This window comes from Aethalodelphis obliquidens, unplaced genomic scaffold, assembly GCF_003676395.1.
Source record: "Aethalodelphis obliquidens isolate GAN/ISIS:26980383/991018 unplaced genomic scaffold, ASM367639v1 scaffold53, whole genome shotgun sequence".
NCBI lineage: Eukaryota > Metazoa > Chordata > Mammalia > Artiodactyla > Delphinidae > Aethalodelphis > Aethalodelphis obliquidens.
In genome coordinates, this window is record NW_020837997.1 from 7,802,372 (window position 1) to 7,863,319 (window position 60,948).

The following is a 60,948-nucleotide window of genomic DNA, read 5'->3' on the forward strand; positions in this document are numbered from 1 at the left end:
ACCTACTACAATACTACTTCTGTTTTATGTTTTGTTTTTTTGGATGTGAGACATGTGGGATCCTAGTTCCCTGACCAGGGATCGAACCTGCACCCCATCCAGTGGAAGGTGAAGTCCCAACCACTGGACTGCCAGGGAAGTCCCACAGGCCCTGCATCTCTTCTCCAGTGTGCCGCTTGGGAAGTCCCTCTAGAGTCTGTCCCTCTCTATCCTTGCTGCTGACCCGGAGATTCCCTTTATGGCCACCCAACCCGGCCTGTCACCCACCGTCACTGGTGCCTGGTCCATAAAGTGGTTTTCTGGTGAGAGAACGAGCTGAACCCTAGCCACTGGCATCTTCTTCATGGGGAAATCCCACACGGTGAGGTTCACCTTGAGGGTCCTGGTGAGGGGCTCTCTGGAGTCGGAATGAGCCTGCACGTGGATGTTCTCCGGGCTGCCGACCCGCAGGACCCGGGGGGTCACCAGGATGTACCTGTCAGCAGACAAACATGGGGGCACAGGGGGACTCAAGAGGTGGAAGTGATGGACGGGGGTCACATGCAGGGAATCATAGAGATGGCAGATGTCCCCTCAGTTCTCCAGACTCACAGCGGCTCAGCATGGGCAACGGGGCTCCCCAGGAGGAGTAGAATCAACCCTAGGAGCCAGGGCACATCCATGGCGGTGGGAGGACAATGTAGGGCCACAGGGCACAGATGCCTGTCCTCTTGTCCACCCCAGGTCTGGTCTGTTTGCCTTGGCTTACCCTGGCCGAGTTAATGTCTAAATGAACATGGGGAGGAAATTCCCATAAATCCAATGGGTGACGAGGGGGCTGCTCCGCCCTCCTCAGCCAGTCCTCCGCAGGGTGGGGGGCTGGGGACAGTTGCATTGAGAAGTTTTCCAGGCCCCACCCACGCCTTGGGGGCCAGGGTGTTAGGAGGGCTGCCTTTCCCATCAGCCATGGGATCTCATCCTGAAGGCCTCTCCTCCCCCAGCAGGGAGCCTGGGCCATGTGGCCCTGGGCATGCACTCAAGGCTTGGTTGGGATTGGCTGGTAGGGGCAGAAGGAAAGAGGACTGTCCCCTCCTCTGCCCTTGTGAAGCTGGCGAGAGTTTCTGGGGTAGTTGTTCCAACTGGGGCAATGCAGGCATTACGTTTTCATTTCCCAATCACAGGCATGATCAGCCATATGGCGTTTAGCCATCTGACCGCGGGGACCCAGTGTAGTGGAAGCTTCTGGGAAATGCATGGGTCAAAAGCTCTTACCGAGTTTCAGATCTTTGTGAGCCCAGCATGCACTGCATGGCTTTTCTCCTTCCTTGCAGGAACCGATTACCCTTGGTAAATGGTCCACTGTCTATTGTTCCTAAATCATGCCAATCTCTCTGGGCTCCTTTTCCAACAGGCAAATTATACATATTAAACCAGGGAGGAAAACACATCTTGCTTGAAGCATTCCTGGAAGAAGGCTTTCTCTGGCCTGAAATAATTCTCACTGGCTGTTTAATGTGCCCTATTAAAGACGTTGAACCCAATCTGTGGTGTCTGCCCCTTCGAAGCAGGTGGGGCTGCAGACAAGTTTGTCTGGTTCTTTCTTCTTCAGTGAAGTCAGTACTGCCAGCTTGGAGAGTCTTGCCTATTGGAGGGACCCAGACCTCCCCAAACAATGACAATATACATTCATCCCACAAAAATTCATTAAATATTTACTACAAGCTTGGCCCTACTTAGCATGCTGAGGACACAGCAGTGACCACAATAGACAAAGTTGCTGATTGTGTGGAATAGACTTTTTTTTAAATGAATTTATTTATTTTATTTATTTTTATTTTGGGCTGCGTTGGGTCTTCGTTGCCATGAGGGGGCTTTCTCTAGTTGTGGTGAGTGGGGTTTACTCGTCGTTGCGGTGCGCGGGCTTCTCATTGTGGTGGCTTGTCCTGTTGCAGAGCATGGGCTCTAGGGGTGCGGGCTTCAGTAGTTGTGTCACATGGACTCAGTAGTTGTGGCGCACGGGCTTAGGTGCTCCACTGCATGTGAGATCTTCCCGGACCAGGGCTCCAACCCATGTCTCCTGCATTGGCAGGTGGATTCTTAACCACTGTGCCACCAGGGAAGTCCCTGGAGTGGACATTTTTTGAGAACTTACTTTCTCCTTAAACCTCATAGCCTCCCGTGACTTGGGTTCGCTGTGTGCCCACTTTCCAGACTCTATCTTTGTAGAGATTTGGGAAACCGAGTGTGTCAGACACAAAGTGGGTAGTCATTTATTCCTCAGGCATTTATCGTGCACCTACTGTGGGCAAGACACTGTTCTACATGCTCTATGTACACTCACAGAAGTCTCACAGCTGAAGTAAGGATTACCACCCATTGTACAAATGAGGAAACCGAGGCCCCGAGAGGATGAGCAACTTACCCCGGGTCAGGCAGGTGAACCACGAGGATGGGTAATGCTCTTAAGTCTACGGTAAACAGTCTCTTACGAAGAAAAAATCAACAGAATTGAATTAAAGCCTGGATCAGGGATGCAGGTGAGACCTAATTTAGAAAGTTCTAGAACACTGGTGTCCATTTGGTGTGGCATATTCCACCATTCTCCCAGGCTCTCAGGGAACCTCCAGTGGTTCTGTTCAGCTCTCTCTTGGCTGGGGGTGAGCTCCCCCCCTTCACATCTTCATTCTTATACCAGGTGTCCACATCCCTGCCCCCAACCCAGGGGCTCCCAGGTGTCCAGGACGGGGGATATCCAAAGGTGAGGGGCTTGAGTTTTCTTGAGTTTCTGTTCTTTCCTTTTTAATTTTTTTTATAGCAATAAGCAGAATTTCTTTATTTATTTATTTATTTTGTGGTACGCGGGCCTCTCACTGTTGTGACCTCTCCCGTTGCGGAGCACAGGCTCCGGACGCGCAGGCTCAGCGGCCATGGCTCACGGGCCCAGCCGCTCCGCGGCACGTGGGATCCTCCCGGACCGGGGCACGAACCCGTGTCCCCTGAATCGGCAGGCGGACTCTCAACCACTGCGCCACCAGGGAAGCCCCTATTTATTTATTTAGACCACACTGCAAGGCTTGTGGGATCTTAGTTTCCGACTAGGAATCGAACCTGTTCCCCCTACAGTGGAAGTTGTTAGCGTCCTAACAACTGAACCATCAGGGAATTCCCTTGAGTTTCTATTTTGACTTGGAGGTGGGTCCAGGAAGGGAAAACTGCCCTTGGCTACCAATAAGCAGCAGAGGAGGCAGGAGAACAACTAGTGTGGGGTCCTTTGGGATACAGCGTTGCCACCCAGTGAACTAATGGATGGAGTCAAAAATGGATGCTAAAAAAAAAAAAAAAAAAAAAAGAAAAGAAAAAAAGGGCTTCCCTGGTGGCGCAGCGGTTGAGAGTCCGCCTACCGATGCAGGGGACATGGGTTCATGCCCCGGTCCGGGAAGATCCCACATGCCGCGGAGCGGCTGGGCCCGTGAGCCATGGCGGCTGAGCCTGCGCGTCCGGAGCCTGTGCTCCGCAACGGGAGAGGCCACAACAGTGAGAGGCCCGCGTACCGCAAAAAAAAAAAAAAAAAAAGAAAAGAAAAAAATGGATGCTGAGTGAATGAGTGATAGCAGGAATTCATATCTCATGCACCTGATCCCTCCACCCCACCCCAGTCCAGGTCCCCCAAAAGAAGAATGATAAGCATTTGCTCAATAATTAATAATGAAATAAATAAAATAAATTTAAGCACCTACTGCATGGCTCGCTTTGTTGCTGGGGACACAGCAGTGAACGGGATGGAAACGCCCCCTCATGGAGTGGATATTTACTGTAGCCACGTTCACCTGGACTCTCTCTTTGAATCCTCTCAGCAATATAATGACCCACTGACCCATTTTGCAAGTGAAAAAATCACAGAATGAAGTGTCCTGCCCAATACTGTACAGCTAGGTAACTGAGGCACAGAGAGGTTAAGTGACTTGCTCAGGGTCACACAGCAGGTAAAGAGATGGAACTGAGCTTCTGAATCCAGGTTTAAGAGGGAGACCAAATTAGCAGATACAAACCATTATATATAAAATAGATAAACAACGAGGTCCTGCTGTATAGCACAGGGAACTACAGTCAATATCCTCTGATAAACTGTAATGAAAAAAATATGAAAAAGTATATATATATAATCACTTTTCTATACACCAGAAACTAACACAACATTGTAAATCAACTGTACTTCAATAAAACAAAACAAAACAAAGAGGGAGCTCAAAGAGGGTAGGAGGTCGGGAGAGTAGCTATGGGCTCCACCAAGGTCTGCTGGCCGCTGTCAGTGGTCAAGTCCAACCTCTCGAACTTGGCCACGAGAGGGCGCCAGCGAACCTCCGGCCAGACGCAGAGTAGCGCTCGGCCTCCTCCCGCAAGAATGTCAGTGGAGAAGGGAGGGGACTTTGGCCTCTAGCTTAGAGCAGCTGCTGCTGCAGCTCAGATTCCGTCCGCCTTCCCCTCCCTGGGACAACAGGTTTGCAGCGAGCCCGGGGCGGGCGGGACGGCCTTGCAGGGATGTGTGCCCTCTGTTTTCACCCCATCCTCCTGGGCTCCCAGCCCGAGGCTTCCCGGGAAAGGCTGGGCAGGACCCAGGTGTCAAGGAATAACACCCATAGCCACATAACAGCGAACGTCTGTCATTGATGGTACACCTACTAAGTTCCTGCACTTACTGGGACTTTCTCTCCATCAACTCTTCCATTCTACGGATGAGAAAACTGAGGCTCAGAGAGGTACAGTTGATCGCTCTGGTAGGAGGTGTCAGGAGCTTCTTAGCATGTACGGTATGCCGGGATGTGCCCAGTTTGGTCACTTCCAGTCCCAGCCACGGCTCCTTGGGTCATTTCTTGGTTTCCTCAGGGCTTCAAGAACTGGCTTTGCTTCCAGATTCCTCAGGGAATCGCATGCCTCCTCTGCGGGTCAAAGGAGGTTTCTGAAGGCAGTGAGAGTTTTCAAGAGAAGCTTATTGCTAAGAGGGGATAAAGAATAATTTAGCAATCATGTTTGGGGTTGATTACTGGGTCTGAAACCACCATGGAATTTCAATGATATGTGTCCCCACAGAGCTCACAGCCGGGCCAGGGAGAACTACCCATAAATAAGAAGCTGCAAGGGCCCAGAGGAGCCTGCTCATCTCATCTAGCCTGGGGAGTAAAGGAAGGCTTCCCGAAGGAAGTGGTATTTAGGTTGACACCAAAAAGTTTCAGTAAATTAAGAATAATTGGATGGGACTTCCCTGGTGGCGCAGTGGTTAAGAATTCGCCTGCCAATGCAGGGGACATGGGTTTGAGCCCTGGCCCGGGAAGATCCCACATGCCGCGGAGCAACTAAGCCCATGTGCCACAACTACTGAGCCTGCACTCTAGAGCCTGCAGGCCACAACTACTGAAGCCCACTTGCCTAGAGCCCGTGCTCTGCAACAAGAAAAGCCATGCAATGAGAAACCCACACACTGCAACAAAGAGTAGCCCCCACTCACCGCAACTAGAGAAAGCCCGTGCACAGCAACGAAGACCCAACACAGCTAAAAATGAAATAAATTAAATTAAATTAAAAAAAAAAAAGCAGGTTCAGGGGATAGAGAGGGGGCCTCTCTGAGGAGGTGACATTTGTGTCCCTATATCAGTTGAAGGAGGGAGACATGTGGATATCTAGGAAAAGTATTCTAGGCAGAGGGAAGAGCAAGTGCAAAGGCCCTGAGATGGAAGTGTGTGTGGAGTGTTTAAGAAACAGCAAGGAGGTCCGTGTTCTGGGAATGGATTGACTGATAGGGAGAGAGTGGGATATAATCTGAGCTGAATATTCAGGGATCAGATCGTGTAGGAGACCACATCTTTGTGGATCTGAATCTAAGTTAGAGAGAGAACCAGTGGAGAGTTTTGAAAAGGGGAGTGACATTTTCTTTCTGTGTTAAAAAATTAGTCTGGGGATGTCCTTTGTTCCTATGACTCAAATCCAAAAGTTACAACGCCGAAAAAGATGAATAATTCCACAGCATAAAAATAAGACCAAACACCACCACAGAAAAGTTTAAAAAAAAACTGAGAAAAAGTATCTGCACTTCCTACTATAGACCCCTTAATGTTCATAATATGTAAAGAGTTTCTAAGAATTAATAATAAAATATAAACAATTCCATAGAAAAAAATTGAGCAAAAGTTGTAGTCAGAATGTCCACAAAAAATGAAACACAAATATTCTTTAACGCACTAAAAGACACTGGGCTTTACTCATGATAAGAGCAACGCAAGTTAAAATAAGAGAAATGTGAGATACTAATTTTTATGCATTAGATCAGCAAAACTTTGGAAGATCAATGATGCCCAGTTTGGTGAGGCTGTGGGGAAGTAAGCATGTTCACATGTGGACATCAGTCCTCCCCAGTAGAGGTGAAATTGATGATGTTCATAAAAATTACAAATGCTTAGTTTCTTTGGCCAAGTAATCCCATGACAGAAATGCTTGCACATGTGTGAAACGAAGTATAAACACAAGGTTATTCATTGCAGTCATTTCTATCATAGCCAAAGATTGGAGAGAGCCCAAAGATTCATTACTACAGGATCAGTTGCATAAATTATTGTCCATCTACACAGTGGAATATACTGCAGCTGGACCAAAGAATGAGGAAGTCTTTTCGGGCTGCTGTGAGAAACTCCTAAGACGTATCACTCAAGGAAAGAACCAAAGTTCACACTTACGTGTATAGTATGTCGCTTTTTGTGAAAAAGTTAAAAAAAGTGAATATTCATGTTTTTCCACTCCCAAACTAAAGTTCTGTCCCCGTTAAACACTAACTCCCCATTCCCCCTTCTCAGCCTCTTTGAACCACTATTTTACTTTCTGTCTACGAATTTGCATACTCTAGGTACCTAATATAAATGGAATCACGCAATATATCTGTCCTTTTATATCTGGCTTATATTGCTAGGCATAATGTCTTCAAGGTTCATCCATGTTGTAGCACATGTCAGAATTTCCTTCCTTTTTAGGGCTGAATACTATTCCTTTGTGTGTATATACCACAGTTTATCCATTCATCAGGGTTTTTTTTCCTTGCATAATCAGAAAGAAAACCTGGATAAATAACTCATGCAAGTTATAACAGGCAGTGGTGGGGGATCAGGAATTGGGCAGTTGAGGAAAGATGAAGGTAAGAGAATTGTTTAACAAATATTTCTTCATATATATTTTTTATTTTTAAAAGCATTGTGAGGGCTTCCCTGGTGGCGCAGTGGTTGAGAGTCCGCCTGCCGATGCAGGGGACACGGGTTCGTGCCCCGGTCCGAGAAGGTCCCTCATGCCGCGGAGCAGCTGGGCCCGTGAGCCATGGCCGCTGAGCCTGCGCGTCCGGAGCCTGCGCTCCACAACGGGAGGGGCCACAACAGTGAGAGGCCCGCGTACCGCCCTAAAAAAAAAAAAAAGCACTGTGAATGTTTTACCTCTTTGAAATATATTTTTATATCTATAGGCAGGGAGGAAAATGCAGAAGAGGAGGAGGCTGGTGCGATATTCCAGGCGAGAAATCATGGCGGTTGGAGTAGGTTAGGGGCCAAGAAGGTGTTTTGAAGTGGTTGGTTCTGAATATACTTTTCAGGTCAGGTGAAAAGGATCTCCTGATAGATTAGCTGTGAGGTGTGAAAGAGAGAAAGTAGAGACGACGCCAAGATTTTTGGCTTGAGCAGCTAGGATGTAACGATGAGGTGGGGGGGGGGGCATGAGTGTAGAAATAAAGAGTCAGGGCTTCCCTGGTGGCGCAGTGGTTGAGAGTCCGCCTGCCGATGCAGGGGACGCGGGTTCGTGCCCCGGTCCAGGAAGATCCCACATGCCGCGGAGCAGCTGGGCGCGTGAACCATGGCCACTGAGCCTGCGCGTCCGGAGCCTGTGCTCCGCAACGGGAGAGGCCACAACAGTGAGAGGCCCACGTACCGCAAAAAAAAAAAAAAAGAGTCAAGGGTTCGCTTGTTATTATCACCTTCTGAGCTTTGGCCAATCTCTGCTGGTCACCAGTAGCATCCACCTGGAATTTAATAACAGTATCCCTCCCCACACTGCATTTGTTTTTAGAGTTGCTACCTGGATTGATGATGATTCTTCCTTATATGCAACAGAAACTGACTCTGTGATTTAAGCTGCAAAGGAATTTCTTGGGTAGATCCTGAGGGCTCACAGAATCACCAGCCTTGGAAGATTGAAAGGGAACAAAGTGGCAGCTCAGGGCAGCAGCTAAGATCCCAGCTTAAATCATCCCCCTGAAACCAACCAGAGGCTCTGGCTTTTGCTGCCAACGCTGGCAATGCCACGCTCCTGTCCCTTCTGCTACCTCCTCTTCCTGACCCCTTCTGTGGGTGGCCAACTCTCAATTCTAAATCCTGTGCATCTGCAGAGTGGAATCAGGGTCACATGCTCACCCTCTAGCTGCAAGAGAAGCTGGGAGAGAAGGCCTGGTGTTTTCTTGCACCAGGAGTCTATACGTAGGGGGTTTGGAATACTGTACGCGCCATCTGCAAATAAATATCGAGTTCAGCTTCACTCATGGTGGGTATGATGGCCTTTTCTTCTTGGTAAGGAGATAAATGTGTCTTTTAAAATAAATTATTTAAAGGAATTTTTAAAATACATTTTCAAATTTAATTTTTATTTTTTATTGGAGTATAGTTGATGTACAATGTTGTGTTAGTTTCAGGTGTATAACAAAGTGATTCAGTTATGCATATACATGTAACCGTTCCTTTTCAGATACTTTTCCCATATAGGTTATTACAGAATATTGAGTAGAGTTCTAAAGGATTTTTTTTTTTAAAAAACAAGAGAATGCTGGACATAAAATTCAGGACAGTGGAGACCTTTGGGGTGAGGCAGACAGTGAATATCGATAATGTTCTAATGGTAGAGTCTGATGGTGGGCTAGTGTGTATGCATTTTGCTCCTCTGCTCTGTCAAGTGCATATGTTACATCAGTCAGCACCTTGGGTGGAAAGAGACAGCACACTCACAGTGGGTAATTTGGGAAGTGATGAAGACAGGAACGATGGTTAAGGGAAGGGTCGGGGGTAAGGAGACGTGCCGCCCTGCTGGCAACCGTGGGGTCCCATCACCATCTTTAGTTGAAAGGGGCAAAAGGAGGGAGTGGTTCTCAGAAACTGGAGCTGGGGCTGAGATAGAGGGATGCTGCGAATCCACACTACCTGCATGGAAGGAGCGTGAGGGACAAACGCCATGGCCTTTCCCCTCCCACTGGCAGAACCCAACGTAACCCGAAGCCAAAGGTGGAGGGAATTGATTGATGTAATCCTGGGGTGAGCCTCCTGGGTAAAGACCTCTTGCACGTGTGCATTTCATCTATTCTTTTAAAAAATTAATTTAATTTAAAAATTGACACAGGGAACTCTACTCAATACTCTGTAATGACCTACATGGGAAAAGAATCTAAAAAAGAGTGGATATATGTATATGTATAACTGAATCACTTTGCTGTACACCTGAAACTAACACAACGTTGTAAATCAACTATACTCCAAAAAATTAATTAAAAAATCAATATTCAGGTCATGTGAAATAAAATGACTGGGATAGACTCCAAAAAAATAAAAAATAAAAATTGAGATATCATTCATACACCATAAAATTTGCCCGGTTTAAATGCACAATTCAGTGGTTTTTGGTGGATTCATAAACTTGTGCTACCATCACCACTATCTACTTTCATATATTCTTTTTCAGGTATTACAACATTGCTTCAAAAGTCCAGTATGGGATAGGGGAAGGGAGGAGTTGTTGTGAAAAATTATTAAATAGCCCCCATTATCTCTGCAATGACTCAAAGAGACCTCTTCTGAGGGTCCTGGACTCAGTTTCTCTTTTCTTAGAAAAGATCACGAGAGGTCCCTAAAGACCAGCATAGACTGAGTTGGACAGCCCCAGACTTGATTCCTGCCCCTTCCCCTCTGCCCCTGGCAAATGGGGATGTTCTGAGTGGCTTCATCTCATAAAACTGCAGAGCAAACATTAATTAAAAAACTTTGCCCAGAGCTTGGCATTCCAAGGTTTGAACACAAACCACAACAAAAACTGCAAGTGAAATGAAACAGTCCAGAGGACTTTCGTTTCAGCACTGTTATTGCTAACCCTGCTTGGTAGAAGATGACATCAGGGGAGTCACCTGCCTGGGGCCACCCACTGAATGAGAGGAAGAGCCAGCATTTATGCCCAGAGTCCATTCACTTCCGAATTCTCAAGAGGAGGGCCAGGAAATTTAGGGACACTGTCTCAGGGGTTCAGATGAGACCCCTATTGATTTAAATTTTTAAAAATTGGGCTAAAATACACATAACACAAAATTTACCATCTTCACCATTTTTAGGTGTACAGTTCCTTAGTGACAAGTACCTTCACATTGTTGTGTAACTGTCACCACCATCCATCTCCAAGAACTCTTTATCTTGCAAAATTGAAACTCTGTCCCCATTAAACACTAACTCCCTGTTCCTCCCTCCCCCAGCCCCTGACACCCACCATTCTACTTTGCCTCTATGAATTTGACTCCTCTAGGGACATCATATAAGTGGAATCATACAGTATTTGTCCGTTTTGTGTCTGGCTTCTTTCACTCAGCACAATGCCCTCAAAGTTCATCCATGTTGTAGCATGTGTCAGAATCTCCTTCCTTTTTTGTTTTTTTTTTTGCGGTACGCGGGCCTCTCACTGTTCTGGCCTCTCCCGTTGCGGAGCACAGGCTCCGGACGCGCAGGCTCAGCGGCCATGGCTCACGGGCCCAGCCGCTCCGCGGCATGTGGGATCTTCCCGGACTGGGCACGAACCCGTGTCCCCTGCATCGGCAGGCGGACTCTCAACCACTGCGCCATCAGGGAAGCCCGGAAACTCCTTCCTTTTTAAGGCTGAATAAATATTCCATTGTATGGGTGGATCACATTTTGTTTATCCAGTAACCCGTTGATGGACATTTGGGTTGCTTCCACCTTTTGCCTATTGTGGACAAGGCTGCTCTGAACATGGGTATACAAATATCTCTTCAAGACCCTGTTTTCAATTCTTTCAGGTAATATCCAGGAATGGAATTGCTGAGTCATATGATAAATCTATTTCACTGTTTGAGGAACTGCCATACTGTTTTCCACAGTGGCGGTACTATTTTATATTCTCACCAACAGTGCACAGGGTTCCAATTTCTCTACATTCTTGTGAACACTTGTTATTTTCTGGGCAATTTTTATTTTTGATGTAGCCATGCTAATAGGTGTGAGATAGACCCTATTGCTTTTTAATTTTTTATTTAGATGTAAGAAATTGAACTTTATTAAATACAGTGATTGCTAGTGGTTACAAATATATATTTTGTGAAAACATATACATACATTGCTGGTGTATGCACAAACACATTTTACTGATGGAGTATGTGACCAGAAAAGTCTGGAGACCCCTTAGTGAAACCAGCTTTGGCTGTGTGTATAGGCGGGGAGGAGGGATGGTGATGTTTGGATCATCCCAGAATCCACAGACCGAAGATAGCAAAGTCCAGAGGTTGACTGAGGCAGTCTATCTCATCCTTCAAGGTCCAGCAAAAATGCCCCCTCCTCCAGGAAGCCTCCCTTGCCTTCCCAGACACAACTCCAGCTCTCTGATCTGGGCTCCTCAGCCCAGGGTTCCAGAGTCCCAGGGTCCCCTCTCTCTGCCACAGCCCTGACCGCAGAGGGGTCTGTGTCTAGAGGCTGAGGGCTCTCTGGGGTCCCAGCAATGCCCAGGCACAGAATGGGTCAAGCAGAGTTTGCTGAATGAATGAATGAATGAGTGGATAGTCTGTATGGCCTGAGATGGATGTGAACCAAAGAGGCTTGGCTGTTCAGGGGTGAGGAGGGTTGGGTGAGGCTCTGCTCACCGGGGCCACACTGGGGTACGGAAGCAGCTGCAGGCGAGACATCGAAGGCCAAGGTTGAGGAGGCGTGGCCAGCGGAAGAGCAGGCGATGGGAGGTTTGCACATACAGGCTGCCGGAGGGGTCCATGGCTTTGAGGGCGGTCAGCGGAGTGTAGCGGGCGTTGGTCTGTCTGCGCAAGGGTGGTCTGGCTGAGCCGATGACCTTGACAATTACCTGCGGGGTAGAGCCCTGAGCTTTGGGACCCAAGGAGAGGGGGTTTCTGTAGGGAGGGGCCCCCTCACATACCTGAGCCATGTCCTGGGGCTCTGGGCCCCCCACCCACCTTGGCCACATCCTGTGGGCTCTGTCCCACAGAGTGAAAGAGCTCCCTGGAGGCCGGGAGGTACAAATCCCGAAAGTAGCTCAGGGTGTCAGCGTCAGTGCCTGGGAACTCGGCTGTGGAAACCTGCTCCAGGAGCTTCCCTTCAAATTCGGTGGCCACCGGGCCCGGCTCCACCAGGGAGATGCTGGGAACAGGGGTAGGGGGAGAGGGTCTTGAGCTCCAACACACTCGCTGCCCCATTTTACCCATTACTGCCCATCTCTCCTCTTCACCCCCCTGCTTCTCCCATCATTGTTTCATGCCTCCTTGCTCCCCCATCTCCTCGCTACTCCCCTTCCCTTGTCTGTCCCATCACTGCTGTCATTCCCCTGTCACTGTCCAAGTGCCCGCCTCACAAGATGTTGAACTGAAGCAGCTGGACAGCCAGACTCTCGAAGAATCCCTCCATGGCGAACTTGGAGGCCGCATAGACTTCATTGAACACGACACCTGAGAGGATTACAGGAAGGTGGGCTCTTTGGGGGTCTGGGTGATGGGCTTTATGGGTCCAGAGGGATGGGGTCTTGGGAGACAGAGCAAAGAGGATTTAGGGATCACAGCATACCTGGGGCCAACCTGATGGGTGTATGTGATGGGAGCATATGGGGTCAGGATGAGGTTGTCTTGGGGTGCCAGGTCCCATCTCTTCCTGGCAGTGTTCCATCCACCCTCAGCCCAGGGAACTCTCCTATTTCCCTCTATCCTCTAAACCCTTGGGCCACTTGGGCATAGGATGCCCAGGGTCCCCAAGGGCAAGCACCGTTCACCAGGATCTTTACTGGTCCCTGTTGAGCAGTGAATGTGTCCCCCTCCCTTCCAAGATCAGGAGATCCAGCTGGAAGAGAGGCTGAAGGGATGGGGCTGAGTGAATGCAGCTTTTCCATGACAGGGTAACAAGTAGGGTGGATTCCTTAGGGGACTGCTGGGGAGGGGGGCAGATCCGAGGAAATTTCCAGGGAAAGGAAGGGAGATTAGAGAGGTTCAAGGAGAAAGGGCCCGGGAGAAAGGATGGCAAGTAGATGGCCTCCATAGTAGGCCCATAGCAGACATCATTAGTCGATCACTGCTCTTTTTCCTGCAGAACCGCAGAGTCCCAAATCCAGACATCTCTGGAGCCTGGTGGGAGGTGTTTGGCAAGAAGGAGCCTCAGGAGGAGTGCTGATGGTTCCTCTGAGTTTTGTGGGATGGTTGGAAGAAATTTTTGGAGGTTTCCAGAAGTGGGGTTGAAAATGGATGTGGATGGCCTTTGGCAGCATCTATACCACCCCTGTCTACTCCTGTACCATGGTAGACATAGTTAATCTATCCCAGAACTTTTTTTTTTTTTTTTTTGCGGTATGTGGGCCTCTCACTGTTGTGGCCTCTCCCGTTGCGGAGCACAGGCTCCGGACGCGCAGGCTCAGCGGCCATGGCTCACGGGCCCAGCCGCTCCACGGCATGTGGGATCTTCACGGACCCGGGCACGAACCCGTGTCCCCTGCATCGGCAGGCGGACTCTCAACCACTGCACCGCCAGGGAAGCCCCTATCCCAGAACTTTTTCCTTCTGAGCTGCAGAATGCTTCTCAATGCAGGCATATTTAGGGAATATGAGCTAAAACCTAGTTGCCATCCTTCCAGCCGGGGGAGGGTCAGGCGCTGGGAGGATTCCCAGGGGTGCATCCCCAGGGCTCACCTTGCAGCCCCATGACACTGCTGACCACCACGATGTGGCCCTGTCGTCTCCTCTTCATGCCAGGAAGTACAGCTTTGACCAGACGGACGGCCCCGAAAAAGTTGGTATCAAAGACGTTCTGCATGGCAGCTAGGCTGAGCCCCTCCAAGGGCCCCACCAGGCCCACTCCAGCATTATTCACTAAGGGGGTAGGGCTGAGGGTTATTTTGAAGTCCCCCAACCCTTCTAGTGTCACTCCCCCAGGGACACTCCCTAAATTATCCCACCCCTCCCCCACTCCAATTTCAGGGCTAGTCCAAGGTATCTTGGGCGGACAAATATGTAGCATTGATAATCTTTAAATATAGTTCAGCATTTGTTATAGGGGACTCTGAGCCCTGGGTGGGGAAGAGGGCTGCTGGGTACAGCCTCTACTTTAATGCATGAGCAATTCAGCTCTGACCCCAAATTGCATCAAAACAGCCACACCCTCCTTAGAAGACCGTTTAGGGACCATGAGTTGCTTCTTCATCATGCTCCTTTCCCACAATGACTCATCAAATTAGTTTTCCCAACCACATATGGTTTTCTCCATATGTGAGAATTTCTATTTGATAAAATCCACCCTATCCCCAGGTCTCAGTATATTTCCTATATCGCTAATAAACTGAATGGTGTCCTGGGCTCTTAGCCAACTGATCTACCCCTTCTCTCCAGGGTCAGAGGTTATTAGAGAAACAAGAGAGTTAGTGCCCAGACACTGGAAAGAACTTGCTGTGATAAGGATCTATGCTTAGGCCAGGGAGGGGGCGAGTGACCCCAGGGGATGCTCAGACTCACCCAACACGTCCACTTCTCCTCCCTGGATGCAGCTGAGACACTGGGCCACTGACTCATCACTGCACACGTCCAGCTGGGCCACGGTGAGGGTCTGACCCAGAGCCTCCCCAGCAGCTGCCTCCAGTGTCCCCTTCTTTCCCAGGTCCCTCATGGTGGCCACCACTGGGGACAGAGAACAGAGTTGGAGCAGGCACTAGGTTCCTTTACCCTGTGTGTGGACTTACATGTTCCTGTGATAGTCTGCATGAGTAGTCACAGAGGAATGGAGACCCACAGATTTATACACCTACATTTGCCACACAACCACAAATACATACTTGTGTACAGATATTTGTCTATACTTCCATCCATCCATCCACTCATCTAGCAAACATTTATTGAGCATCTACTACACCCTATGCACTATTCTAGGTGCTGAGGCTATTGCATGAAATAAGATAAAGTCCCTGCCTTCACAGAATTCAAAACCAGTAGCTAAGACAATAAAATAAATACAGAACAGATGGCTTGAGAAAAGAAATGCATGCACACCTAAAGTCAACATAGGTGCAAATATGCATATGCAAGTATGGATAGCCCCATTTACATCATCAACGTAGGTTCCAATTTATTGAACACCTACTATATGCCAGATAATATGCTAAACACATTTCTAAACACTAACTCTAATCCTTACAAGAATCCTATGATCAGGTCACTGACTTATTTTCCAAAGATGGCCTCAACATCTTTTATCACACATGCTGTTCTAGAACCTAGCTGCTCACCCGTCAGCCCATGAAATCTGATTCCTCTCCCCTTGAATCTTGTGGCTAGCTGGGAATCAATAGACGATGGTAAAGGTAACCCTGTGTGGCTTTTGAGATTAGGATGGAAAAGATGTTGCAGTTTCTGCTTTGCTTGCTGGAATACTCACTCTTGTAGGCTTCAGCCACCCTATAGCAGCCCAGCTGTCCTGAGGCCACCGTGCTGGGAAGAAGCCCAAGCTTAGCCCAGATAGAAAGACCACTTGTTCCAGTCTCCTCTGTGAGCCTTTGACCCTGAGCCGAAAGCGCCCAGCTGAGCCCTTCCAAGTTCATGACCCTTGTAAACCATGAGACATAGATGACTGCAGCTGTTTCACGCCATACATTTTGGCGTACAGCTGTGTACGCCATACACCCCATGCATTTTGGGGTGACTTGCTTTTAGCGATAGTAATCAGAACGCGTAGGCAATATTATTATCCCCATTAACACACTGAGGCTCAACACAGTGAGGTTTCTTGCCTGCTCCAACCCCTAGCAGGTGTGAGAACTGAGATTTCAACCTGGGTTCGTCTGAGTGCTGAGCTCACGCACCTGTACACACGTTTGCACCCGCCCCTCCCAACGCCTGCACCCACAATCACACACACATTTGCATGTTGTCTGTGAGCCCATGTAATTCGCAGGTGCTGCACACATGAATGGGACCCCGTGCCTCTACATATGGTGACAAGCCTGGGCCCGGGGGCTGGGCTACCTGAGTTCAGATCCAGACTCTGCCAAGTTCCAGCTTGGGCAAGGACCTTTGGCAGTCGGTGCCTCAGTTTCCTCATTTCTAAGATGGGACAAATGATAGTGTCCACCTTATCGGGGTGATGTGGGGATTAAATGACTTTCTAATATGCAAAACACTTAGAAGGAAGCCTGGCACATTGCAAACAGTCAATAAACATCACCCTTCAGCAGTGTTAGACACTCATCTGCCAGCCCACAGGGGCACACGCTGCACAATTCCCTCTCTGCACACTGGCACCCGGACTGTCACACCCAGAGCTGTGCACGTCTCTAAGACAGAGGGTAGAGGGCTGGGAGAAGCAACTCTGCCAACTGGGGCAATGCCCTCACCCCTCCATCCTCCTCTTAAGTAATGGCCCTTTGCTTACTTCGACTCCAGTGTGCACTGGGTCAAAGGTTCCCATGGGTGGGGTGAAGATTGGGGCTATTGATCCCAGAGTGGCAGGGGGCCGAGTCTCTAGACCTAGAGCCCCCTCCTCCTTAAACCCTCAAGGTCAGGGTCACTTAAGAGGCTTATCTTGGAGGTTAATCTGAGGATGAGTGGGGGTGGGAATGACTAAGTGAAACCTCAGAAAAGCCCTCTCCAGCCAGCCCTTCTAAAAAATAAAAAATCACCCACACCCACCCCACTGTCTTTATTTTGCTCCTGACCACTTATCTGCACTAGCCACCTAATACGATTTAAAAATCTGTTTATTGTTTGTCCTCCCTCACCTCCCCCACTACATCACTACCTAGAACAGAGATTTTTGTCTATTCTGTTCGCAGCCGTGTTTCTAGCACCTAGAATCTGGCACCCAATGGGTGCATTAGAAATATTCTTTGGATGAGGGGATGATTCACAAGCGGAGGTGGGAAGGGGGCCTCCGTGTGTCCTGGGTCCTCCCCAAGCCCCCAAATGCAGTCGAAGTCATGGACTAGTGGAACTAGTGCTGGGAGAGCTAAGGGTCTTGGGAAGCCATGCCCACTCCTGTCCTTCCCAGCCTCACCCTGGTCCCCTTACCCTGGTAGCGCTGCCTGGGGTCACGAGCCAGCTGCACTGCGAGCTCCAGGCCAATTCCCGAGGAGCATCCCGAGATCAGCACAGTCCGGGGTGCGTCGGCCATGTTGATCCCTTTCTGGACGCGTGACCTCTGCTGGCCGGCACCTGACTCCCGCCACCCATCCTCTGCTCATCTGTCCCCTCCTAAGCACACCCCACCTGCAGGATGAATGGGCCCTGGGAGCCCTCAATTATGAACTGACTTTGGGCAGGCAGCTGGGGGGAATCCCTTCACTTCAATACAGTGCCTTCCTTTTATCTGTCAAAAATGTCCTCTCGCTGCTACACTCAAAACTGGGGGCATTTGTTACGATGATAAATTATCCAGGGCTGGGGGGAGTTTCAGGCAGTGTGGGGAATAAGTGGAGGTGTTCTCTTGCTGTCTCTACTCTGGGCAAAGAATCTGTGATTGGAGAGAGGTGACCGAGAGTGTGGTCCCAGAAGGGTCCGTTCAAAGAGAGTGGGCAGAAATGTCAGAAGGTGCGATAGACTATAGGAAGAACTTCCCAACAGACCAAGGCACGGCACGAACTTCATGAGCGTTTTAGGCAGAAAAGTCTTAGTCTCTGATGTCCCTGGAGAGAAAGGAGGAGCAGCTTGGGGAGATTCCCTCTCCTCCCCCTTCTCAGGGCCCCCCTCCCCCTCAGGCCAGATGGGGCCCCACCCCCTCCTCCCTAAGGACACAGAGTCTCTTTGTCTGAGGAGCCAGAGGCTGGGAGGGAGACACTGCCGGCTTCTCCCTCTTGGCCTCGGGGCGGGGGAAGTGGGCAGTTCAGGGCCCGGGATATGCCCCTTGGGTTCCTCCCTGCGGAAGCTCCTTCAGATCCAGCATGTCTCGCACGAACAGCGCACCTGACCTGACCCGCTGGGGGCCCCTTCCCATGGGGGGGGGGGGGTCCCAGTGGGGTGAGGGGGGGTTCCGCCTCACCCCAGGAATGGCAGGGGTCCACCCCTCCCTGTGGCAGTGCCCTGCTTAGGGTAGGGCCGTACTCCCTGATTTAATGGGCCATGTGTGAGAATGGAGCTGGGGCCTCCATCTGGGGCCTGAGTCAGGGAGAAGAGGGCTGGGGATGGAGGTGGGAGCCTTTATTTGAAGTTTAAGAGTTTGGGGGAAAGAAAGAACTGTGAGAACTGTGTCTTGGAATCTGTGGTGAGGGTTTGGGGGTGGGGCTAGGGACCCCATTTTGGAATCTGGGGTGGAGTTTGAGGCGGGGTGAAGATCCCTTATTTAGGGACCTGCAGGGAAAGTATGGAGTGAGGTCGGTACCTCTTATTGTGGGACCAGGCAGGTGGGTGAGAATTTGGCATCAGAATTTGGGGGCCTGGCTGAGACAGAAAGGATCTGGTATAAAGCTGTACCCCTAATTCCAGGGCCTGGATGGAGGCTGAAGGTTAGGAGGCCTGTTAGGAGAAAAGGGTTTGGGCTAAGGCTGGGACCCCGGATTCTAAGGGTGGGTGGGAGTGACCCTCCTCCGACCCTGTGGGGTGAGGCAAGAAGGGCCCAGCTCCCGGCCCACGGCTCCACCCCTAGCTGGGCAATCAGAGCTCAGCACAAACTTTCCCAATTCCACCCACCAGCTGTCAGCTACCCCCCCCCCCCTTTCCGCGAGCTCCGCCTGGCCCGGAGCTGGAGCGCAGGGCGAGGCCAGGGCGGGGTCTCGGGCAGTCTCCTGTGGATCCCGAGTGGAGCCGGCCGCCGCGAGAGTGCCCTGAGCCCGTGGAGTCGCCGCGCCCCGCAGCCGCCCAGGCTGGTCCCCCGCCTTGAGTGTGGGTCCCGTGGGAATGGGGAGTCGCTGGGCCCTGGGCCAGCCGCGGGCCGGCCTCTGCCTGCTCCTGGTGTCTCTGCAGCTTCTCCCCCGGACGCAGGCCGGTGAGCCGGGAGGGAGAAAATAGGACCCGGAGTGCAGGATCCATCGAGGCCCCCAAAGACGGCGTGGAGTCGGGAGTCGGGGGCGTGCATGGGGGTCGTGCACGTTGCCCGTGGCTACGGTGTGGTGTTGCGGGGCGAGTGTCTGACTCTGGGCGGTTTGTGAGTGTGACAGCTTGGTGGGGGGGGGGGGGTCAGGGAAACGTGTGACCCTGTTTCCTGGTGGGTGCGTGGCAATGAATGCAATTTATAGGTATACATGTGTGTAACAATATGCATGCGGCCATTTGGAGTGGAACTGTGTGTGTTGGGTGTGGGAGATGACGATGATTGTACACCTGGGTGATGGGATATGGCCTCTGGGCGAGTATGTGATTGAGTTGTGGGTAGGGGAGTGTGTCTGTGTGGGGGGCTGATTTTGAGAATAACCGTGTGTGTGTTATGCGTGTGATTGTGTGTCTCTGGGTGACCCTCTGAGGACTGTGGTTGTGGTTTGGGAAGCTAAATACTTGCCCATGAGGATGAGTCCCAGGGGGATGGGGGATGGTGAGCGGGGACTAGTAGGGAAGAGGGTTGATCTGGGATTCAGAGTTCCCTTTGCGTCTCCCCAGATAGCTTCACCTTATTCCCCCTCTTTCCCCTCTGCCCCTAATTAGCGCGCGCCCACCTCCTTTCCCCGCCATCTTTGCCCCTTTCCCCCCTCCCCGCACTCCCCTGAGCCGGGATCAGCACCATGGACAGGGCCTCGGGAGGGCCTTGGTGAGGGGCGAGGCGGGGCGGGGCGCGGGGCGGGGCGGGGCGGGGCGGGGCGCGGGGCGCGGGGCAGTGCACGGGCGGGGGCGGGGGGAGTGGAGGTTGCTCCCCCAAGCTGAGCGAGCCTCGGGTGTTTTTCCTGAGGAATTTCTCAGGGGTCCCGGGGGCCGCCGGATGGGTGAGTCAGCGCTGACGCACGCCCAGCTGCACGAATCTGGCTGGACGCCGCGCCCCGCCCCCGAGGGTTCTGGGTCGGGGGCGCCCCGGGGTTCGGGAAAGTCGTGGTCCCTCAAGTGGTGATTGAGGGGGACTTCCCTGGTCTGAGATACCCCAGGTCAGGCCCTCCCCGTAATCCCTCCCTAAGGTGAACTCAGGACCCCAACACACCCACCCCCACTTTCTCACTTTCTCCTTTTCTCCGTAGTCCAGAGAGGTGTGTGTTTACGCGGATAATCCCAAAGTGGCCTATGCCCCACTCCCATGGTCACACATCCGCACAGTCGTGCGATCTCAGGCGTGCACTCAGAATAGAAGGCCGCTGGGACACGAAGAACGTTAAACACCTGGGGCCCACGCCAAGGCAGCCCCATCCGCCACCCGCCCCACGGTCACAGCTTTTGTCACCCACCTACACTTTCAAACTCTCACACATGCTTCCACTGGCATCCATACAACGTAGTCGATGTTCTCAACCAGTCACCCACTCGCTGACTTGGCCACGCTCTCACATATAACCACACTCCTCCATCTGGAGTCTGAGCTATTACTATCACAGACTCCCGTGCACCACCTGCAGGACCTCGAGCTCACTGCCAGGACCCCAGGACAAGTCAAAGGACTGCACCTAATCCCTCCATCAGAGGCCAAACACCCACAGACATCGACACGCCGCAAAGCACACGCTCAGCTAGTCCCTGGTCCGTACAGAGTCACACACGTGCTCGCACAGTCTCATGCACGTACACAATCGCGCATGTACCTATTTGCACAGACACTCACACCTAGGCTCTCCTACTTATCTGAGAGGGTCCCAGCCATGTCCCATCCCGGTCCCTGCCTGCCTTCTTCCACATCCTAGACCCCCACCTAGCCTCTCCCTGGGGTCCTGACCAGCGCAGGGGAGAATCTGTGGGGGAAGGGCAAGCCAGTTACTTGACAGACTGCCGCCCCCTGGCCCTGCAGGCAGGACTCAATGCCTCTTGTGTGTCTCCTTGTCACAAAGCCAGCCATGGAAAGAAAGGGCAGTTGGTTTCTGAAAGGTCATTACAGAAGGAACACAGATGGAAGCAGGAGACATTTGGGTTAGATGCTGGGAAAGACTTTTAAAATGTTAACGAGCAGTTGGTCAAGGAGAGACCCCCTTCCCAGCGCATAGAAAGTGGAGTCTGGGTGAAAGGAGAGCCTGGGAGAGCCACACGGGGGGGAATCACGGACCTCAGCCCTCCCCTGGGCCCCCGCCCGGAGAGGGGGCAGCTGGGATGATCATTCCACGGGAGAATGACCCTTGTGGTCAGCAGAGCCTGGGAGCCCAGATTTTAGCCCCAGGGGGCTGTAACCCAAATACCTCTTAATAACAACCCAGCCACAGAACAGGCAATTAGAGATGGGGCCGGTGGAGGCAGCAGGGTTAGGGGAGAGAGAGAGAGAGAGAGATGGAGGGAGTAATCCACACACAGAGATATAGAGAGGCACAGAGATAGAGGTATGCAGAGAGAAACAGATGTGAGACCGAGGGAAATACCAATAGGCAGAGACAGAGAGCTAGAGAGTGAGGGAGAGCTGGGAAGTAAGAGAGGGAGGGAGAGAGAAAGACTGATTCAGAGTTGGACACAGAAAGTAGGACAGAGAGAAGGCAGGGAGGGGGAGAGAAGAAAAAGAGAGCAGAACAAGGTTGGGGGCAAGAGAGAGCTGAGGTTGGAACAGGGCTCTGGAGAGTCTGAAGACTGAGGGGTCTGACCCAGGAGAAGCTGGGATGGGGGCGCCCTCATCCAAACCCCTGTCTCCCCCAAGTCTGGCCCCCTACCCTGGATCCCAATGGTGAGATCAGTAGAGCCGCCCCTGGGGTGAGGTCATGGCAGAATCCGGCTCCTGCCAAGAGGCTGGGTCAGGGGGTCAGTGGGACAGTCTGCTGTGGGGAGGGGAGATCAGGCAGGAGTTTGGGGCTCAGGGGAAGACCCCGCCCACCCTTGCCCAAGCCATGTGGTTCCACTTAGCACTGGCCAGGCTGCACCGGGTGGGGCTGGTAGGACAGCCTGGGTTAGGATCTCACTGGACCAGTCCCTTCCTTTGCTGGGATGAGAGGGAGCGGGTCAGAGGGAGGAGGTCAGGAGGTTATCAGAGAGAGGTGATCAGAGGATAAGGTCAGAGGGGGTGATAAAGTGGGGAGGTCCACAGGTCAGATGGAAGAAACTGGGATAGGAAGAGGGAAGAGGTCAGGTGGTAGTCAGAGGGTGGTGGTCAGGGTCAGGCAGAGGAAGGTCAGAGGGGGTGGCCAGGAGAAATCAGGGAAAGAATGGTCAGAGGGAGGAGGTCACGAGTGATGAAGGTCAAGGAGGAGGTCAGAGGGAGGAGGTCACGAGTGATGAAGGTCAAGGAGGAGGTCAGAGGGAGGAGGTCATGGGTGATGGTGGTCGAGGAGGAGGTCAGAGGGAGGGGAGCCCAGGGAAGAGGTGGGGAGAACACACTCAAGGAGCCCCTCCTCTCTAAGCGGGTTTCCCCTGGCAAGGGGGGCTTCAGGCCTGGGAAGCAGCCCCAGGGAGCTGGTGCGGGGGAGTGTGGAGAGGGGGACAGTTTGGCTCTGGGGCTCAGGCCAGGAAGCTTTGATTCATCCCAGAACTAGGTCAGCTTTTTTTTTTTTCTCACCGAAAACCAAGGGAAAAAAACAGGAGTCAACAGGCTGATGAGGCTGGAACAGCTGTGGAGTGGTGAGGGGGGTATGCGGCCCAGGCCTGCTCCTTCCCCCTGACCCACAAACATAGCTGGGGGGGGCTGAGTCCCCCAAACCCGAGCCACTCACGCAGAGTGCTGGGCTTGTCGTAACTGCCCCGCACCCTGGCTTCTTTCCGTAGCAGACCCTGTGGATGTGCTGAAGGCCCTGGGCGTGCGGGGGGGCCAGGCTGGGCTCCCCGAGGGTCCCGGCCTCTGCCCCCAGAGGGTCCCGCAGGGCGACCGGGCATTCAGGGTGGGCAAGGCCAGCACGCTCAGTGTCCCCACGTGGGAGCTCTTTCAAGGTGAGTCAGGGTGAGAGGGGCTGTGGTTCATCGTGGGAGCATGGGTCACAGTCGGGCCATCTGAGCTGCCCCTTTGCCTCTGCCCTCCCAGCCGAGCACTTTCCCGAGAGCTTCTCCGTGCTGATCACTCTGCGTGGCCGGCCAGCCAACCAGTCTGTCCTTCTATCCGTCTACAATGAGGCCGGTGTCCGGCAGCTGGGCCTGGCGTTGGGGCCAGCTCTGGACCTCCTAGGTGACTCCTTCAGCCCCCTCCCCCAGCAGGTCAACCTCACGGATGGCAGGTGAATATGGGGAAGGTGGGAGTCCCAGGAGAGGTGAGATGAGCGCGCGCCCCCACTGAGACTGTCCCCTTGCAGGTGGCACCGTGTGGCGGTCAGTGTGGATGGTGGGATGGTGACCCTGGTGGCTGACTGTGAACCTCAGCCCCCCGTATTGAGCCAGGGACCTCGAATCATCAGCATGGCTGGACTTACTGTGCTGGGGACCCAGGACCTCGGGGAGGAGACTTTTGAGGTAGCGCTTCAGTGATGGGGGAAACTGAGGCAGGAGGCAGGAGGGAGATTTGTCCACAGCCTGAATCCGGAGAAGAGAATGGAGAAGGGATCTATCCAGCTTCAACTTAGCGCCAGGAAGCTGAGGAAGGGAGCGCCGGGCATCACGGTGCATCTTTGTGGCATGTGCCTGTGAGACTGTAAAGCCATGAACTGATCATTTGTGATAGTGCATACTTGACTTGTGGTGGAAGGATAAGGTCGTGATGTGTGACGGCGCTGCTGGTTGTGATGGTGTGAGATGCCAGCAAGGCACGGAGTCGTGTGGCTCTGGGACGGATGTGTTTTCGATGTGGTGATTGTTATGCGTGTCATGACAGTCCAGGGACCTCATCATCTTGCTTCCCTCCTTATCCCCAGTACCTTGAAGGGCACCTGGCACACAGTAGGTGTCGCCATGTGCCGCGAGTGAAGGAACAATTGTGCCTCTGATGGGACAGAGGTTGTGGGGTGTGGCTTGTGGTTGTGGTTTGGTGTCACCCTGATAGAATCTTCCTCCTCTCAGTTGTTTGGGGCAGAGGGATCTCTGGGGCTACGGTGGGGTTTCCTCCTCCCTATACTTAGCCTGCTTTGGGTGGAAAAACACCAGACCTTGATGCTTGGAATGGGGGTCGGAGTCAGCCTGCAGACCCCTTCCCGGACCCCCACTCTCTCCCCAGGGAGATATTCAGGAGCTGCTGATAAGCTCAGATCCTCAGGCTGCCTTCCGAGCCTGTGAGCAGTACCTTCCTGGCTGCGACGACCTGGATCCTGGAGCCACAGGGGTGAGTAAGGAGCTTGTCCTGAGGTCGCTGGCTGAGTCATCCCTGGCTCCAGGTCTCAGGAATGAATGAATTCTGAGCCCTACCCAGGGGGCTGAGTGACCCCTGCCCTTAAACTGTTCTTAGGCATGAATGACCTTGACTTCAGGTCACATAACTGACCCTTGGCCCCTCATCATATGATTTACCTTGACCCCAGGTCCCAGGGCTGAGTGAGCCCTGGCTTTAAAAGATAGGACCAGGGCTTCCCTGGTGGCGCAGTGGTTGAGAGTCCACCTGCCGATGCAGGGGACACGGGTTCGTGCCCCTGTCCGGGGAGATCCCACATGCCGCGGAGTGGCTGGGCCCGTGAGCCACGGCCGCTGAGCCTGCGCGTCCGGAGCCTGTGCTCTGCGACGGGAGAGGCCACAACAGTGAGAGGCCCGCGTACCGCCAAAAATAAATAAATAAATAAAATTTAAAATATAAAATAAAATAAAAGATAGGACCAATGGACCATGTGCCAGCATGACCCCAGGTGATCTGAGCGATAGGGCCTCCACTCAGGGAATCTGGACCCGACTGGAGTCCTCTTCCCAGGTACCCCAGCGGGAGCCAGAAACCCCTCCCCGTCGGCGGAAGGGGAAGGGAAAAGGGAAGAAAAAAGGGCGAGGTCGTAAGGGGAAGGGCAGGAAGAAGAAGAACAAGGAAGTTTTGGCCCTGAGCCCACCTCCCGTCTCCCTGGAGAACCAGGTAAGGGGTCTGCGGTATCTCCCCTCTGTTCTTTGACCGCCCTGCTTCTGGCCTCTGATCCCCACGATCCCTTGGGCCTCATGCAAGGTCTCTGCCTCTTGTCTCCAGTAACTGACCTTTGACTTCTCTCAGCTGACCGATCACTTGTCGGGGGTCTGGTCCTGTCTTGGGTGCTCTTTCATATCTCCCTCCCAACTTCCAGTTCTGCGGGGGGACTAGAGAGAGGGAGCGCACCCCGTCGGGTACCTTATGATGAGGGGGCTCTTGATGAGGGCTCCTGTTTAAGGGGAGCCACTAGCTGGGGTGAACGATGGGTTCGTTAGCTAGTGTGTCATTGTTTGGGGTTGACTGGTTGGGGTCATGGGGGAGGGGTATTCATTGGGGGTCGCTAGCTGGGGGGGACACTGATGGAGGTTGCTGGTTGGGGGGAATCATTGTAGAGAGATACTGACTGAGGTTGATGTTCGGGGGTTCCCTAGCTGGAGGTCACTGTTAGAGGTCACTGACGGAGGCCGCTGTTGGTGTTATTGGGGTCTGTAGTTTAGGGTTAATGGTGTGGGGCTCATTGCCAAGGACCACTAGTTGGGCAAGTCCCCAGTGGGGGACCACTGATTAGAAGGCACTAGTGGAATCACCAGCTGGGGTCACTAGCTGGGGGAGTGCCTTTCAGGGGGTCATGGATGAGATGGTTAGTTTGGGAGTCCCTGATGGGTAATTAGTTGGGAAGTCATTGATGGGTCACTGGTTATAGGAATAACTGGTGGGAGGCCAATGATTTGGGTTATTAGTAGGTGTGTATGGGTCATTGGTTAGGTCCCTTAGTGGGGATCACTTGTCACGGGTCATTAATTGGGGGTCGTTAATGGGTCACTGGCTGTAGGAATAATTGGGGGCCATTAGTTGGGGGTCACTGGGTAGGTGTCCCTGGTGTGGGCCACTGGTCAGGGTCCTTGGTTGGAGGGTCACTGGTTGCACTACATCTGCTCGCCGCATCAGTGGGGAGAAAAAGGGTTATCCCTTCAGCCTAGAACAGAGACACCAGGAGTAGCCTACCCTTTCTCAGCCCCTTCCTTAGCCTTCACCTGGGCCCCCATCACCTGCTGTGCGCCCTTAACCCAGTTCCTCTGCAGCTGTCCAGGCCAGGAGGACCTCCCACTCCTTCTCTGACTGTGGCCTGGCTGGCTGACAGACTGCTGAGATCTGCCTTGAGAGAGGACATATGGGATAGGCTTCCGGGAGTCTGGCCCTGAGTGGTGGACATTGACCCTGACCCCTGGGCTTTGGAGCCAGCCCCACTCTGCCTTCCAGGCCTTCCAGACCTGCCAGCCCTGCCCCTCCTCCACACACAAGGGCTCTCCCTGCTGGCTGTCCTTGTCCAGCCAGCACACCTTCGCCTGCACTGGCCAGCCCCCTGCCCCATACCCCTGTGATGTTTTTTTTTGGGAATCCTCCTCTGTCCCCCTCCCTAGACTGGGTGCTCTGGGAGAGAGAGTCTGTCTCTTCCTTCGTCTCCCTTTTGTCTTGATTGTCCTGACCCCAGACCTGGTACCTTCTCTGTCCTTCCTCCAGACCTCCACTGACATCCCCAAGACAGAGACACCAGCTCCAACTCTGCCTCCAACTCCCGCGCCTTTGGTCATCACCACGACTGTGGCCATTGGCAGCAACGTCACCGTCCTAGAGGTTGTGGGAAGCGGACGAGGCTGGAAGGGAAGGTCCTGGGGCAGTGGTGGTGGCAGACAATGAGGAGGCCAGGGGTAAACTTTGGTCTGTCCCGATGTCCTCAGGAGAGCTTGGACCCCGACAATGGAACTGAACTGGAGACCGTGGAGACTGAGTTAGCCAGAGAAGAAGAAGAAGAAGGTGGTCCCACCATGGGCCCCCACTTCCGGGCAGCAGAACAGTCATGGAGGACTGAGTTGCAGATCTTTCCTGTGCGTCTGGGTGGCTGGGTTAGGTGCAGGGGGAGGGACTCCTACCTGGAGCCACACATAGCTGCATTCTCTCTTTTGCTTTTATTTTTATCTTGCCTGGAATGCCTTCCCACCACCCCAGCGCAGTTGACAAATATTTATCTACAGACACTACGCTAATGTGACAGGCATTGTGCTCATGAATGGCTCTGTGGGTAGGGTGATTCATCTGGTTTTTAGCCTAAGCATGATGAGAAGCCACTTGAGATTGGAATGCGATCTGACTTGGGAGTTTTCAAAGCTCTCTCTAGCTGCCGAACAGCATATGGACTGTAGGGGGAGCCAGAGGGGCAGCAGGGAAACCAGTAGTCTATGCAAAACAGAGTGGTGACCTGGATGAGGGTGGTGGCTGTAGCGGGGATAGAGAAAAGTTGGACAGATTGGGGACGTGCCCCATTTTGCTCTTGCTGCTGTATGTGGAGAACAATTCAAAGATGACCGGGTAGATGCACAGTGGCGCCACTGAGTAGGATGGGGAAGCCTGACGGAGGAGCAGGTGGAAAGTGTCAAGGATCTCATTTTGGATGTGCTCAACGGGCAACCCTTGTCTGATTGTCAGTGCAAGTGATGGGTTAGAAAATTCTGGAGTTCAAGGAAGATGGTCTAGCCTGGAGATAAAGACTTGGAACTCATCAGCGGAGAGATGCTGTCTTCAGCTAAGGGATGAGATTGCCTAGGAGCATAAGGCAGACAGAGAAGGTGTCTAGGTTCTAGCTTTGGTGTTGGACGGGGGAGAAGGTGAAGAATCCTAACCATCTTACTCCGAGTGCCTGGTATGTGCTAAGCATTGTTTTAGCTTCTTTATCTTCCCGTGGGATGTATACAGTCGGCGTTCACCCACACGCTATGCAGGTGAGGCCATAGGAGTTGAATAAGTGGCCCAACATCACTCAGCTTTTGAGAGGCAGCTCCAGGATGAGGACTCCACAGTATGCCCCAGGGTTCATGTTCCTTACCTTGCTGCAGCGTGGCCAGCTTGAAACTGGAGGATGAGCTGCTCAAAACACACTGGTTGAAGAAAGGACAGCAGAGACAGCTCAGAGGGTGGACTCTGTGCACGCATGCGTGCCTGTGTGTGTGTGTGTGTGTGATGAGTGGGAGGTAAGTTAGCTGAGAGTTCTATGTCTGAGTTCCAGGGCTCACACCTCTTCTCTTTCCATCCCCTGCCCCAGGGCGCTGGGGAGAAGGGAGAAAAAGGAGAACCGGCCGTGATTGAACAGGTGAGGGGCCTGGGGCTGGAGGACGTGGCGGGGTCTGTGCTAGAATGGGGGTCACACTTATTTCTCCCCCAGGGACAGCAGTTTGAAGGACTTCCAGGAGGCCCAGGACCCCAAGTGAGTCATGGCTGCATTCCCCTGTCTTTTACTTCCAGTTGGGGTATTTGATCCTCTGGGGTGGGGAGCTGGGGTGTAATGTTGCCAGATCATTTGAAGACGATTGGATATTTGAGGCTCAAAAGATGAGTAAAAATAGGGGTTGAGAGGTAAAGTTGGGGGTTTATATGTGTCAGTATAGTATTGAGGGGCCAGGGGTGGCTCGGTGATGGGGTAGGAAGGTCAGTATGGGGTCAGTGTCAGTGGTGGTTTGGAAGTCAGCCTGGCTCAGACTTTGCATTTGTCATGACCTCTGTTCCTCTGTCCCCAACAGGGGGTGGTTGGCCCCTCAGGTCCTCCTGGCCCGCCAGGATTCCCTGGGGACCCTGGTCTACCGGTAAGAGACTTCCTGTGCGGTGTAAACTCCTGGGAGAGTGAGGTTTCAAGTTGGCAGCATGGCTGCGACTGGAGCTGGCTCTGACCCTTCCGCTTCATCCTCCTCCCCGTCTGGGAATTATCATTCTGTCTCCTCTTCTGTCTCTGGGAGGGGGCGCTCTCCCCTGCCTTTCTCCTTCTGTCTCTATCCCTGAGTGTCTTTCCTCTCTGTCTTTCTCCCTATGTCTCTGTGCCCGTTTCCTCTTCTCTCTTTTGTCTGTCTGTCTGTCTCTTTCTGTTTTTGTCTCTTCCACTTTTTATGACTCTTTCTCCTTCCCTCCATTTCTCTTTCTCTCACCATCTGTCTCTTCTCTCTCTCTCTCTCTCCCTGCCTCCATCTTTCTCTGTCTCTCCCTCCTTGCCTCTCTCCATCTCTCTACCTCCATCCCTCTCTGTCTCTGTCCCTCTCTCAGGGCCCCGCTGGCCTCCCAGGAATCCCTGGAGTTGATGGGATCCGGGGTCTACCAGGCACTGTGATCATGATACCGGTAAGAGGGAGAGAGGGTGGCACAGCCTTGGGGAGTAGAATCCTGACCAAGGAGGAGGGCCTCTCCTGGAGGCTTCCCTCACTACTAGTTGCCCCCTAGTTCCAGTTTGCAAGAGGCTCCCTCAAAGGACCCCCAGTCTCCTTCCAGCAGGCCCAGGCTCAGGCAGTCCTGCAACAAGCTCAGGTGAGTGGAGGACAACTGGGAGAATGTCAGGGGGTGATGGGAGGAAACTGAGAGAATGACAGAGATGGGAGATGGTGAATAGTCAGGAGACAGGTGTATATTTAACTTCTGTTGATGGCTTTGTTCCCCTGTCTCTTCAGCTCTCTATGAAAGGCCCCCCTGGCCTGGTGGGGCTCACTGGGCGCCCAGGCCCCGTGGTGAGTAAGGAGGCTGTGTGGAGTGGGGAGTACATAAGCGGAGATGACTCTAACTCAAACTCCCTCTAAATGCATTACCTTATCTTTCTTCCTCCAAGGGTCTCCCTGGGTATCCAGGTCTAAAAGGAGAGATGGGAGAAATGGGGCCACAGGTGAGATTTGTGGGGGTGGGGACAGGGTTGATGGGAAGGGTCTTCTCACAGGGCTACAGGATAAAGTGCTAGCTGGGGAAAATGGCAAAGCGGCTGGGATTACCCTTGCAATTACTGACATTTTTCTTTCTCCTTTCCTTTCTCTTCTAGGGCCCCCGAGGACTTCAGGGACCTCGTGGACCCCCTGGCAGACAGGGAAAGATGGTGAGTGACTCCTAGGTCCTCAGGTCATCCCTTATCCATCTCCCAACACCCAACAGGAGCCTCAGCTCTGTGCTCCCAGGGTCTGCTGGTGTCATTGGTGGGATAAGAGCACTGAGGACAGAGAATGACAGTACACTGAGGGTGTGATAAAGGAATCTGGCCAAGTCCCCGAGTCTGGGAGGACTTGCAGAGGAATGATGCTTGAACTGAGATCTGAGGTATAACCAGGGAAAAAGGAGAGGAAGGGCATTCCAAGTAGAAAGAACAGCACATGCAAAAGAAAAGACTGGCACATTGGGGGAAATGATGAAGAGGATAATTCCAGATAGGTTTTTTTTTAATTTATTTTTTGGCCGTGTTGTGTTTTTGTTGTTGCGTGCATGCTCTTCTCTAGCTGCGGTGAGCAGGGGCTACTCTTTGTTGCGGTGTGCGGCCTTCTCATTGTAGTGGCTTCTCCTGGTGTGGAGCACAGGTTCTAGGTGTGTGGGCTTCAGTAGCTGCACACACGGGCTCAGTAGTTTTGGCACATGGGCTTAGTTGCTCTGCGGCAGGTGGGATCTTCCCGGACCAGGCACCGAACCCGTGTCCCCTGCATTGGCAGGTGGATTCTTCACCACTGCGCCACCAGGAAGCCCTCCAGATAGTCTTAAAGTGCCATGAGGAACATACAGCAGGGAAATTAATGGAGACTGAACATGAGTGTTCTTAATTTTTGTGATGATGATAACTTGAGCTAGAGAAAGGGCACTAGGGCTAAAGAATAATGGACGGGTTTGAGATATATTTAAGAGGTTAAATTGGTACATATAGAAGCCCCCAGCATAAGACACTGCATGAGGAAGGTGCTCGATACATGGTAGTAGATATCTTGATGATGTCATCTCCCCCATAGGGCCGCCCTGGAGCAGATGGGGCTCGAGGCCTCCCAGGGGACACAGGACCTAAGGTAGGTGATGGGGCCAGGCCTGGGACTTGGAGGGACTGCCAGGGTAGAGGATTCAAAGCTCAGCTGGCGTTTCTTTCTTTCTTTTTTCTTCCAATTTATTTTAATTCATTTATTTTAAAATATTTATTATTTCTTTATTTATTTTGGCTGTGCCAGGTCTTAGCTGTGGCATGCGAACTCTTAGTTGCGGCATGCATGTGGGATCTAGTTCCCCGACCAGGGATCGAACCCGGGCCCCCCTGCTTTGGGAGCACGGAGTCTTTCCCACTGGACCCCCCAGGGAAGTCCCTCAGCTGATGTTTCTTTGTGCAGGGTGATCAGGGCTTTGACGGCTTGCCAGGGCTGCCTGGAGAGAAGGGCCAGAGGGTGAGTGTGTGAGACCCCTTCCGCATATCCAAGCCCCCTCCCAATGTTCATAACACCCTCCCCACCCCCAATATCAGAGCCTCCGTTCCTGGGTCTGAGTCCTCACCCCTAATACCCCATCTCCTTTCCTGGGGGCTGGTCTCCACTTGTTGACTCTGAACTGCCCTCTGTGTTCCCCACTCCAGGGTGACTTTGGTCATGTGGGGCAACCTGGCCCCCCAGGAGAGGATGGTGAGAAGGTAAGTTTGGAAGAGAGTTAGGGGGTGGTTTGGAAGCTAGAAAGCCAGAACAGGAGGAGTAGAGCATTCAGGAACCTGGGGGAGGGGTGAAGGTCTGCACTGGAGAGTCAGGAGACCCCGGTGGGGCTCAAAGAGACAGGCTGAGAGTTGTGGGGTTAGGACTAGAGTTGAGGGGTTAAACCCAGGATTGCAGGTCCAGGATCGGGGTCAGGGGCCTGAATCAAATCACGTATACGCAGTTGGCTAGATCCTGCCACACACTCTGACTCTGAGATTCCCTGGAAGGGGCTGCCGATATGAGAGAAGGTGATTCTCTGAGGGTTATACCTCCCCCTTCCCCAAGTCATATGCTTTCCCACAGGGAGCAGAGGGACCTCCGGGGCCCACCGGCCAGGCTGGGGAGCCGGTGAGTATCAGGGACCCCTGGGCCCCTTGCCTGGCACAGGGGAGGGAGTCAGGACTCCTGGGACCTCAGAGCAGTGATGCTGGAATAACTTTCCTACCTCCTTGCAGGGCCCCCGAGGACTGATTGGTCCTAGAGGCTCCCCTGGCCCCTTGGGACGCCCGGTGAGAATGTCGCTGTCTCTCTACATCCCGTTTGTCTTTTTCTCACCTTTATCTCCTCTGCATGTCCATTTCTGTTGCCTGGATTCTCTGTCCACTCACCTTTTCACCTGTGCCTCTCAGTGTCTCAGACGCAGGCTCCTGTGCCTGGGTCTGCCCTGGTCTCACACCCTCTCCCCCCCCAGGGTGTAGTTGGAAGTGACGGTGCTCCAGGTGCCAAAGGAAATGTGGTATGTGTCCTGATCCCTGATGCGTTCTGACACTCTGACCCTAGGACCACCCATATCCTTGTCCACTCCCATGATCCCCCGTTTCAACTTCCCTGACACCTCAACACCATAATCCCTTCCGGCTTCACAGAACCCTCACTTTCTCCCCAGGGTCCTCCAGGAGAACCAGGCCCCCCAGGACAGCAGGGAAATCCCGGGTCCCAGGTTTGAGCTATCTTTCCTGACAGAGGGGGCGGGGTGTCGTGGCGCTCAGCGGAGGTCATAGACCGCTCCTGGCTTCCCCAGCCTCTGTACTTGCTGCCGCTTTCTCATGCTTTCCTTCTCCCCTTTTTAAAAAATATTTCCAGGGAATCCCCGGCCCCCAGGGACCCATTGGCACTCCTGGGGAGAAGGTGAGTGACAACTCTCCCTCCCTTCCCTCCCCTCCCCCAACATCTTTTCCCTTCAACTCTGCCTGCAGGAAAATCTTCCCACCAGGGCCCCTTTTGTAAGCCCTGGATAATGCAACATTCCCTAAATAAGCTCAGAGTTACCAAATGTCATTGCTGGGGAGGGGTTGATGGCCAGAAACAGAACTGCACCAAGGCTAGATCAGACGGGGATATTGTCAGGAGAGAGGGGAACCCTCAGGAGCCAATCATAGAAAATATTACCAAGGCTCACGGGCCAGGAAATCCATTTGTCTCGGGTCTTGTGGTGTCATCTTTCTTCCTCTGCACATCTGTTTCCATCTCCCGTGAAAAACAGGCTTCTTTCTATTTCCATCTTAGTCTGTTCTTACCCCAACTTCTGTTTCTACACACCCTTGTGCTGCTCTGTCACTATTTCAGTCCCCACTTCCTTATGACCTTACAGTTTCTTTATCCAAATCCATCTGGTCATAGTTTCTATGAGGCAAGATATCCCTTACCTCAAAATTTCAGGAAAGAATCTGATTGGCTTATCTGGGCCAAGTGCCCGCCTCTGGACTTGTCAATGGTTTGCAGGACATAGGGGGTCACCTTAGGCCTGCCTAGGCCCACACCCACACCTCTTCAGGTGGAGCTGTGGGTTGGAGGTGCTTCTAAAGGAAGAGGTGTGGCTGGGGAGCCCCCCACCCCAGCATGTCTCTCACACTGTTTTTACATCCCTTGTCTCAGCCCTCCCAGAAGCAGAGGATTTCTGAGGCACGGAGAGGGGAGAGAGCTTGTCCAGGGTCACACAGCAAGTTTGGAAGAGCTGAGGATAGGTTTTCTGGCCAGTAGGATCTGTTTTTTCTCTAACCTTGAGGTAGCTGTATGTCTGAGTAGGGATGTTCCTGGTGGAATGCCGGGCTCTGAGACCCTCTGTCTCCCCCTACTGTTCATCTTCTTTCAGGGTCCCCCTGGGAACCCAGGAATTCCAGGCCTCCCAGGATCTGATGGCCCTCTGGTGAGAACTAGATTCTGGGAGAAGGAGGAAGGAGAAGTGGGGAGGCTTGGGAATTTGGATGGCATATCAGGTCCCGGACAACTTAGAATGTTTATCTCCTAGGGTCACCCAGGTCATGAGGGCCCAACAGGAGAGAAAGGGGCCCAGGTAAGTGACCTGGAGACGGGCTGATTTGGGGATGAGGGTTGGCAGGCAGGGCCAGGAGTCAGGGGCTATTAATGAGAAGAGAGATGAGGGCACTGGGAACATGGAGGGGGGAGAACAGGATGGCACTCATCTTATGTCCATCTCAGGGTCCAGCAGGGTCGGCAGGCCCTCCGGGCTATCCTGGACCTCGGGGTGTGAAGGTAAGTGATACTTGGGGCCTGCAGATAGAGTTTATTTTTTTTTTTTTTGGCCGTGCTGCGCGACTTGTGGGACCTTAGTTCCCCGACCAGGCATCAAACCCAGGCCCTCAGCAGTGAAAGTGCGGAGCCCTAACCACTGGACTGCCAAGGAATTCCCTGCAGATAGGGTTGATCCATCAGCATGGACCTCTGGAAGCCAGCTCTATCAGAAACTTCTGTGTGTGTGATGAGAGGAATCAGTCTTCCAGGCAAGGTGTGGTAGAAGTGACAATATATAGCTACTTTGGAGCTGAAAAGCCAAAGGGTAACAGTACAGCATGGTTTTCACCTTGTAGTCGAGAACAGTTAAAGCCATTAGAGGCTGAACCCATTTCACTGGAAGCACACACATCATGTCCAGGTCCAGGTCAGCACACTGTAATCAAGCAGAGGGTTGTTTGAAAGCTCAAGCCCAGAGCCATACCATATGCAAGCCCAGAAATGCTAAGACGAGCTGAGAGCTGTACTGAATAGAGATTCACTGTTGACCCAGCGCAGGGACATTGGAATTCACATCTATATGGTAGCTGAGTCCAGTTACATTGTAGCCAAGTACAGGTATCCATTACCTGTAGTCTAAAAACAGAGTTTGATGGTAGCCAAGAGCTGGCTCCTCCCATTTTTGCGTTATAGACAAGCTTAGTTACACTATAACCAAGGAGGTGGTTCTATTGTAGCTGGCCACAAAATCCTGTGGGTGTCCAAACTCAGAGTTCCATTGTAGCCAGGCATGGTTTCCTATATATAGTTGAAGGCTATGTTGTTGCTGAGTCTAGTTACATGGTAGCCATGGCCAGAGAACAATTGTAGCCAAGCTCAGTTACATTGTGGCCAATGAATTGCCCTGTGGCTAGAGACAGTCATGCTATTGTCAAAACACACGGTTATGGGCTTCCCTGGTGGCGCAGTGGTTGAGAGTCCGCCTGCCGATGCAGGGGACACGGGTTCATGCCCCGGTCCGGGAGGATCCCACATGCCGCAGAGCGGCTGGGCCCGTGAGCCATGGCCGCTGAGCCTGCGCGTCCGGAGCCTGTGCTCCGCAATGGGAGAGGCCACAACAGTGAGAGGCCCGCGTACCGCAAAAAAACAAAAAAACAAAAACAAAACCACATAGTTATATTGTATCCAAGTATAATTTTGTTGTAGTCACTGAGTTCGGTTAATATCGTGTCTCCCTGTGGCTGGAAACAGTCATGCTATTGTGAAAACACAGTTGTATTGTATCCAAGTACAATTTCATTTTAGTGGCTGAGCTCAGTTACACTGTAGCCAAGTGCAGCTTTTCTTGTGGCCCAAGCCCAGAATTTGGCTGGAGCAGCATCTGGGCTTGCACTGAGCAGTCTTGCTGTAGCCAAGCACAGACTCCCCTTGTTGCCAGGCACAGAGTTGCATTGTAGCCAGCACAATGGGAAACATTCCTTTGCCTTTAGAATGCAGCCGGGGCCTGGAATGTTCATCCTCTTTCTCCTGCCAGAAGGAACCGTGGACACAGTGTCCCCGGGAGATGGGAATCAATTACTTGGAAACTTGGCCTTCCCTGCACTCCCCCACACAGATGACCTTGGGAGGCTGCCAGTGGGAAGGGGTGGGGGGAGAGGCAGCCTCTTGCACACCATACTAGCAGATTTTGGGGAAAGATAATTTCCTCTGGGGCTGACCCTCACCCCCCTTCCTCCAGTCTGACATCCGCTTGGGACTCTGCTGGCTGTTTCAGGGCAGGGGACTGAGTCCGGGGCCCGAGTCTGGAGCCCTTCTTAAGTGGGGGGAAGGGGGGACCTGAGAGCTTTTATATTTTTCAGGGTACCTCTGGCAACCGGGGCCTCCAGGGGGAGAAAGGAGAGAAGGTGAGAAGGGAGGGGATTCCTTGAGGGGGGAACCCTAATAATGGGGCTCTGGCTGTGTCCCTTCCCTGAAGCCCTGACATCTGATCTCTGTACTATCTTCCACCCAGGGAGAGGATGGCTTCCCAGGCTTCAAGGGTGATGTAGGGCTTAAAGGCGATTGGGTAAGATGACCTCCAGAGGAGGGGTCTGGTGGATCTGGGGGACTTGGGAAAGAGAGGGAGGGGGTGAACTGGGCCAAAGACAGGAATGACAAAGGGACTGATGTCAGGGCTTCTCCTTTTCTATTCCAGGGGCAACCCGGACCCCCAGGTCCTCGGGGAGAGGATGGTCCTGAAGGGCTGAAGGGGCAGGTGGGGCTTCCTGGTGAGGAGGGGCCCCCAGGCTCAGCTGGGGAGAAGGTGAGTGGACCTGGTCACCCCCTCCAGTCTATACCCCAGCTTCTAGCCTGCAGGCAAGGTGTTCCCTGGCCCTTTGCCTTCTGCCCTCTGCTGTTTTATCTCCAACTTCAGGAGGCTCTCAGCTCCTTCAATTCCCCAGCTCAGCATTACAGAGCAATTCCATGCACTTTATCTTATTTTTGTCCCCATAACCACCACGGGCAACAGACATTTTTACCCCCATTTTACAGACAAGGAAACTGAGATTTGGAATGGTTGAATGAGTTGCCCAAGGACATACCCCTAGCAGGCAGGGGCCAGGACTTGAACCCATGTTTCCCTGAATCCCCCCACCCCCACCCCTGCAACCATGCCCCAGCCTTCCTGCCCCTCCCCCACTTACCTCCAAGTTGCAGTCTCTGACCTTTGTCCCATAATCTCTCTGCAGGGCAAGCTTGGGGTGCCGGGTCTCCCAGGTTACCCAGGACGTCCAGGCCCTAAGGTCAGAAGCTAGCAGGAGGGTGGTGGGCAAGGGCAGGGTTCAGAGACTGATTAACATCTGGGGGTCCAGGCTGTGGTCTGAGGGTGTGAGCTGTCCACCCCATGGGGCATTGAAAGTGTAAGATGTGGGCTTTGGCATCAGACAAACTTAGGCTCAAATACCCAGCCTTATCTGCTAAGTGACCTTGAGTAAGTCACACCTTACCTGCTAAATGATCTTGAACAAGTCTATTGAACCCATTTTCTCAGTTACGAAAGGGAGATACCAGTAGTATCTACCTCATCAATTTGATGATGATAAAATTGATGATTTTGGTGATAATAAAACTGTAGGATCCTTCTTATTTGGTATGATTGAGGTTGGTTCAAACAAGTCAGTAAGGAGGAGAATCATAAAAAATACATATTTTACATATCTTGAATTAATTATAACTTAGAATGTACTTATGTAAAACTGTACATTTGGCTGCCAATGTTTTGATGAATGAGGCTATTGGTAAGACATGTCTTTCTGCCTAAACCACACCCATATTACATCACTGATGATTTATAGTTTTTTTTACATAAAGTGGAGCGGAAACGCAAAGACACTTGGGAAGAAATCTGAGTGCAGAATCCTTCTTGAGTTCCACACTTTTGGTATCTCGATCTAGCAGGTATCTTGCCCGTGCCTAATTGGACAGTGTTTTTTTTTTTAGTGACTTCCCTTTACATTGAGTCTTTTCCATTTAACCTAGATTTTACAGATCTCTTTCTTTTCCCTTTCTACATTTCATCAGTTTTTGTAAGGTTTCATTAAGTCACATGACCCCAATAGCAAGGGCAACTGATATAAATAGGTTTGGGATTAACTCAAGGTATCAAAACTAAGAGCAGAACTCAGCCTGTTGGAACAGAAATTCATGGGAGTTAGAACAAAGTCTCGTAGCCAGGACTGATCAGTGTGTCTTGGGCAACAAGCAATGAATACTTTACAGGAGGCCTGATATGTCGGCCTGGTTGAGGTCAGTGTCTTATTCAGCTTGGGTTGCTAGAGTAAAAATACCTTAGACTGGGTGATTTAAACACAGAAATTTGTTCTGGAGGCCAGAAGTCTGAGATCAGAGTGCCAGCATGGTTGGATTCTGGTGAGGGCTTTTCTCCTGGTTTGTAGATGAACATTTTCTGTCTTTGTCCTCACATAGGGGAGAGGGAGAAGGAGAGAGAGAGAGAGAGAGAGAGAGAGAGAGAGAGAAAGAGAGAGAGAGAGAGAGAGATCTAGTCTCCTCTTCTTCTTATAAAGACACTAATCCCATTCACGAGGGCCCCACCCTCATGACCTACTTACTTCCCAAAGGCCCAACCTCCAAATATTATCACACTAGGGACTGAGGCTTCAGCATATGAATTTTGGGAGGACACAAACATTCAGTCCATAGCACTTACTAATAATCACCATGAATAACAAAGACAGCGAATATTTCTCGAGCACATACTATGTGCCAAGTACCTTTAAAAAAAAAAACCCCACTTTCTATATATATCCCATTTAATCCTAACGAAAACCTTGTGAAGGAGGTATTGTTGGTATCCCCAGGCTACAAAGGAGACTGATGCTCAGAGGGGTCAATCCATTTGTCCAGGGCCACACAGCTAATTTAGTGATGGATCTAGGATTCAAAACACAGTGAGGGGTGAGAGGGGATATCAGAGCATATGATGTTTTCCCCCAGGTCAAGGGACGATGGGCAGGAAAGCAAGTACTGGAGGCAGTCAATTAACAAGTATTGAGTAAGACACCACCATGTGCCAGGCAGTAGAGAATAAGACCGGAGCATTATGTCCTAGTCATTGAATAAGTAAACAGATGAGCAGGGTCATTTCAATACAAATATTACAGGGGAAACAAAATAGGACGTGATAAACAGAGCATGACTTGAGGATGTGGTGGTCAGGATGATGGCGGAAAGCTTCTCTAAGGAGGTGATGTCTGAATGAGATTTAAATGATGAGGAGTAGCTGGCTTTGTGGGGATCTGAGAGAAGAGCATTTTAGGCAAAGGCAGCCAGTGCAATGGCCCTGAGGCAGGAATGTACTGGTATCTGAGTAGCATTAAAGAGGCCAGTGTGGCTGGAATGGAGTGAGCAAGGGAGGGGCTGCTCACTGGGGCTGGAGGGGCCAAAGACTTTCTGGAATCACTGGCCTGGAAATGCCTGAAAAGATGGGGTGGCTGAATGCGGTGAGGGGCTAACGTCACCCACTCCTCACACCCATGTCTTCTCTCTCATCCTCTTTACTCAGGGATCTATTGGCTTTCCCGGGCCCCTGGCACCATTAGGAGAAAAAGGGAAGCGGGTGAGTCGCAATCCAGGGGTCAGGGGAGAGGGAAGGGCTTGCATGAGAGGAACAGAGTGTATGGCTGTGCGTGATAGCACGTGGGGCCCTAGGTGGCTGTGTCTATGCCTGGAAGCACTTGTGTGCACACATATTGCCATGTGCAATGCAGGGCACATGTAGGTGATCCCACCTGGCATTACAGCAAATGTGCCTGCGTGTCTGTGTACGCATGTGCCTCCCGTGTGCCTTTCAGTACAGATTAGATGGGGTCTGGATGCTGCAGCCTAGGGGCCTGTGACTGGGTGAACGAGGGCACCAGCTGCACGTACGTTGTGTGACTATGGGCATACATGTGTGAGGGGGTATGTCGAAGTGTGTGAAAGAATAGGGAAATACACATATGTGTGTGTTTCTGCACACCTGGGGGATTGTGTATACATGCATGCGTTGTTTCGCTATGGGTGCACTGTAGCTATGTAAATGGACATTGTGTATATGCACGCAAGGGTTTGTATACTGCTGTGTTTATCAGGACCGTGTCCTCACATGAATCCATGCACATACGTGTTTACACTGGATAGACACGTGTGCAAGGGACATATTACATGACAGGCTCCGAGTGTCATCTCGAAGCTGCGGTCCCCCCTTGCGTGCTGCGATGGCATGCAGTCATGTGTGCATACCATGCAGCTGTGATAAATAGGTGTCTGTGTGAGCAAATGTGCTTGTATGTGTGGACCTGTAGGTGTAATCATAATATAATTGGGTGCCTGTGATCTTTGCGTAGTTGCATGTGTAAGCTGTACTGATGCGTGCGTGTGAGTGAAAGGCTTGCAAATGAATGTGGGGCAGGCATCTTTCCAGGTCTCTGACTGGGTGCATTTGTGTGTTTGTGTCATGTATTTGCACCATCATCCTCTTCTGCTTCCCCCTCATCTAATTTACATTCCAGGGGAAGGCTGGGCAGCCAGGCCTGGAAGGAGAGCGGGGACCACCAGTAAGAAAATGGGGGCAGGGCTGGAAGGAGGGGCTACGAGAGGAGAAGTGGGCGGGAAGAGGGTTGGGGTTACTTCAGGTAGTCATGGTGGGGGGACCCAGAGGACTCATCCTCATCTCCTAGGCTCCCCCACCCTCTCACTTCCAATGTTTGCTTCTTTTCTATTCAGGGCTCCCGTGGAGAGAGGGGGCAACCAGGTGCCACAGGGCAACCAGGCCCCAAGGTATGGGGTGGGTGGGTGGTCAGGCCCCCCAAGCAGGCCCTCTGCCCCGGGCTCACCAAGTCCCACCCAATACCTCCTCGTTGAGTTCGTTCTGCAGCCTGAGTCTCATTCATTCCATCCTAGGGTGATGTGGGCCAGGACGGAGCCCCTGGGTTCCCTGGAGAAAAGGTGAGTGAGTGAGTGAGTGAGTGAGTGAGTGTGTGTGTGTGTGTGTGTGTGTGTGTGTGTGTGATTCTGGGTAGGAGACAAGCCCAGAAGGTGGGGAGACATTATAATGCAGAAAAAGCACAGCCTCTGAAGTCAGAGAGCTGTGAGTTCAAGTCTTAGCTCTGCCATTCACCTGCGGTGTGACCTTGGGTGAGTCACTTAACCTCTCTGTGCCTCAGTTTCCAACTCTATCAAATGGGAATAACCACAGTCCCCATCCCAAAGGGCTGCAGTGGTGAATGAAATGACTTCCTGTGCATAGAATGCTTGACCCCATGCCTGGCCTGCAGGAAGCACCCAACATGCTGTTGTCATTATGTGGGACTCAGGGGCAGGCGGGAGGGATGAGTGAATGATTTCTGCTTCCATTTCAGGGCCTCCCAGGTCTGCAAGGCCCTCCTGGGTTCTCTGGACCAAAGGGTCCCCCTGTAAGTGAGCTCACCCTGCTGGGGGGAAGGGGGAGCCAGGCAGTGGGGGGACTCCTTGTTTGTGCCTCAACTCTCTCCCACCTTGTCCCTCAGGGCCCCCAAGGGAAAGACGGGCAACGTGGGCACCCTGGACCTAGAGGAGAATTGGTGAGAAACCCTTTGACCTCTGACCCATGACCCCATTAGGCTCTCCATTTCTTCCCCTCCATGACACCTCCATTTTGTTTTTGTTTTTGTTTTTTGTTTTTTTTTCATGACACCTCCTTTTAATGTTTCTCCTCAGGGCTTCCAAGGTCAGACAGGCCCACCTGGACCAGCTGGTGTCGTGGGTCCTCAGGTCAGAGTGGACCCCACAGGTCTCCCTAGTTTTGTACCAGTTCGGGGATATTTGGGGGAGGGGGAGGTGATCTCAGGCAGACCCCCACCCCAGGCCACCTCCATTCAAGATGAGCCTTCTTCCTCTCCAGGGAAAGACGGGAGAAGCAGGGCCTCTGGGTGAGAGGGGGCCCCCAGGCCCCCCTGGATCTCCTGGTGAACAAGGTCTTCCGGGCCTGGAAGGCAGAGAGGGGGCCAAGGTGAGACCCTGCCCCACGGGAGATCTCATCAAGTGACCCCAAAGGTCCCTCAACATCCCCACGGCACCTCCAGGCTCAGAATCAACACCATGGGGCAGGGGGCCCAGACTCACAGATTGAGGGGAGACGCCCTCTTCTCTGGAGTCTGACCTCCCTCTTCTGCACTCCTCCAGGGGGACCTGGGACCACTGGGACCCTTTGGGAAGGAAGGGCCACCTGGACACAGGGGCTTCCCTGGTCCCCAAGGAGCCCCCGGGGACCCAGTGAGTATCATTTGGAACCCCTCCTGAATGTGCCTGGCTGGGCTGTGAAGCAGAGGAGGAAAGGGGGGCCCAGGGGAGGGGCAAATGTGATAGTAAAGTAATGGCTGCAGGAGGGACAGATCCCTGAACCTCAGTGGCCGGGAAGCGGGTGGGAACTCTGAGCCCCCCAGAGTGAAGACAGGACTCAGGGGCACCGCTGGGAGTCTCTCGACTGTGAATCATCTCCTCCTCAGGGACCTACTGGTTTGAAGGGTGACAAGGGCCCCCCTGGCCCCGTCGGGGCTAACGTAAGTGTAAACCCGTCTGCTGTGTGGCAGGCAGGGTGCAGGGGTCTCAGGGTTTCTGGGAAGCTGGGTATTGTCCTCATCAAGTCTGTTATTTGGGGAGCCAAACAGGTCGGGGTCACGGCCAACTCTGCCGCTCACTGGCTGGGCAGTCGTGTCACTGTGCGAGCCTCCGTTTCCTTGTCTGTAAAATAGTCCCATCTCCTAGATGATCGTAAATCTCAGTGAGATGATCCGTTGGGCACATACTTACCTGCGTAGCAGACATCAGCGTTTAAAAACCTTCTTTCAAAAACAAACAAACAAACAAAACCCTTCTTTCTCCTGGAGTTTACTACGATCTAGCCAGGGAGATAGGGATCAGCTGCGATGAATGCCACAAGGCAAAATAGCGCAGAGTAGAGGGGAGAAGGGGAGAGCCGTTGAAACAGGCAGGCCAGGGAAGGCCTCCTGAGAAGGTGACATTTGAGCTGAGACCTGAAGGCGGTGAGGGAGGAGCCATGTGGGTGTCTGGGCGGAAGAGTGTGCCAGGCGGAGGGAACGGCATGTGCAAAGTCCTGAGGCTGGAGGAAGCAGTGAGCAGGGCCGTGTGGCTGGAGGGGAGTGAGCCTAGGGTGAGTGGGAGGAGATGAGAGCATAGTCGTGCAGGACCTTGTGGGCTGCCAGGAAAACCTTTTTTTCAACAAGTGGGGTGGGAGCCCCAGAGGGATGTGGGCAGGGAGAGAGGGGAGGCACGTGCGCTGACTCAGGTGTTCACAGCGCCCTCTGGCTGCTGTCTGGGGGAATAGATTGGATGTGCTGGTAACCACCTAACTCAGGGCCTGACTGCTTGAAAACCCTCCAATAAATGAGAATTACCACTGCTGCTATTATCCCTGACCCTTCACCGCTGTTTTCAGGGCTCCCCTGGGGAGCGTGGTCCTGTAGGCCCAGCAGGGGGCATTGGACTTCCTGGCCAAAGTGGAGGCCAAGGTCCTGTTGGCCCTGCAGGCGAGAAGGGGTACCCGGTAAGTGCCTGCCCCCCATCCCCCAGGCATCCCCCAGACCCAGCCCTCTACATATCAAGAGCTCATTTCTGCCCTGGCCCAACATACCCCTTTCCACTCCGCCCATCAGGGTGGACGCGGCCCCCCTGGTCCCACTGGCAAAGACGGGATCCCAGGGCCCCTGGGGCTTCCTGGATCCCCTGGAGCTGTGGGGCCTTCTGGCGAGGAAGGGGACAAGGTGAGAGAGAGTTCATGGAAGGGGAGGGGCTGGGGGGGGATGGGGGTAGAGGGAGGCATGAGCCTCCCTCATCCTGTTTCCTCTGCAGGGAGAAGTGGGAGACCCAGGTCACAAAGGCAGCAAAGGCGATAAGGGGGATGCGGTGAGTGGGGGGCCCCAGTGAGGGGGGTGGTCCCCGGGGAGGGGAGAGGGATGTGGAGGATGGCCAGGAGGAGGCCACGGAGCTTCCTGCCTTCATGAGACCCATCTTGACACCTGCAAGTAACAGAAGCCACTCAGGCTACCTGGAATAAAGGGGCTAACTGCACCCCCAGCTTCCCTCCGGAAGTTCAGCCGCAGCGCCCAGCGTCAGGGAGCCAGCTCAGTCCCTGGGTCCTGGTGGGACTTTGGGGCAAACGTTCTGATGGGCCAAACTTAGGACACATGCTCTGTCTGGTCCCATGAGTTGGTAGCTAGGAAGGCAGGGTTGGGGGAGGGAAATGCAGCTTCTCTGTGGGGGGAGTGGACAGGGGTGCAGTGATTGACATCTCTAGTGTTTCCAGCCCCCCAATCTTGAACCTGAGGGGTTTTGGGGTTTTTTTTGCGGTACGTGGGCCTCTCACTGTTGCGGCCTCTCCCGTTGCGGAGCACAGGCTCCAGACGCGCAGGCCCAGCGGCTATGGCTCACGGACCCAGCCGCTCCGCGGCACGTGGGATCCTCCCGGACCGGGGCATGAACCCGTGTCCCCTGCATCGGCAGGTGGACTCTCAACCACTGCGCCACCAGGGAAGCTCCTGAGGGGTTTTTGACTCTGTTCCCTCCTCCAGGGCCCACCTGGACCAACAGGGATACGGGGTCTTGTGGGACACCCAGGCTCCCCGGTGAGTGATCCCCGTTTTGTGGCCATCCCTTGGATCCCCAGTGGGAAGGGACAGTGTTCTCCATGGTGACTCAGGCCCAAACTCAGCCCTGACACTGACCTACCCCCTCCATGCCAACACTCAATATGAACTCACCCCAGAATCTGACTCAATCCTGACCTCAACCCCTGAACCCCATCACAACCCTAATCTCAACACTGCTTGTGACCTTAACCTCAATCCCATCTCAGACCTGACCTTCACATCCAACAGTAGCCGAACCTGACCCAGTCTTACCCTTAACCCCAGTCCTGACCCACCCTCCAATGCAGACCCCAAACCTGGGCTCAAACTCTGATTGTACCTTGGCCCTAACCTCAAACCCTACCCTACATCTCAACCCCATCTGGACCTTCCCCTCATCACCTTAACTGACCTCAACTTGACCCTGACTCACCACCGAATGCAAAGTTTTTAGAAAAACTTTGACTCAACCCTTGACTTCATTGCTCATCTCTGATGCTTAACCTGCATCCCCAGCTTCAAACCCAGTCCTGACCCTCTCCAAACTGAATCCCAACCCTGAGCCTCAATCCTGACTTTGACCTTGAGCCTTTCTCCGACCCCTGACACAGACCCTAACTGTGCCTTGCCCTGTCCTCCCCCCAGGGGGCAGATGGGGCTCAGGGACGCCGGGGACCTCCAGGCCTCTTTGGGCAGAAAGGAGATGATGGAGTGAGAGGCTTCATGGGGGTGATTGGCCCCCCTGGCCTGCAGGTAGGTGTCTGAGTTTGGGGATACAGCCTCCGGTCCTTCCCACTTTGTGCCCCAAGTTTTCTTCTTTGTTCCACAGGGGATGCCAGGCCCTCCTGGAGAAAAGGGGGAAGTTGGAGACGTAGGGTCCATGGTATGGACAATGGGGGAAAATGGGGTTGTGGTGGTAGGGCGGGGGTGGCCATTAAACCAGTTTGGGGGGGGTCACAGGTCACATTGTCATTTTAAGGATCATGTGGGTCCCAGCATCAAGGGTGGTGTTTGTGATTAGTGGAGCTTTGAAGGACCATGGGGTCACCGGATGCTCTTCTGACTGTCCCACAGGGTCCCCATGGAGCTCCAGGCCCTCGGGGTCCCCCGGGCCCCAGCGGATCAGAGGTGAGGACTCTGGGGGAGGGCAGGATGCCTCAGAGGTGAGGACATAGCTTTCCCAAGAAGGGGCTGTTGGGATTGCACAGTCCCAGCTGTACCCCTTGCTGTCTCTCCAGGGTCCTCCAGGGCTGCCTGGGGGAGTTGGTCAGCCTGGAGCAGTGGGCGAGAAGGTGAGAGAGAGAGAGAACCAAAGTCTGCCTGGGGTGGGGAGGCACAACCAGTCCTGCCTGGGGGTGGCTGCCAGGATGGGAACTCTCCTCACCTTCACTTTGCCTCCTGCAGGGTGAGCCAGGGGAGCCTGGAGACCGGGGACCCCCAGGAATCCCAGGCATCCCTGTGAGTGACCTTTGTCCAGTGTCCCTGCACCCATCTCAGGGAATCCCTGACCCCTGGGCATCTAGGGTCACCATGACCTCTGCAGCCCTAGGTCACCCACTGACCCAGGACCTACAGGCATCCCCTGTTATCTTGATGACAGAGCCCTGAAAGGTATCAGGGTTGCTACACAAAGTTCTCTAGGTTGTACACTGCACAAGGGTGTAGGGCTGAGGAGGCAGGTGGGGCTCACATCTAAACCACAAGCCCTGGCTTGGGGATGAGTTGCCCAGAGGGGATCCCTTTTCTGATTCACTCCAGGGTGGCACATGGGCTAGCCCAAATTTGCCCATGACCTCTGGGCAACTGGACCATCCTGACCCCTGACTCCTATAAATCCTAGATTCCTCTGACCTCTGACCCTTGGGCAGTCTAGGCTACTCTGACCCCTAACCCCAGGAAAGCCCCAGGCCAGCCAGATTCCCAAGTCCAGGTATGCTAACCCTTGACCCCTGGAGAGGCCAGGCACCTCTGAACTCTGTTTCTGAAAAGGGGCCCAAGGGAGAAATTGGTGAAAAGGGGGATGCAGGCCCATCTGGGGCAGCTGGACCGCCGGGCAAGAAAGGCCCCCCTGGAGAAGATGGAGCAAAAGGGAACGTGGTGAGTCCTGGGGGACATGGAGGGAAGGACTCGGGGAGGAGCACGTGTGTCACCTTGAACCTGCTCCCCAACTTCCAGCTGGGGGGGGTGTCCCATCCTCCAGTGTGCTGATTCCACAGGCAGCCCGGAACATGGCTGAGTAAATGAATGACTGAATGAAAGAATGAGTCAACATAAAAATGGAGTGGTTATATGTCATTGCAGTAGGGGAAACTTGATTCCACACTGAGTTGTTCTAACACTGCTGGGAAGGTCAAGGTTGAGACTCATGCTGGGTCAGAGTTGGCTGATGAAGGATTTGCCATCAGGGCAGAGGTGGAGCCCCTCCCACCATGGTGATGGGGCTCGGGGTTGGGACGGAGGACAGCAAGGAGCTTCGGGGTCTGAGGGACCTTGACTCGAATCTCACCACCCCACCACTCGCCGAGTCCTTTCTCTGAGGTCAGTTCTGTCTGTGAGTCCCAAGCCTAGGGGATGCAGTGAGGTGATGCATGCAACATACTTAGCTCACATTAAACACGAGAATGTTCCTTCTACCAGGGCTGGGATTCTGTGTTTTGTTCACCAGTGTATCCCAGCAACCAGAGCTGTGCCTGGGCACAGTTAAATGAATGAATGAATGAACGCTCCATCATTCAGAGATATAATTATCCATCATTCCGTGTTCCAGGGCCTCACAGGGCTCCCAGGAGACCTAGGCCCCCCCGGAGACCCTGGGGTTTCGGTGAGTGTGACCCTCCTTACTCGAAAGCCTAGCATATTCCCTATTCTGTTCCCATCTCCACAACGCCCCCACAGACCTGGGCAAGGTCGATGGAGGAAATAACCTTCACATTCCTCCAAACCTCACCCCTAAATTCTCATGTACCCCCATGACCCCTTCTGACTTTGTTCCTCCCACCACAGGGTCAAGACGGCCCCCCAGGGGAGAAGGGAGACCCTGGAGATGTGGGGGGACTGGTGAGTAGGGGAACAGAGGATGTGGTGCGTGAAGAGGGGGGTTGGGGCTGGTGGGTGGGTGAATTGGGGGGTCAGGAGAGTGGGTTAATGAGGTACCCAGGGCCCTTGTAGATGCATCTGCTTTGCCTCTCTGGGTCCTCGCCGTGAATGTGAGTAGCTTGAGGGTAGAGGCGGGAGATGGCTGGTGCTGGGTGACATGTGGGGAAGGCTGTCTTCACATCAAAGGCATCCTGATGGGGACGTACGTATACGTATAACTGATTCACTTTGTTATAAAGCAGAAACTAACACACCATTGTAAAGCAATTCTACTCCAATAAAGATGTTTAAAAAAAAATAAAAAGGCATCCTGAAACCATCATCCTCAACTACCCTGCTGGTTATAATCTCCAGGGTCCACCTGGTGCTTCTGGGGAACCCGGTCCCTCTGGGCCCCCTGGCAAAAGGGTGAGTGATGAGTACCCCACCACCACCTCCTGGCTGCCCTGGCTCCAACTTTGTTCCATTCACTCTCACAGTCCCCCGCTCGCCCCTACAAAACCCCCACTCATCCCCAGCGCACCCACTCACCTCACAGCCCCCCCCTCACACTTTCTCCCCTAAGGGTCCTTCCGGTCGCACGGGTCGAGAAGGCAGAGAAGGGGAGAAAGGTACCAAGGTGAGTGCCCCCTGCCAAGGGGTGGGGGGGCCTTGTCCTGACCTGTCAGCCAACAGTTGGGCCATCAGAATGGGGAGAGGCCTGGGACACCACGGGTGCTCCAGTTCTGACCCCTCCCTGCTGGTTCTTGGCTGGCGGGTCGGGAGGCAGCCACCCCCTGACTCTCTCTACCCCCTCCCTTGCCCCTGTGCTTTTCAGGGGGAACCAGGTCCCGACGGGCCCCCAGGGAGGACAGGCCCAGTGGGGACTCGAGGGCCCCCTGGGCGTGTCGGGCCTGAGGGTCTTCGAGGGATCCCCGGCCCTGTGGTGAGTGGGGTGGGAACAGGGACAGGGCGGTGGGGGGGGATCCTGCCTTCCTTATGCGCTCCCATCTTGTAATTTCTCACCATAGTTAGAAGGAGCCGACCCTGGTGGGCAGCGGGACATCCACACTGAGTTCTGACAGAGTTCAGCCCCCCATGTTCTGCTTTGCCCTAGGGTGAAGCAGGCCTGCTGGGACCTCCTGGACAGTTGGGCCCTCCTGGCCCCCTGGTAAGTGACTTCTTTGTCCCTGAGGTCCCAGCACTGGGAACCACACTGGCCATCCAGTGAGCATCTAGTAACCATGGGTGCTGACGCTGCAGACTGACCACTCATTGACTAGCCATCTGATGGTCAACCCTGACCGTCTATACTAAGCATCTCTTCTGATCACTCATCTCAATGGTCAACCCTGACCGTCTATACTAAGCATCTCTTCTGATCACTCATCTCAATGGTCTACACTGACCGTCCACCCTGACCCTTCGTCTTGATTGTCTACATTGACCAAACAGACCACCTATCTTAATAGCCTACACTGACCATCTACATTGAGGTTGACCACGGACCATCCAAGTTGGCCGTGCTCCAACAAACCCCTTCATTCATCTCTCATCATCCCTCCTCTTTCTTGACCATCATCCCCATGACCACTTCCCCGGTAATTCCACTTGAAACCTGGGTAATTTCCCATTTGACCATCCCCCAATCACTCCCATGGACCTTGAGGCTTTCTGTCTGAGACTCACCAGCTGACCCTAACTCTTCTTCCAGGGGCCCTCTGGCCTCCCAGGGCTGAAGGGAGATGCTGGCCTCAAGGGGGAAAAGGTAAGGATACCTCCTTCCATTATTCTCCTCCCCCACTTAACCCCGCTCTCCTCCACCCTTACCTCCCTCTGTAGCCAGAGGGCTAGGAGATTGGAGTCTCCTCTACTACTCCAAGGCTCTAGGAGAACAATCTCCCAATCCCCCGCCCACACTTCTTCCCCAACATGTGCCTCTTTTATCCTCCAGGGCCACATCGGATTAATTGGTCTCGTTGGCCCCCCTGGGGAGGCTGGTGAGAAAGGGGATCAGGGTTTGCCAGGAGTGCAAGGCCCCCCTGGCCTCCAGGGAGAACCTGTGAGTGTGTGTCCTGCCCCGAGTGGGAAGATTGTGTTCAGAGGGTGGTGGGAAGGCAGAAGTGGGGCTTGTTTGGAGACTGTGGGTATGGGGATTTGGGAAGCCTGGGTCTAGAATGATAGGGGTTGTGTCTGGAGAAAATGGGGGGCTCTCTCTGGGGACTTGAAGCTTGAAGTCTGCATCTGGGGTTTGGGGTCTTCTTTGGAGGGAACTGGAAGCCTGTCTGGGGGATGTGTCTGGACCATAGGGATGAACCCTATCAATGATGACTCTGATGTCCTTTCTCCAGGGTTCCCCTGGTCCCATCGGCTCTCTGGGCCACCCTGGACCCCGAGGTGTGGTGGTGAGTATGAGGGATTTGTGGGGTGGGGTCACCTTGTTGGGCCAGCCAGGACTCCAGCTCTCCCTGTCTCTACCCCACAGGGTCCTCCAGGACAGAAAGGTTCAAAGGGGTCCCCGGTGAGTACTCACTGTTCCCTTGGGCTCCCACATCCCAGCCCCCTTCAACTGCGCTAGAACGCTCAGGGCCTTTGCATTCATTCATTTATTTATTCAGTCAGTCAGGCATTCAACAAGTATTTCTTCAACACCTACCATTGTATTTTTTTTTAACATCTTTATTGGGGTATAATTGCTTTACAATGGTGTGTTAGTTTCTGCTTTATAACAAAGTGAATCAGTTATACATATACATATGTTCCCGTATGTCTTCCCTCTTGCGTCTCCCTCCCTCCCACCCTCCCCATCCCACCCCTCCAGGCTGTCACAAAGCACCGAGCCAATATCCCTGTGCCATGCGGCTGCTTCCCACTAGCTATCTACCTTACCTACCATTGTATTTTGTCAAATCTAAGATGCCATCCATTGTAAGATGAGCCATTATTTTATAAACTGCTATGGAAGAAAACAGTTCTACCAAGTAAAGTATGACTTGTCACAGATGATGACTTCAGAGGTGTTCACATATAGAAAGAAAATGTGCGGTTTATGCTTGGTCCTGAAAATTGCATGTCCTTGCCCCCAGTGCTGTGTGTGTGTGTGTGTGTGTGTGTTGGCAGGCAGCGGTCTCCATAGACAGAGTTCACGCCCAAATGACTTCTCCCTACAGGGATCCCAAGGTCCCCGCGGAGACACTGGACCCCCAGGTCCCCCCGGCCCCCAGGTGAGTTACCCAGGGACTATGTTGGAGTGTGTCCCCCTTGGGTCCCTCAGTGCCCAGAACTGGGCGGAACACCAGGTGTTCAGGGGGTGCAGGTGGGGTGGGAGGTGGGCCCAAAAGCTGAAGGAGGATCTGGGCTGTGTGTAGGGCGTTGGGGGGGACATCCATGGGGGCTCTGACAGTATCTCGTATGTCCATCTCTCCTGGCCTTTCTCTGTCTCTATCTCAAACACTTGTTTCACTATTTAATCTTTGTTTCTCTCTTCCGGGCGCACCCTCTCTCTGTCTCTCTCTGTCCTTGTCTCTCTCTCTCTCCTTTGCCTGACTTTGTGGTTCTGTCTCTTTTTATCCTCTCTCCACTTCGGCCTCTCCCCATCTCTGAGCCCTTCTGTCTCTCTCCTTCCCGTGTCTCTGTTTCTGACTGTCTATCTCCCCTTGTCCCTGTCTCTATCTCTCCCTCCCCTTTCTCCTCTCCCCCTACCCCTGTGTCTTTCTGCCCCCCACGTCTTTCATTTCTGCCCCTCTCTCTCCCTGTCTCTTCCTCCTGCGTCTCTGATCTCCTCCTCTCCTCCATCCCCACCTCCGCCCAGGGTCCATCTGCGCAGCTGCACGGGCTGCGCCGGCGCCGGCGCTCGGTCCCGAGCCCGGGAGTCCCGGAGGGCGGCCTGGAGGAGGTGCTGGCCTCGATCACGTCGCTGAGCTTCGAACTGGAGCAGCTGCGACGCCCTCCGGGCACGGCTGAGAACCCGGGCCTCGTGTGCAGCGAGTTGCACCGCAACCACCCGCATTTGCCCGACGGTGAGGTTCCGTCTCTCCCCCGGTGGGCGGGGAGCCTCGGGGTCCGCCCGGCTCATCCGCCCTACCTGGCTTTGCGGCAGGGGAATACTGGATTGACCCCAATCAGGGCTGCGCGCGGGATGCGCTCAGGGTTTTCTGCAACTTCACGGCGGGAGGAGAGACCTGCCTTTACCCAGACAAGAAGTTTGAGACCGTGAGTACCTCTGGGGGTGAAGTGGGAGGTGGTGGTGGTGGAAGGAGGGACCAGACTCTGGAAACCATTTCATTCATACCCTGTCCACACACACACACACACACACACACACACACACACACACACACACACACACCAGGCGTTGACTGGGACTTTATTTTTCCTTCAACTAACATCTCTTGAGCACCTACTGTATTGCCAACTCCTTGAAATGCTGGGGTTACAGCAGAGAATCCAAAAAAAAAAAAAAACTGCTTTGCTTTTATGGAGCCCATTTTCTATGGGGAAAGACAGATAAGAAAATCTAGTAAAGAAATCAATAATGACGGAGAACCTTGAGATAGCAGGTATGTGTGCCAGCCCTAAGCGCTTGGCTGCATTAACAACCACCAATGTGGCCATCCTGTTATCATCCCTAAAATAGGTCACCAACAAGAACCTACTGTGTAGCACAGGGAACTATACTCAATATTTTGTAATAACCTAGAAGGAGAAAGAATCTGAAAAAATAGATATGTATGTATGTATAACTGAATCACTTTTCTGTAACCTGAAACTAACACAACATTGTAAATCAACTATACTTCAATTAAAAAAATAAAATTCTGTTATCATCCCCCAGACAGGGAAACTGAGGCACAGAGAGGGACAAGATTACCCACGACAGTCTGGCCCTTGTCCCAGCCCTTAACCATGCTCTATTGTGCCTCCTAACCTGCTGTCTTATAGGCCCCATGGGCTCACTGCCCTCCACTGGTTCCCCAGAAATCCTGGGGTTCTCCATCAGGGAGCCCTGAGCCTAACAGCCTCTGACACCAAGCCCCAGGCTTGGCTATAGAGGGCAGTGGGTGTGCAGTGAGCTTCTGAACCCTGGACTGCTCAGACTGGAATCCAGATCTGTCACCTCAGTTTTTTCATCTGTAAAGTGGGGTTCAAGAAAGTATCTACCTCATAGGGTGGTTGTGCCATTGAGGCGCCAATGAACATATCAGGGGACACTGAATGAACACTGACTATGTGCGTCGCTGTGTTAATACCTCTACTGCAGGGAAAACACGTTGTAAGCTCAGGGCCTGCAAAAGTGCCCAATAATGTCCTTCTTATTTATTCTTATTCTTTACTGGTCAGAGCCCTGGTTTAGTGGGAACTCAGATACTCTAGTGGATGCAAATTTAGACGAGCTCACCCCCACCCAATTTATGGGGGCTTGAGGTCAGGGCTTGATCTCTAAACAGTTGCTGACACCTGAGGCCTGATCTCTCACCAGCTCATCTTCCTTCTGCCCAGAGAGAGGCTGGGGCAGGGAGTGAGGAACATTCTTGGTTTGGGTTCCCCAGACACAGACCCTGAGATGAGGGTTTGACAAGGGCAGGTCATTTATTTAGGAGGTGATCCCAGGAGGGGTAAGTGAGAGGGGCCAGGGGAGGCAGCCAATAAGGGGTGTGCTGTTAAAACATCACCGTTGGACACCCAAGGCTCAGTTCCACTGGGGACTTCCAGGAGACAGTGTAGGGTAGGCTCCTGGGAGCTGTCCCCCACCTCGGGGAGAGGGAGCCGGGGCATTTATCCACCAGCTCTCATCAATCATTGGTGGAGGCTGCCTCAGAAGGCGGGAACACCCAGCCTCTTGGGTCTGTCCTGTGTACCAGCCAAGTTCAGTCCAACAGTCAGAGAACAGACTGAGAGTCCCTGATAATTACAGTCAGTAGCTTTCATTGTGGGGAGGTAAATGCAGAAAGGACATGGTGGCCCCCTGGGGCACCTGCTACACCGTCCCCTCCACTCCCCAGGTGAAACTGGCCTCCTGGTCCAGAGAAAAGCTGGGAAGCTGGTATAGCACATTCCGTCGAGGGAAGAAGGTGAGTTGCCCTGGAGGCCAAGGTGGGGATGGTATAAAAATTGGTGGGAACCAGCATGGGAATTGGAGGAGGTGAGATGAAAAGGATAGACTCACTTTGCCTCTTGATGATCACAGCATCAGATGTATGATAGGGCAAAGCACAGGTCATGGTGGCGATCCAGAGGCAGTGCTGGAAGGACCTGAAGGCTTCCTGGTAGAAGTCACAGCTCAGCTGAGGTCTAAGGAATAAGTTGGGTTGCAAGTTTGGGAGGACAAGGAATAGTGTTCCAGGTAGATGGAACAGGATATATGAAGGCTCAGAGTCAAGAGAGGGCCTGGTAAATTTAAAGAAAAGGTGACTTGCTCTGCTCTAGCGAGTGTGAGGGGGAATGTGGTAGGAGAAGAGGCTGGGGAGGGGGGTGTGAGCTAGGCCCACTTCCTCAGAAAGATCTATGAGCAGTAGGGAGCCATGGAATGTTTTTAAGTGAGGGAGGCACCGAGATTAAATCTCTGTGATAGAAAAATGCCTCTGAGCTGGTGGTGGTGGTGATGGGGAACTTGGAGGCTGGGAGACCCAGAAGACTGAGGTGTTGGTCCAAGAGAGCAAGGAAGGGACCAGGCTGGAGCTGGTGCTATGGGGATGGAGAGGAGGGCATGGCTTAGAACAACCTCTGAGAGGGGAAGTCAGTACGACCTAGTAATTGATGGGATGACAAGTCAATAGGACCTAGTAACTGATGAGATGGCACGTGAATAGGACCTATCAGGTGAGTAATTGATGAGATGAGTAATTGATGAGATGGAGGGGAGGGAAGAGATAGGGATGACACCCAGGTTCCTGGTTTGAGGGACTGATGTCTAGTGAGGTTCTGAGATATGTAAATGGGAAGAAGGTCAGGTTTACGGGATGGAGTGGAATCTTGGGTTCATTTGGGATTTGTTTATGTAACATATATGTGTATGCTAAACATTGGGAACATAGCAGCAAAGAAAAGTTCCTAACTTCATGAAGTTGATATTCTACTGGGAATAGGACCAAGGAAGCAGACAGACCATAACCAAGGAAACAAAGCTATAATATAATGTCAGGGGGTATCTTGGTTTGGGTTCCCCTGAAAGAGACCCTGAGGCAAAGACTCAATTGCAAGGGGCTTATCTGGGACGTGATTCCAGAAAACATCAATTGTGGAACATGAAAGGGTACAGGGAAGAGAAGGAAGCCAGGACGCGTTACCAAGCCAGTTATCTCAAGTTAATACTATATTTTATGTAACCCAATATATCCAAAATATTGTCATATCAATATAAAGATTATTGAGGCATTTTAAACTTTCCCCCTCTGAGTTCTTCAGAGTCTGGTGCATATTTTATATTTATAGCACATCGTAATTTGGACACTAACTTCCCTTGGAAGTACTTAGATTGCATAAAACCTGCAGTTGAAAAAGTATATTCACATCCTCAAGTTGTTCCAAACCTCAGTTTTCTGATAAATGGATTGAAGCTCAGTTATTAGTTATAAATTAATGTTACAAGTTTTAAATTAAATAATTAAATAAAAAATTAAAATTTAAATGGATGGACCTAGAGATTAGCATACTAAGTGTAGTAGGTCAGACAGAGAAAGACAAATATATGATATCACTTCCATGTGGAATCTAAAACAATGATACAAGTGAACTTATTTACAAAACAGAAATAGACTTACAGACATAGAAAACAAACTTACAGTTACCAAAGGGGAAAGGGGAGGGAGGGATAAATTAGGCGTTTGAGATGAAGATACACACTACTATATATAAAATAGATGAGCAATGAGGACCTACTGTATAGCACAGGGAACTATATATTCAATATCTTGTAATAACCTATAATGGAAAAGAATCTGAAAAATAATATATATATGAGTATATGTGTATATACATATATATATATATATACACACACACATACACAAATAACTAAAACTTTTCACTGTAAATCTGAAAATAACACAACATCGTAAATCAACTATACTTCAATTTTTTTTTTTTTTTTGCGGTACGCGGGCCTCTCACTGTTGCGGCCTCTCCCGTTGTGGAGCACAGGCTCCGGACGCGCAGGCTCAGCGGCCATGGCTCACGGGCCCAGCCGCTCCGCCGCATGTGGGATCTTCCCAGACCGGGGCACGAACCCTTGTCTCCCGCATCGGCAGGCGGACTTTCAACCACTGCGCCACCAGGGAAGCCCTTATACTTCAATTTTTTAAAAATGAGTGCCGACAGAAAAAAATTAACATTTAAATAAAGTTTTGAAAACTTTCTCAGTCTCACCGGCTGCCTTTCAAGGGCTCAATGGCCACACGTGCCTAGGGGCTTGCAAGAGAACTGTGGACGGCCGGATGGCTGGTGGGGCTGATAAAGATGAGGACGTGGCAGGGCGGGCAGGTCTGCGGTGGGTGGAGATCCTGGGAGGTGGGTACCTCAGAAGGAGTGGAGGCGAATGGAGCACGCTCGCCTCTTCTTTGTCCCACCTCCAGTTCTCCTACGTGGATGCGGATGGGGCCCCGGTGAGTGTGGTGCAGTTGACCTTCCTGAAGTTGCTGAGTGCCACAACCCGCCAGAGCTTCACATACTCCTGCCAGAACTCGGCCGCCTGGCTGGACGAAGCTGCAGGAGACCATGGCCGCTCTGTCAGTTTCCTTGGGACCAACGGGGAGGAGCTGTCCTTCAACCAGACGGCAGCAGCCACCATCACTGTTCCCTACGACGGCTGCAGGGTAAGGGAGGGGTGAGGGGCTGGCCAGAGCAGGGCGGGAGGCTGTGGCTACCCTCCCCCTGACTCAGCATCCGTGTCTTCCCACGGTCAGCTACGGAAGGGACAGACGAAGACCCTCTTCCAGTTCAGCTCTTCCCGAGTGGGATTTCTGCCCTTATGGGATGTGGCGTCCGCTGACTTTGGCCAGACGAACCAGAAATTTGGGTTTGAACTGGGCCCTGTCTGCTTTAGCAGCTGAGAGCTTCATGGGTGGGAGGGAAAATGAGGGAGCCCCAGATGGGGCACATTTGGTGCTGAGGCTTTGAAGCCATCACATTTATCGTCTCCTGGGACTGTGGAGCCAGGAGACAGTCTGCTCATCACCGTCAAACAGTATTCCTTCTCCATTCCGGGGGTCTGGAGGCTGGACTCCCCTGGCCCATGAGTCCCATTTCCCTGCACTTCACCCCGGCTGGCATAACTGTAGTCTGGCTCTGTCTCCCCTTCATGCTCACCCGATGCTCAACTCCCTCCCCTGACCCCCATGCAATGGACTTCTAACTCAGAGCTGATGAATGCCCCCCATGCCTGCCTCGCACCCCTCAGTCAGTGCTCTCAACACCCTTTGGTGCTACCTTCCGCATAGTTAAGCACTGGATGTCTCCTGATCCCAGGCTGGGACCTCTTCACTCATTCCTATTTTCAGGTGGGTTCACAGTGAATGGACTGAAGTCAGACGACAGAGGGAAGTGGGATTTCCCTGGGCTGAGCTGTGTGTTCCTTCTGTTGCCTCAGCCCCGCTAGCTCTGAATACTGCTTCCCCCCATATCTCCCCAAATGCACCTTGCCATGCCAGATGGTTTGGGGACCAGGATGGTGGAGGGTAAATCAGGATCCTAATGGTGCTGCCCTATTTATACCTGGGTCTGTATTAAAAGGGAAAACCCCCTCTGTTGTATATTTAATCTGCTTCTTCCTTAGGGAGGGCTGGGATATGATGAGAGAGATTCTAGCATGATCCCCAAGTCCACCCCCCACCCCGCCCCAGGCCATAGGGCATAATTGGCTTCTCAAGTCTGAGAATAAACCAGTGAACTGTGTCCCTGTCTGCCTTTCATCTGACGCTGGCCATATCTCTCTTAGGGTCAGGCTCTTGTCTCACCCAAGGAATCTGCCACCACCTGTCTTAATAATTGAGTCTTTTGGTAGAGGTAACTTTGGGGGTCGGGGAACCTAATTATAATGGGATTCACTGGAAGTGATGGGCCTGTTTATTAACTTAGGCTGCTAGAGGAAAAGTTGAAAAAATAGTCCGATCTCTAAGAGAGCAGATCTTAAATGTTCTCAGGACAAAAAAAGAAGTGGTAAATATGTGACGTGAGGGAGGTGTTAGCTAATGCTATGGTGGTAATCTTTTTGCCATATATAAGTGTATCAAATCAACATGTTATATACACTTTAAACATCTACAATGTCATATGTCTATTATATCTCAATAAAGCTGGGAAAAATTGTGAACCTATTAGGAAGACATTTAACTTTAAAAAAGAAAGTAGACAGATCTCCATGTTGACCTTGATTGGTCTTGGAATCACTGCCTGAGTTGAGGGGATGTATCAAGAGGTGACATGGAATGTGGTTTTGGTTTGAGATAAAATGACTAGGGGTCAAAGGTTTGGGTGGCAGGTCAAGGGAGTGAGTTGGGGGTGAAGAGATTTGAATTATGAGTTGACCCTTGTGGTGAGTTGGAGGTTAGGGATTAAGGGTAGGGTAAATTACGTTGAAGTGGGTTGAAGATAAGTTGAGTTGGAGGGTGGTTTGAAGTGTGTTGAATCAGTTTGGGGATCTGTTGAATTGGGGGTTGGAATGATGAGTGGATTGCATTAAGGGTTTGGAATTGGATATTGGGTTGAATTGAATTAGGGTTGATTTAAGAAGTAGAATGAACTGAGTAGAGGTAAGTAAGGGTTACTATGAATATGGGGTAGGGATTGCCAGTGTGGTGAGTTAAGATGTGATCAGTTAAGATGAGAGTTGGGTTTGGGATGACTTGAATTTGGGGTTAGATGTTGGGTTGAAGGTTTTAAAAAACAGATTTATTGAGATATAATTCACATACCATATAATTCACCCATTTAAATTGTATAATTAAATGGTTTTTAGGGTATTCACAGACTTGTGCAACCATAACCACAATCAATTTGGAACATTTTCGTCACCTCAGAAAGAAATCCCATATCCGTGAGCAGTCACCCATCATCTCCTCCAAACCTCTCGGTGGTAGGAAACCACTAATCTTTCTGTCTCTGTGGATTTGCCTGTTCTCCACATTTCATATAAATGGAATCATACAGTATGTGGTCCTTTATGTCTGGCTTCTTTCATTTAGCATAATAATGTCACAGTTCATGTTGCAGAATGCATCAGAACTTCATTCCTTGTTATTGTTGAATAATAATTTACTGCATTTTGTTTATCCATTCAGCACTTGGTAGACATTGTTGAGTTAGGAGTGATGGAGGGCTGGTGTGAGTTAAGTTGGATCAGGTGGGATTGTGTGGGTAGAGGTAGCAGGTTGGAGTGAATTGCCTCCCTCAAACCCAGGGCTTGGGACTTCCCTGGTGGTGCAGTGGTTAAGAATCCACCTGACAACGCAGGGGACATGGGTTTGAGCCCTGGTCCCAGAAGATCCCACATGCCGTGGAGCAACTGAGCCCGTGCGCCACAACTACTGAGCCTGCACTCTGGAGCCCACGAGCCACAACTACTGAAGACCGCAAGCCACAACTACTGAAGCCCACATGCCTAGAGCCCGTGCTCCGCAACAAGAGAAGACACCGCAAGGAAAAGCCCGTGCACCGCAACGAAGAGTAACCCCTGCTCACCGCAACTAGAGAACGCCTGCATGCAGCAACAAAGACCCAATGTAGCCAAAAATAAATAAATAAATTTATTTAAAAAAAACCCCAAACCAGAGCTTACTCTGCTATTCCTGCCAGCAGCCCTCTAAGGCCACCTGAATACTTGCTCTAGATTCCTTTATTCATTCCATAAATGTTACTAAGAGTGCTAACTCTATGAAGAATATTGGTGCCCAGAGGTTAATCCATGAGTTCATCCCTTTATTCACTTATTCATTTGTTTAGCTCTATTGAGTGTGTAGTAAGCACTAGGCATTGCTCCAGATGCTGGAGATAGAAGAAAGATGCCGTATCTGCCCCTCAGGATCTTACTTCTGAGGAAAACAGATTATATACAGATCTCTGTGTAATGTGACTTCAGGTAGTATTAATTGTGAAGGAAAATCAGACAAGTTACATGGAGAGTGATGGAGTCGGGGGCTTATTTGAAATAGGTTGGTCAGAAGAGGCTTCGCTGAGGAGCCCCAAGTGGAGTCTTGTTTTTGGCCGAGTAGCTTGAGGGATCTCAGTTCACTGACCAGGGACTGAACCCAGGCCACAGCATACAGCAGTGAAAGCCCAGAATCCTAACCATTAGGCCACCAGGGAGCTCCCCATGTAGAGTCTTGAGGAAGTATCCGACACACAATGAAGAACCCAGAAACCCTCAAATACCAATGAGGGCTCTTGAGGGGGTGGGGTTTCTCCTGGTCATCCCTTCTCCAGATGTGTTGCTTTTGCTGATTTCTTCACCCTGGGTTGATGTCTATCAACCCAAATGTAGACCGGAGCCTACCTTCCTTTTAGTTCCTCTCTCAAACATCTTTAACTCAAGAATGCTTATGGTGGGCTTCCCTGGTGGCGCAGTGGTTGAGAAGCCGCCTGCCGATGCAGGGGACACGGGTTCGTGCCCCGGTCCGGGAAGATCCCACATGCCGCGGAGCGGCTGGGCCCGTGAGCCATGGCCGCTGAGCCTGCGCGTCCGGAGCCTGTGCTCCGCAACGGGAGAGGCCACAACAGGGAGAGGTCGCGTACCGCAAAAAAAAAAAAAAAAAAAAATAGTGTAATGACTCTTTAATTACGTAAAAGCTCATTAAAGAATTAGAAATTCAGCCCTGCTAAATTAAAGGGTAATTGACAAAGGTGTAAGGAGGGAATTTTAGGCCTTGCACGCTCAGCTCTGTGTATTTGCCCAGCATCGTCACCGGCACCCTGGCGGCTGCTGGGAAATTCCCAGCTGATTTGCATATTCAGCAGCCATAATTAATCACACTGCTTGTGCTTCAGGAGCAATTACTCCAGAGCTGGGGGTGGGGCAGGGCGGCCAGCGTGGGGGCCCCGGCTGCAGAATCAGACCGGGTTGTAGGGGGTGGGTGGAGCAGGGGATGTTACACATACACACTCACAACATTGTCGGAGATACAAACAATGACATACGCAGACCAAGGGCTCATGGAATCGGACCCTCATCTTGTCACCTCCTTCCATCCCCCGCTGCTACCACAGCTGCAAGTCACTTCCTGGACCCACAAGCAGACTCAGGCAGACCCGCATCACACACTCCCCTGCACCCAGATACACTGACACACAAAGGCCACACAGAAAGTTGCACACACCCAGTTGTGTCTGGACATACACCTAGAGCTGCCCTGCGAAAACAACCGTGTTCACAAACCCACCCTCAGAGATGGAGCCACATCTGGAGGGACATCCCCATTGTCACACATAGAACTACTGTATCCTGGGGCCTGGCACATGCTAGGCACA

General features: G+C 52.3%; 2 protein-coding genes across 9 annotated transcripts; one reads left to right on the forward strand and one right to left on the reverse strand.

The window, feature by feature from the left end:
* Nucleotides 1-11,349: 11,349 nt before the first annotated feature.
* RDH8 (retinol dehydrogenase 8) lies at nucleotides 11,350-17,432 on the reverse strand. Its single transcript, XM_027086046.1, has 6 exons — nucleotides 17,297-17,432; nucleotides 14,753-14,914; nucleotides 13,934-14,113; nucleotides 12,616-12,709; nucleotides 12,221-12,404; nucleotides 11,350-12,111 (listed from the first exon to the last, which is right to left on the reverse strand). The coding sequence occupies exons 1-6, from the start codon at nucleotides 17,397-17,399 to the stop codon at nucleotides 11,896-11,898; spliced, it is 939 nt and encodes a 312-aa protein (XP_026941847.1). The 5' UTR covers nucleotides 17,400-17,432; the 3' UTR covers nucleotides 11,350-11,895.
* Nucleotides 17,433-19,004: 1,572 nt separating this feature from the next.
* COL5A3 (collagen type V alpha 3 chain) lies at nucleotides 19,005-57,381 on the forward strand. Of its 8 annotated transcripts, none has more exons than XM_027085247.1 (67): nucleotides 19,005-19,205; nucleotides 23,027-23,185; nucleotides 23,277-23,466; nucleotides 23,542-23,698; nucleotides 24,396-24,500; nucleotides 25,077-25,229; nucleotides 26,799-26,912; nucleotides 27,017-27,163; nucleotides 28,375-28,422; nucleotides 28,495-28,536; nucleotides 28,850-28,912; nucleotides 29,364-29,438; nucleotides 29,538-29,621; nucleotides 29,762-29,818; nucleotides 29,917-29,970; nucleotides 30,121-30,174; nucleotides 31,067-31,120; nucleotides 31,433-31,486; nucleotides 31,672-31,725; nucleotides 32,087-32,131; nucleotides 32,239-32,292; nucleotides 32,475-32,519; nucleotides 32,670-32,723; nucleotides 32,867-32,911; nucleotides 33,876-33,929; nucleotides 34,032-34,076; nucleotides 34,223-34,276; nucleotides 36,115-36,159; nucleotides 36,267-36,320; nucleotides 36,450-36,557; nucleotides 36,985-37,038; nucleotides 39,318-39,371; nucleotides 40,306-40,350; nucleotides 40,520-40,573; nucleotides 40,697-40,741; nucleotides 41,155-41,208; nucleotides 41,302-41,355; nucleotides 41,492-41,545; nucleotides 41,676-41,783; nucleotides 41,957-42,046; nucleotides 42,280-42,333; nucleotides 43,230-43,337; nucleotides 43,447-43,554; nucleotides 43,643-43,696; nucleotides 44,362-44,415; nucleotides 45,064-45,171; nucleotides 45,248-45,301; nucleotides 45,493-45,546; nucleotides 45,657-45,710; nucleotides 45,823-45,876; nucleotides 46,408-46,515; nucleotides 47,186-47,239; nucleotides 47,422-47,475; nucleotides 47,869-47,922; nucleotides 48,080-48,133; nucleotides 48,332-48,439; nucleotides 48,611-48,664; nucleotides 49,208-49,261; nucleotides 49,448-49,555; nucleotides 49,845-49,898; nucleotides 49,979-50,014; nucleotides 50,664-50,717; nucleotides 51,305-51,512; nucleotides 51,593-51,705; nucleotides 53,496-53,564; nucleotides 56,064-56,303; nucleotides 56,394-57,381. In XM_027085247.1, the coding sequence occupies exons 1-67, from the start codon at nucleotides 19,118-19,120 to the stop codon at nucleotides 56,538-56,540; spliced, it is 5,238 nt and encodes a 1,745-aa protein (XP_026941048.1). In that variant the 5' UTR covers nucleotides 19,005-19,117; the 3' UTR covers nucleotides 56,541-57,381. The 8 variants fall into 8 exon arrangements, with proteins under 8 accessions (XP_026941048.1, XP_026941043.1, XP_026941046.1 ...); XM_027085245.1 differs by having other exon boundaries at nucleotides 19,022-19,205; nucleotides 23,024-23,185; nucleotides 45,657-45,743; XM_027085246.1 differs by having other exon boundaries at nucleotides 19,022-19,205; nucleotides 23,024-23,185.
* Nucleotides 57,382-60,948: the final 3,567 nt, after the last annotated feature.

Excerpts from the sequence above, each read along its gene's own strand:
- RDH8 (XM_027086046.1), bottom strand. The coding sequence starts at position 17,399 with ATGGCCGACGCACCCCGGACTGTGCTGATCTCGGGATGCTCCTCGGGA. Across the intron at positions 14,915-17,296 it reads CCCCAGGCAGCGCTACCAGG|TGGTGGCCACCATGAGGGAC; the intron begins GTAAGGGGACCA and ends CTCTGTCCCCAG. Across the intron at positions 12,710-13,933 it reads CAGTGTCATGGGGCTGCAAG|GTGTCGTGTTCAATGAAGTC; the intron begins GTGAGCCCTGGG and ends TAATCCTCTCAG.
- COL5A3 (XM_027085240.1), top strand. The coding sequence starts at position 19,118 with ATGGGGAGTCGCTGGGCCCTGGGCCAGCCGCGGGCCGGCCTCTGCCTG. Across the intron at positions 23,699-24,395 it reads TCGGGGAGGAGACTTTTGAG|GGAGATATTCAGGAGCTGCT; the intron begins GTAGCGCTTCAG and ends CTCTCTCCCCAG. Across the intron at positions 53,565-56,063 it reads CATTCCGTCGAGGGAAGAAG|TTCTCCTACGTGGATGCGGA; the intron begins GTGAGTTGCCCT and ends TCCCACCTCCAG.